This window comes from Emys orbicularis, chromosome 14 (genome assembly GCF_028017835.1).
Source record: "Emys orbicularis isolate rEmyOrb1 chromosome 14, rEmyOrb1.hap1, whole genome shotgun sequence".
In the NCBI taxonomy this organism is placed as follows: domain Eukaryota; kingdom Metazoa; phylum Chordata; order Testudines; family Emydidae; genus Emys; species Emys orbicularis.
Window position 1 is genome coordinate 42,761,130 of NC_088696.1, and position 58,036 is coordinate 42,819,165.

A 58,036-nucleotide genomic window follows, 5' to 3' on the forward strand; every position below is an offset into this window, starting at 1 on the left:
AGCTCTATCAACCATTCCGGTGAGGTTGGTAAGGATCATTCTCACCATTTTACAGAAGGAGAAACTGAGGCCCGGAGGTGAAATGACTTGCTCAAGGCAGCCAGGAATGGAACCTGGAGTCCTTGCTGCCAGGCCGTGCTGATATCATTGCGTTAGGTTCAGCTGCGTTTAGACTGAGGGGTGGGACAGGTCTCACCTTCACTCCAGCCCTACTTGGGGTCATTAAACCTTCCTGAGTTCATGAAACCTTTCTATTTTGACAGGGCATCCAAAGATGTGATGGTAAAGGGCCAAATCATGTGGTCTTTGCTCAGGCAAAACCCCCTGTGACAATGCGGTTCTGGCGGAACCCAACTGAGAGTGCCAACTCAGGACAAATTGCTCAAACAGGGCAGTTACAGCCCAAGGCTTGGGTTTTTCCACCTCTAAGGCAAACCAAACCAGCTAGACTAAGAGGACTTCGGTCTCACCCCACTGGCTAACCGCAAGTCTCACAAGCAATCTCCTTAGACACTCCAGTTTCCCAGTATCACCACCAGTGCCACTCGTTATGGGGACAAATGGTTATGAAAACCAAGACCCCAGTAAAAGAAAAAGGTTCTCCTGATCCCAAAGGACCAAGCCCCAGACCCAGGTCAATATACAAATCAGATCTTACCCACAAATCACGCTGTTGCCAATCCTTTAGAATCTAAAATCTAAAGGTTTATTCATAAAAGGAAAAAGATAGAGATGAGAGTTAGAATCGGTTAAATGGGATCAATTACATACAGTAATGGCAAAGTTCTTGGTTCAGGCTTGCAGCAGCGATAGAATAAACTGCAGGTTCAAATCAAGTCTCTGGAATACATCCCCCGCTGGGATGGGTCCTCAGTCCTTTGTTCAAAGCTTCAGCTTGTAGCAAAGTTCCTCCAGAGGTAAGAAGCAGGATTGAAGACCCAATGGAGATGAGGCATCTTCCTTATATAGTCTTTTCCAGGTGTAAGAACACCTCTTTGTCCTTACTGTGGAAAAAGACAGCAAAATGGAGCCTGGAGTCACATGGGCCAGTCCCTGCATATTTTGCTGAGTCTCAAGGCATATTTGCCTTCTCTCAATGGGTCCATTGTATAGCTGATGGTCCTTAATGGGCCATCAAGCAGGCTAGGCAGAGCTAACACCAGCTTGTCTGGGATGTCACCCAGCAGCATAGCATAAGTTTGAAATACAGACAGTATAGAGCCAATATTCATAACTTCAACTACAAAATTGATACACACATATAGACAGCATAATTATAACCAGTAAACCATAACCTTGTCTTAGACACCTCATTTGACCCCCTTTATACAAGATTTTGGTGCCACTACAGAACCTTGGTTGCAACAATGATCTATATGGTTCCAGATTATAGCAATAACGTCACACCCCCAACGCAAAATTGATGCAGGAAGGGATGACACAAACATCACTGACTGCATCCCAAGAGCTCCCCATCCTTGGGTTTGTCTCACTACAGCTAGTATTGGGGTTAGAAGCCATATCAGAGTATAACCGAAATGGTTTATCAAAAGTATGTTCAACAACATGATTGAACCTCTTTACAAACTCAAGGTAAAACTTGGTTAGAACAATAGTGGATTGGATCTGCTCTTGCAGCATGGTTCCTGTATGTCTCATGTGATCTTGCCAAGAGCTAAAGAAAACAGCTACTTTATCCATACAAGCTCTGGCAAATGTTTGGAACCCAATTAACATTAAATCAATGTAGATATTAATGATGTTCATAGTACAGGAATCTTGGCATTTAGCTGTGAAAGCAATATGGTAGTGTGCCTCAGTTTCCCTTTTCATACAGCACATTAGGTCTGGAATGTCTTTTCTCCTGTGAAAAGTTCCAATACTGTTTACAGGCATCAACTGTGAAACATCAGTATAACAAGGCCTTTTAACATAAAGTGTGTTCTCATGTATTCCTTTTAACATGTTCAAGGGATTTTCCAAAAGATTAGGAACATTGTACATTCTTACAGTTCTTGGTAATAGCAACACATTAGTTACAAAATCACCATTAGCATTAACAACAAATCCATTGCAAGTGTCCATCTACAATCATGGTTGTCATGCCACACCTTTGGCTCAATACCATTGGAGTTTGGGCATTTTAGGGTTAACCTGTTGCTTCCCTTTGCAAAATTCAGTTTTCTCTTTCCTCCTTGTCCTGCAGGATCAAACCCTGATTTCTCTTGCTTAACAGAATTCACTGGCTGATGGGGTGGGCTCTCTGTGCTAACAGCTATTAGCAAGTCCTTCCTCTCCCAGCCAGACAAGTAATTTGCATTACCACAGACAGGAGCCAGTCCACCAGTTTTCATATCCTTAACTGCTATCATTTCCAAGGCTGGACTCTGTCTTAAAGAGATACCACACAAATCCAAAGAGTCTGAGGGTGAGAGTTTGCTTGCTCTCCCCTGCATCCTCAAGCATTCGGCCATAAGACTGTTCTGCTTTGAAACACCAATAACCAAATCTGTCCTCAGACCCTGAGGCACAGACTGCTCACTTAACGAATTAGCATGGAGACAGTCCTGTCCCAACACCATTGTCTTCCCAACAAGCTGGCCACACACAGCCACTTGGTTATAGGGCTGCTTAACTTTCTTAACAGCTCTTACTCCATCTGAGACCTTCTCAAAGCTACCCACACTGGATCTTTCAAAAGGAAAGTCAGTGGATCCATTCACAACAGAAAATTTCTGGCTGTTAGGAACTGAAACTTCCTTGATTAAATCACTCTCACGCCCTTCAGTTGCAGGGAACTGCTTGCACAGATTACCATGAGGATTCCTTTCCCCAGGAGCTTTTCTAAGCAGCAAATCACACCTCACAGAAATTTTGCCCTTACCCTCTTCACCTAGGGCTTGCTCTAAAGGAACACTTCCCTGAGCAACAGACTTTTTCTGGGTCTTACTTACATCCAGGATCACCTTTGGCCCATCAGGCAGATTTCTACACAATCCCCTTTCAGGCCAACCCATAGACTTCCTAGATAAAAGGTTAGAAACATTTCCCTTCCCTTTGCCACACACAAGTTCAGGAATCTTTTCCTTCTTGCTACAAGTTTCCACACCATCAGTAGGTAACACAACCGAATCACCTTCATGCTCTCCTTGTGCCCTGGCTAGGATATTACCCTGATCAGACAGAGTTGCTACATCCTTTACCAACCACACACTAGCAATAGGCAAAATATAAGCACCAGTATTGTCTGGTCTCTGGGATTTTGCTAAGACACTAACTGGATGCAACTTAGTTACAGTGCCATTCTCCCCAGCAGATACAGACTTAGGACCATTCCCTTCCTGGGCTTTAGTTGAATTCAGAACCAACTCTGAGACAACTGCACTATTCTCAACCATCACAGGCTGAAAGGCACCTTCTGTCTGCTCCACAGACAAAGAAGAGCTGGAGACACCTTTTTTACCAGACACACAGCTCGGGATTTCATTTCCCTTGTCCCAGCACACAGGGCTGTTCACAGACAACTGCTTGGAGACTGAGGTAGCTTCCTCCATAGGCAAGTCAATACCCCTGACAGATACAGGCACATTTCCTTCACTATCAGTATTCTCCACACAGGAAACAGGTAAGGTATAGGGACATTCATCTTCCACTATCCCTGCCTTCCCAAACTGCTGACTAGACAAAACCATCAGCTCACAAGGCTGCCTTGGCTCCTCCAAACTTTTCCTGCCTTCCTCTCCTTTGTCCCAGCACACAGGGCTGATTACAGACAAAGACTGGGAGAGTGGGGCAGCTTCCTTACCAGGCACCTTGCCACTCCCAACAGATAAACTGCTCTTCTTACTACACTGAGCCACGGCCAGCAAATCACAGTTACCCTTTTCAGGTTCACTTTTACAAGCTGTACTAGCCACCAATGCATCACCCATCAAAAATCCACCCTTTGCTTCCTCAGTTAGGGCTTCCACCTGACCATCCACTTTAATCTGCTCCAGAGAAACATTTTCCTGCCCAATAAGATTTTGCTGCTCTTGATTTAACTCCAGATTCACTTCTGAGACACTAGACCGACATTCAGAAACTTCATTTACAGACAAATAGCTCTTCTCAGACAAACCTTTGGAGCAACCCTCCCCAGGCAAATCATTGCCCACAATAGACAGAGGTTTAAGATCATTCCTGTCCTGTGACTGACTACCTGGACTGAACAAAGCTTTAACATTTTCCCCAATCAAAAGATCTTTAGGCAATAACTTCCTTACGCCAGCTATAACCTCATGCTTAGCACCATTCCATTCAAGGTGGATTCTGGCTAAAGGCACACGCACAGTAAACTCATAGAGGACTACAACATTCACACTCTGATTTGGTAAATAATCTTCCTCTTTGACAAGATCTGCTTTAACAAGAGTGATGTTAGAAGCCATAATTTGCCCTAAACAGCTTTTACCATTGACTTTTACATTCTCTGTGAATTTTTCACTACCACTCCCATATAGAGCATTGGCACAAGTTATGGAGCCACCCTCTACTGAACACACAGTAAAAGCATTTACATAAAAGGTGGCAGTATTGGGGTACATTTGGTTACACCCAGACAACTGCTCCGAGTTGTACAACATACCAACATTGTTATAAACTGGACTTTCAAGAGGATACAATTTCTGCTTTTCTTCCCTTGCTTTTTGGACTTGGAGCTGAAGTCTTTGCACTTTTGCCTCAGCTTCTAGTTCCTGCAATCGAATTTCTTCCAGCCTTTGTTCATGCTCAAGTTGCAGTGTACTTGCTGCCTTTTGCATTTCAATTGCTTCTGCCTTCTGATCACTGGCCATTAACAGATCTCTCAGTTCTTGGTTTGTAGCTTTCTTTCTAAAGCTTATCCCCTTTTCTGAACACAAATCTTTCAGGGCCTTTTTGTCAAGGCCCTCATATGCTCTTTGCTCAGCCATTGCAACTGTTCTTTAACTAACCAAACTCTCAATCCCAAAATTCAAATTTGGATAGCGTGGGGTTCTGACCCAAAGCTTAATTGACCTGGTTCTGTGGATCCAAGCACGACTACGCCACTGTGACAATGCGGTTCTGGCGGAACCCAACTGAGAGTGCCAACTCAGGACAAATTGCTCAAACAGGGCAGTTACAGCCCAAGGCTGGGGGTTTTTCCACCTCTAAGGCAAACCAAACCAGCTAGACTAAGAGGACTTCGGTCTCACCCCACTGGCTAACCGCAAGTCTCACAAGCAATCTCCTTAGACACTCCAGTTTCCCAGTATCACCACCAGTGCCACTCGTTATGGGGACAAATGGTTATGAAAACCAAGACCCCAGTAAAAGAAAAAGGTTCTCCTGATCCCAAAGGACCAAGCCCCAGACCCAGGTCAATATACAAATCAGATCTTACCCACAAATCACGCTGTTGCCAATCCTTTAGAATCTAAAATCTAAAGGTTTATCCATAAAAGGAAAAAGATAGAGAGGAGAGTTAGAATCGGTTAAATGGGATCAATTACATACAGTAATGGCAAAGTTCTTGGTTCAGGCTTGCAGCAGCGATAGAATAAACTGCAGGTTCAAATCAAGTCTCTGGAATACATCCCCCGCTGGGATGGGTCCTCAGTCCTTTGTTCAAAGCTTCAGCTTGTAGCAAAGTTCCTCCAGAGGTAAGAAGCAGGATTGAAGACCCAATGGAGATGAGGCATCCTCCTTATATAGTCTTTTCCAGGTGTAAGAACACCTCTTTGTCCTTACTGTGGAAAATTACAGCAAAATGGAGCCTGGAGTCACATGGGCCAGTCCCTGCATATTTTGCTGAGTCTCAAGGCATATTTGCCTTCTCTCAATGGGTCCATTGTATAGCTGATGGTCCTTAATGGGCCATCAAGCAGGCTAGGCAGAGCTAACACCAGCTTGTCTGGGATGTCACCCAGCAGCATAGCATAAGTTTGAAATACAGACAGTATAGAGCCAATATTCATAACTTCAACTACAAAATTGATACACACATATAGACAGCATAATTATAACCAGTAAACCATAACCTTGTCTTAGACACCTCATTTGACCCCCTTTATACAAGATTTTGGTGCCACTACAGAACCTTGGTTGCAACAATGATCTATATGGTTCCAGATTCTAGCAATAACGTCACACCCCCATTCCCTGGAGACGCCCCCTCCATATGCTGAGGGACTGACGGGCCATGGAATCCATCCCTGGTTTTACAGGGAGCCTGGTACCTGCTTGGGCAGGACGCTGGGGGTCCAGACAGTGCTGTGTGGATGGTGAAAGCCCACAGCTCGGTGCCCTGCTCGATTCTCACTGCTTGGAAGTAAGGCGCTCGCACTAAGTGGATCCCAGCACAGCGAGCGTCTCTCCCAGAGGGGCAGGTGTGTTACAGAGTGATCCTGTAGCCAGGGGATTTGTCTAGACCAGGCGTTCTGCCCTGCACCTCCACACACCCCCAGCCCTCTGCCCTGAACCCCCCCCCCACACCCAGCCCTCTGCCCTGCACCTCCACACACCCCCAGCCCTCTGCCCTGACCTCCCCCCAACACCCAGCCTTCTGCCCTGCACCCCCACACACACCCAGCCCTCTGCCCTGACCTCCTCCCAACACCCAGCCCTCTGCCCTGCACCCTCCCAGCCCTCTGCCCTGCACCCCCCCACACACCCCAGCCTTCTGCCCTGCACCTCCACCCCCCCAGCCCTCTGCCCTGAACCCCCCTCCCCCCCCCAACACCCAGCCTTCTGCCCTGCACCTCCACACACACACACACACACACCCCAGCCCTCTGCCCTGACCTCGAGTCGCCCCGCTCAGCCCGCTGCAGGCCTAGGTGAACAGAACCCCAGGCTGGAAGCGGGCTGAGCAGGCTGGTGGCGTAAGATCAGCATTTTAATTTAATTTTAAATGAAGCTTCTTAAACATTTTGAAAACTTTGTTTACTTTACATACAATAGTTTAGTTATATAATATAGACTTGGAGAGAGAGACCTTCTAAAAAACATTAACATGTATTACCGGCACGCGAAACCTTAAATTAAAGAGAATAAATGAAGACTCGGCACACCACTTCTGAAAGGTTGCCTACCCCTGCTCTAGACCAGTGGGCTCCAACCTTTTTAAGCACAAGATCACTTTCCGAATTTAAATGCAACCCAGAATCTACCTCAAAGAAAAGTAGAAACAATAATCACACATACCCAAACACCCTTGCCTCGCCCCTGCCCTGCCCCACTCACTCACTCCATCCCCCCTCCCTCTGTCACTTGCTTTCCTCCACCCTCCCTCACTTTCACTGGGCTGGGATGGGGATGGGGTTGTGGGCTCTGGACTGGGGCCAAGGGATTCGGAGTGTGGGAGGGGCTCTGGGCTGAGCCTGGGGCAAGGGGTTGGGGTGCAGGAGGGGGCACAGAGTGCTGGCTCCGGGAGGGGGCTCAAGGCTCTGACAACAGGTTGGGGTGCAGCATGTGGGCTCTGGGAGGGGGGTAGGGTGAGGGAGGGTCTGCAGGGTGCAGGAGGGGGCTCGGGACTGGGGTGGGGGTTGGGGTGCAGGAGGGGGTGTGGGCTCTGGGAGGGAGTTTGGGTGCAGGGGGTTGGGGTGCAGGAGGGGTTCAGGGCTGGGGGTTGGGGTGCGGGAGGGGTTTGGGATGTGGGCTCTGGCCAGGTGCCACATATCTCAGGTGGCTCCCGGGCTGCAGCGTAGCGGGGCTAAGGCAGGCTCCCTTCCTGCCCTGGTCCCGCCCCACTCCCGGAAGCAGCCAGCATGTCCCTGTAGGCAAGGGCAGCCCAGGGAGACCCCCTGCTCCCCCAGGAGCCGCTGCCGGATATGCCCGCTGCTTCCGGGAGCAGCGCAGGGCTGTGGCAGGCAGGAAGCCACCGCGGACTGTTAGCAGCTGGCTGCAGGAGGGTTGGTAACCCTAGATCGCGATGGACTGGTCGCTGACAGTCAGTCTCAGCAACTGAGACCGATTGTCAGAGGCTCCATGATCCACCAGTCAATCGTGATCTACCGGTTGGTGACCTCTGCTCTAGACAACAAATTTATGCTGGTAACTTCCTCCAGAGTTCTCCTGGCCATGTTGCAGTGATGTCTGCCACCTTCACCCCAGAGTCAGGGGAGCCTGGCTTCTGGTTCACCTCCGATTTACTGCAATTGTGCTTCCGAACTAGATCCACACAACTTCCAATCTCTTACTCTGCCTTGCTGCTGCTAGGGTAGAGCCTCTAAAAGCAACCTCTCACCTCAGGGAACTGCTGTGGGCACAGGCAGAGCTGGTCACACCATTCGATAAACACGGCCTCTCCCTCCCACTGAAACTGCCCGGCCTGGTCGCTACTGATGTTACCCATGCACACAGACCGGCTGGGAAGATAGGACTCACTTTACACTTCCTCTCCAGCAGTAATTTTGCAGGCTCTTTTTGCCTTGTGCACTGCTATAGGGGATGTGCAGGGAGGCAGACTCTGGGAACCTGCCTGCGGGCTCAGGGCTCCTCTGGTGATTCATCCTGTTATCAGGTGGCCTGCGGGTGCAGTATACTCATGGCGGAGATGGAGCACTGAGTATACGGCAAGCAAGCTCCATCCAAGATACAAGAAGGCCTGGAGCGTCTCTCAGGGGCATAGGGAATGAGGGTCTTGGACAGAGATCCTGTGGGAAAACTGGCTGATCAGCCCAGTTTGGGGGAATTTCATATGATGTTATTATTACAGAGACTCTGTGGATATGGGGAAAGCAGTGGACATGATATACCTTGACTTTAGCAAAGCTTTTGGTACAATCTCCCACAGTATTCTTGCCAGCAAGTTAAAGAAGTATGGGCTGGATGAATGGACTATAAGGTGGATAGAAAGCTGGCTAGATCGTCGGGCTCAACGGCTCCATGTCTAGTTGGCAGGCGGTATGAAGCGAGTGCCCCAAGGGTAGGTCCTAGGGCTGGTTTTGTTCAACATCTTCATTAATGATCTGGATGATGGCCTGGATTGCACCCTCAGCAAGTTTGTGGATGACACTAAGCTGGGGGGAGAGGTAGATATGCTGGAGGGTAGGGATAGGGTCCAGAGTGACCTAGACAAATTGGATTGAGTTAAAAGAAATCAGATGAGGTTCAACAGGGACAAGTGCAGAGTCCTGCACTTAGGATGGAAGAATCCCATGCACTGCTACAGACTAGGGACCGAATGGCTAGGCAGCAGTTCTGCAGAAAAGGACCTGGGGATTACACTGGATGAGCAGCTGGATATGAGTCAGGAGTGTGCCCTTGTTGCCAAGAAGGCCAACGGCATATTGGGCTGCATTAGTAGGGGCATTGCCAGCAGATCGAGGGAAGTGATTATTCCCCTCTATTCAGCACTGGTGAGGCCACATCTGGAGTATTGTGTCCAGTTTTGGTCCCCCCATTACAGAAGGGATGTGGACAAATTGGAGAGAGTCCAGGGGAGGGCAAAGAAAATGATTAGGGGGCTGGGGCACATGACTTATGAGGAGAGGCTGAGGGAACTGGGATTGTTTAGTCTGCAGAAGTGTGAGGGGGGATTTGATAAACTGCTTTCAACTACCTGAAGGGGGTTCCAAAGAGGATGGAGCTCGGCTGTTCTCAGTGATGGCAGATGACAGAACAAGGAGCAATGGTCTCAAGTTGCAGTGGGGGAGGTCTAGGTTGGTGTGACGGGGTTGGGACTCACCACTGCAGCACCTCCCAGTGGCACGTCTAGGAATTAGCTCTGTCCTCTGCAGGGCGCCCTCTGCTGGCGGTGTCTCATCCATCATCTGCTCCCCTGTTGGTGTCTGGACCCATGTTGCTCCCCACTTGGCAGCATCCTCTTCAGGACACTGCCCTCTGGCAGTGCCCACTGCTCTGGTCTCACCCCCTTCCAGGGGTCTGGTGTTATCAGCGCTCCTCCATCTGCACCTGTTCTAGTGGCCGGCTGCAGCCTCAAAGTCTAGCCCCTTTGTCACAGGGGCCAGCCACAGCCTGGATCAGGCCACACTCCCCCTCACCCAGGTGTAGTACAAGGGAGAAAGGGGGGACCCAGGCCCACCCACTACTCTGGGTCCCGACCCAGGGATCCTCTAGCGGCAGCCTCCCTGCCCTCCTTCTCTCCCCTTGTCAGACTTTGTCCCTGGGACGCTTTGCCTTCAGCCCTGTGCACCCGCTCGGCCCTTTGCAGGAAGGCCTGCAGCCTGGGGTTTTCCTTGACTGGAGCTCCCCAGCTCCTTCTGCCCTTCCCCAGCACTGCTCTGTCCAAGGTACTATTTTTCAGTCCAGAAGCCAGTCCTCCTCCCTTAGCAGTCAGGGAGAGACTGCCTCACCTCCTCCTAGGCAGCCTTTATATAGGGCCTAACCCAGCCCTGATTGGCTGCCTCTGCCCTGCCCTGATTGGCTCCTAACAGGCCTCCGTTGATTGGCTGCTGGCCTGCGCCGCCTCAAAGGCCTGTTCCAGGCTTTTTCTCAGGGGGTGGGGCACCGCCCCACCACAGTTGGATATTAGGAAACACTATTTCACTAGAAAAAATAACAGGAGTACTTGTGGCACCTTAGAGACTAACAAATTTATTAGAGCATAAGCTTTCGTGGGCTACAACCCACTTCTTCGGATGCCCACGAAAGCTTATGCTCTAATAAATTTGTTAGTCTCTAAGGTGCCACAAGTACTCCTGTTATTTTTGCGGATACAGACTAACACGGCTGCTACTCTGAAACCTATTTCACTAGGAGGGTGGTGAAGCACTGGAATGGGTTACCTAGGGAGGTGGTGGAATCTCCATCCTTAGAGGTTTTTAAGGCCCATCTTGACAAAGCCCTGGCTGGGATGATTTAGTTGGGATTGGTCCTGCTTTGAGCAGGGGGTTGGGCTAGATGACCTCCTGAGGTCCCTTCCAACCCTGATATTCTATGATTTTATGATTCTATTAATCAAGCTACCAGTAAAGCCAAGCCTCAGGTATGGGTTAAATTCGGACTACACCCATTAGGCCTGAGTCTCTGTTCCCTGCACCATGTGTGACCATTCGCACTGGTGCAAAAGAAGGGGAAAATGCTACGTACTCCCAGTTGGCACTCACCCCGCGCTGGTTTGCGCTCACCTGCGCTGGTTTGCGCTCACCCCGCACTGGTTGGCGCTCCCCTGCGCTGGTTGGCGCTCACCCCGCGCTGGTTGAACGTGATACAGGGCAGTGGAGGACCTGCCTCGCTATGGGCATTCTATGGTCAGCACTCGCCTGCTTTCCAGGCCAGCGGCCCCTCTCGGGACTCCTCCCAACCCCATTGTAGTCTCTCATTGGGTACTAGATTGGGCCTGTCTTATAGCGCCCTCCTGCTGTGGGACCAAGCTTTATCCTGCCAGTCAGCTCGCTCCCTGGTAGTCCTGGGCTGTGCTTTCTCAGGGAACCAGGGATGCTGTCTTCAGCTGGGGGAGTTCCTTTAACTGAGCCTTTGTAACAAACCAATCCCACCCTATGCAGACGCTCACTTCAGAGTCTGGGCAAGCAGAGCTGTCCCTCCCCAGCAGTGGTGCAAGTAGAAATCATTGCTTGCTGGTACTGCACTCATGGGAGGGACACAAGGGAGGGCACGTGACCTCCCCACGTGACCCTCCATGTGACTCCGCCCAGCCCGGCCCCAGCTCCGGGCCCCCACGCTCTCCCTGTCCCCTCCGATACCCCCCCTTACCTGTACTGTTGTAAAATGATGCTTTGGTCCCCTGGTGCCACCTGCACTTCCAGGTGTCATTGAGGATCCAGTAACCCCCCAAACTGAAAACTTCTTAAATGAAAGAAGGACAATCACCCCATTTCCCTTAACACACTATCAGTGCCTCCCTATGTCCAAACTAAGCTTCGGCCAGCTTCCCTTTTTCTAAGTATTGCTGTCCGCCAGGCACTAGGAAAGCAAAGATGCTGCATCCAGGTTTGATGGAAAAGAGGCATCGAACTGTGTGTGCCATGTACTTCTTGATAGAACTACAGCCCACATTGCTTTATTATTTTCCTCAGCAGGACATACAGGAGTGGCAATCAAAATCAGCCTGGCAGAGCATGCCTGAGAACTGTCTCTGGACAGAGAAGCAATTGATCAAAATCACATTCTCTGATCTCTTGGGGCCAACTCCTGTTCCCACTGAAATCAAAAGGAGTTTTGCTATTGAGTTCAATGGGAACAGGCTTTGACATTGGAAAGGAAAGAACAAAACCACTGAAGCAAGGGCTATGTTGCTTATACCACAGGTATCAAAGGCTGCTGACTCATGTGAGAAAGTCAGCAGACATCTGATCTTTGTCCTTTGCAAGGGAGAAATCAGCAATCAATGAGGCTAGAACAGTCTCTGTACCATATCCAACTCATAAGTCCATCTGCAAAGGATCAAGGAAATATGAAGGCTCCGGATTACCTTAAAGTCCTCAGTCCCCTGGTTCGAAAGCTCCCATTAGTAGATGTTCATAGTCCAGAGGCTGGAGCAGGAAAGAGGCAAAATGGAGATGTTTCCAGGCCAGGGCCTTTCAGCTTCTGCCAAGTGCCAAGTGAAGGGAAATCTGTTCTCACTGTGAAAGATAGTGTTTGGAGTCACATGAGCAAGTTACATGTCCATCCCCCCCACCCCCTTCTAGTTAGAACCTTCACAAAAAGTCCATTAAGTGTAGACAGGTGTTTTCCAGGGTCCATTGTGAGCTGAGTGTTCCTTAATGGGCCGTTCAACTTGACTTGTCCCTTCATGTGCTGGCTAAATACCTTGTGGGCATTACCACAGGAGCAAACATGTAGTACACAGAGCTCATATTCATAACTCAGATACCAAGATGATACATGCATAGAAATAGCATAATCATAAGTACCAGCTATTTCACGTACATGACTATTCCCAAAAGAGATTCTGAAAAATCACACCATGTACCTGAGACCCTCTGTGCCAGCACCACGCCCCCCTGGGGTTTTGTTATCTGTTATGTAACAACAGAGATGGAGCCAGTGACATGACTCCGTTTAGCCTAAAAGAGCAAGGTTAATTTTTAGCTGTTCAGGGATGACTGCACTTTAAGTCAGTGAGGGCATGCTGGCTGGCACACTTTCAGGTTAATGGGTTTCAATGTTCCTTTGCAGTTAACTTTTTAATGTTCATAAACCTGGTATGTGCTGAGGTGGTTTAAAGCATAACACAGCTTTTTAGGTTTGCAAATCTGTGAACCTCTGCCTCTTTGAGATTTTATTATTATTATTATTATTATTATTTATTATTTTGCTGGTCATAATGTGGGAGGGTATCCTTTCTGCCCTCTGCTCATGAGGTTATGTATATGTCTTGTAGCACTCTTCTGAACACCAGTTGGAAGGAATTTTTTTTCCAGTAAGTGTGGACTGATTCTTTTCACTTAGAAGGCATGTAATTTTTTCAGGTTCACACTGATTAACACAGCAAACAATTGGGGCTGTTAAATTTTCGTCAAATTCCATAGAAAATTAAGTTCAGCTATATTTTCCAGTACAGTGAGGAAATGGGTGTTTATATATACAAACATCAACATGCTTAACTACTCACTTTCCTCCTAAATATGTAGTATTTCAGGCTGTTTATATGGAATATGTTTATATGGAATATGGGAGTTGGGTGAGGAGCCATTTCAGCATATGTATGACTTATTAAAAGACAAATTTTAAGTAGAACTGTATCCTAAACTGCTTTACGGTATTGTACCCAAACGTTGCATTTCAATGGGGCATTCAACTTCCTTTATAGGAACAGACTCCTGAAACTCTTACCACAAAAGTGGACCCTAGACATGCAAATAGTCCATTGTCTTCAGTGGGATTGATCAAATGATTAAGGATTTACAGGATTAGATTCCAAGTTTGTAAATTGTTCTAGGTGAAACTGACAATGCCTGAGCTGTCAGATCAGAAGAAGCTTCATTCGAATAAAGGTGGGCAGATGTGTGATAAGTCTTAGCTCTGCTGCTAAGATGAGGAACATATTTTCAGCAAAGTTCCTGGTAGATTCCTGAGGCAGCTGGTTTAAGGCATGTTAGACTAGTTTCGCTGCAAAGAAGAATTCTGTGTACACTGGGGACAACACATGATACCTGTCAGGCTGCAGAACTGGGCTGACATCAGAATCCAAACATCCTCTGGTCAGTGCAAGCAGAGGCATTCCTCGAATGATTTGGACTTGATGTGATGCAGTATGAATGTCATGGATAATTCAGACCAATGGGGAGAAACAGACTCAAAAACACCTTCCGTCTCCCCCACCCCTTCCCTCTTGAGAACTCCTGACCAATTTAACAGCACAATACATATGCTAACAAACTTAAACAAAGCCTTACCTCAGAGACTCGGCCCTGCAGGGCTCCCCAGACAGCCACCCCTCAGGTCCATTTGGTTTGCTGGGACACCCCCCCAGGCCCTTCTGCCTGCTGGAGAAGGTTCCCCTGCCCTCTTTTATACGGGGTCTGCTCATTAAGTTCCACCTCTGTGCTCAGGGCAGGGGGCGGGCTAATCCTGGAGGAACGTTATCCCCTATTCCTTCACACACCACTCTCTTCTGCATTTCCTTTTCCCACCTCAGCGGATCCTGAGTCTCGTATCCTGCCCCTCCTGTGACTCTGAGCCAGTAACAGCGACCAGGGTACAGGTGTCGTCATGATGCAGGGCCTAGCGGACGAGAAGGAGCAAGCGTCCTGGAGTGCAAGGGTGGGGGCAGTGATTGGGCATGGCAGGTTTCTGGATGGCTCTTCCCGATGAGTGGCATGAATGATTTATTATTGCTAGTTACAGTAGTGCCTGGAGCCCTGACCAAGCTCAGGTGCTGCACAGAGAGACACACCCTGCCCTGAAGGGCTTAAAACTTAACTAGAGCAGCAGTGGGAGGGGATACTGAGGCACCGCGTGGGGCAGCGACTTGCCCAAGGTCACCCAGCAGATCAGTGGCAAAGCTGGTCTCCTGAGTCCCAGTCCAGTGCCCTACTCACTAGCCAGCAGCCGTGTGGGCTCTTGCGCCAGCGTGGCTGATGAGGATGTCATGGAGTGTGGCTGGCGCTGCACGTGGCAGGCCGACTGTGCCTTCAGGTACTGCAGGATCCCTTGGTTAGTAACGTCAAGTCCTTCCCTACTGCCTCTTGCTAGACTTACAGCTCAGCTGCTGCTGTGGTGCTGTGGTGCTGGTGGAAGAGGCCTCTGGTAAGGGCAGAAGCCTGCTCACACTGGCCCTGACCGTGCATGGAAATCCCTAGACAAGCTCTAACCCAGCAGCTCCTCGGCAAGGCCCCAGCGTGTGAAAGCAGCGGCCAGGCGTGACCAGTGCAGCGAATCCTTCCCTGCTCATGCACAGGCGTTGCAAGGACACATACGAAAGATAAGGGTTTGGTCTGTCTCCAAGCCCAGGCAGCCAGTGTCTGAGTGTCAGACACCCGCTGCTTGGTTCTACTGCGTGTTCCTTCTGCTACCGCCACAGGATAACTGAGCTGCCCCATGGCAGACAGCGGCAGCAATCACCCGTCTAACCAGCTCCAGGGGTGGCGGCAGGATCGCCCATCACCAGAGCTCCCACGCGTCCTACCAACGGCAGGTCGCCTCATGCCCCGCTGGCGATTTATTTCTGATTACAGAGCACCATGGCTGTCTTCTTCAGGGGTCTTTACGACAGAGAGTCAGACACATCCCCTGCCCTGAAGATTTTATAGTCTCCGTGAAAATGGGAACAGCAGGAGCGGATAATAGCGCAGCAAGGCTGGGGGTGGGGAGGGGGAAGGGCTGGGCAGTGGGATTATTGTGCAGTTATTTGGGAGGCTAATTCACCTGTCAAGAGAATAATAAAGGTGGGGGTTGTTTGTTGCACAAGTGTTTTAAATTATTTCAGCTGTGTGTATGTGTGTGTGTGCGCAGTTCCCTTGGTTTGCCTGTGATGAATAGATTATTGCTCAAGCCACATTTGAACTCAAATGGATAAATCTCCAAAACCCATGGCCTGAAAGCTGGGTGATCCAAACAGAATTCTCCTGGAGGAGGAAGTGTGTTCTGAGGGTCAGGCAGAGACTTGGGAGACTTGACTTCTGTCGCAGGCTCCCCGGTGACCCTGGCAAGTCACTGAATCGTCCTCTGCCTCAGTTTCCCCTTTGTAAAATGGAAGTGATAGAGCCGATGTGCTGGCAATGAATACCCGTAAAGAAATGCTTCTGGGCCCCATTTATGCCTTGCTACCATAAGTAAGGTGCACGCATGAGATGGAATGTTCTCCCAAATTGAAATTAGGGAACTACAAAAGGTTTCTAAGGCCACGCCCTGCAGTGGGATCGTATGTTGCCTCTCACCATTCTGGAGACGCACACAATCTCATATGCAAAGAGAATCTTATTTCCTTAGCTTCTGTCCTCAGATCTGGAGGAGCCTAGGCCCGTGAGGGTTGGAAGATCCCCTCTGACTTCCACAGCAGGATCTGGAGATCTTGTTCCAGAGCCTGAAGCTGTGCCTACGAACAGCCTCAGGAGGGAAGAGAGACAGCACAGGAGGGAACGCTTCACAACCACTGCAGAACAAAGAACTGGAAAATAGTGGCCTTCACAGAGCGTGATGCAAGGAGGAGCCAGAAGATCAAATGTACACGGTAAATCTGGAGGTGGAGAATCAGGCCCGCTCCTGCAGGGCCCCAGCCGCGGTGTTTTCTCCAGACCCAAAGAGCAGCCATGTGCTTTCAGCCTGAATGACAGTTGTCACTGATAGGAACGTCTCCCTGAGATAGAGAGCACAGTGTGTACATCTCCTCTACCGTGCTGCATTAACTCTGCCTCCCTCCATGGCAGGGAGGCAGAGCCCTACGACCCATAACAGATCAATGCAGTGAAAACAAAATCAGGCCAGTTGCATGCGCTGCCATTAATGCTTTCACGGGCCCCAGCTTAGCCACTCTCCCAGGCAGGGCCTTGCTAAGGCACCAGGGCCTGTCACTGCTCTTCACTCCCACCCCTACCTCAGTCACCTCCAGTGACTCCCCCTCCAGCACACAACTTCTTTCTCCCGCTGCCGTCCTGCCCCTCCAGCGCTGAGCTGTGTCCTTGTGCCTGGCTAATAAACGTGCATGTTCCGAAAAGAAGGTTTGGTGCTCTAGCTCATCCCAATGGGCCACTAGAAAAGTAGAGCGCGGCGGCTCGGCACTGCAGCGGCTGTATTCCGAGACTGACAAGACTCTAAAATAAGTGGGGAGAACTGAACATTTCTCAGGTGAGCAATCCGCCACGAACGCCTTTCATTCAGCTGCTGCTGCAAAAGGCAGAACAAAGCCATTCAGCCCATACTTACTATGTATGGACTGAGACAATGTCCCGCCAATCAAATGACCTGAGATTCATTAGCTACCCCCTCCGGCCTATAAAAATAACCTACAGCCCAATGACACAGACTCTCTGCTGCATAAAGCGTGTCTGACTCTCCGGAGCAATGATGGGAGAGACGTGCCCGGGGCAACCCGGAGTGCAGTGACTCGGTTTCCCCGGCTGCAAACGGGGGATAATGAGATGCGCGGCGCCCTCCCTAATAAAGTGCTTAGGAAGCCGTTGGGAATTCTTGCTGCCGTGGTAGCTCCCGTCCATGCAGGGCCATGTCAGGCGATGGGCCGCCAGTCACACTGGCCCCCCGGGGAGCAGCCCCCGGGCTCGCACACATGCTGTGCAACGTGCTCCAGTCTCCTTGGAGACGGCCCTAATGTCATTGGCTTTGTGCCTCAGTAGACTGTGCCCCTCCCCCTCCCCCTCGCCTCACCTTCCTCCCCCGCTTGCCTCCAAGTGAGGTCGTTGAAATGTTGCCTCTTCCCATCAGAGTCTGGCTTAATTACCCAGGGCAGCCGGGGTGGGCAGGGCCCCAGGGACCCCATCCACGTCTGGGGATTTGGAGGGAGGAAACCATCCCACCCTTCTCATCAAAGGGCAGAGGGCTCCTGAAATGTACTGGCCTTGTGGCCAGCGCCCAGCCGGCTGCCATGAACGTCTGGGCTCTGCCCGGCCTGCAGTGTCTGTGAGTGTCAGATCAGGGAAGGTGCTCCATCCTCAGGGCCGCCCGCTGCACCGTGGCACTGCCGCCTGTTATCTCATGGGCTGTGTCAGAGGTGACGCGGGTGGTGTAGAGTTTGATTGTGTGTAGCCAGGGCCCCAGCCCACGGCCAGGTCTCCTGTCCACAGGGAGGGCAGCTCACCATTGGGGTGGGGCGTGGGAAAGAGCCAAGCGCACCTGTGACTGGTCAGCTGAGCCCCGACTGGGCTGAAGAGAGGGCACCTGGGCCCCAGCCGGGAGGAGACGGGGTCAGCCTGGGGCCCTGAAAGGAGTCAGCCCAGGAGACTGGCAGGTGAGACAGAGACCAGCCTGAGAGGAGCAGCAAGAGGGAAGAGCTGCCGAGAGCTGCCAGGGAGAGCTGGGTTCAGACGGGCGGGCACAGAACCGCTGCGCAGAACTGCCCCAAGCTGGGGCCCTGCTGAGGGGATGGCCTGGGCAGTTGCCCCTCAGCAAAAGGGAGGATCCAGGTTGGTCAGGGGAAGCCAAGGCTGGGTGCAAGGGGATGGGCGTGTCCTGGCCAGGGGTGGGACTCCCAGGCAGGGGGAGCTCTCTTGTGGGGTACCTGCCCTGGGGGCCAGGGTGGAGTCACTGTCCGGCAGGGAGGCCTGGAGAGGGGGGCCTGGATGGGGCCCAAGGAACTGGGACCGCAGCGCGGCTGTGAACACTGGGGAGCGGGAGGCGCTGGCCCTGAAGCGGGGAAGGGGTTGTACCTTTATATGGTTCCTGTGGGTTTGTCGAGAATGGTTTTACTGCCCGGGTTTGGGGGGATTCCTGCACTGGTGCATGTGAACAGATTATACCCCGAGGTGGGCTTTGTATCTGGCACTGCGGACAGCCTGGCTGGCTGCGCTGGGCCTCGTGGGTCCCTCCATAGCACCGGGAGTGTGAGCGGCCAGGGGGCGGGGAGAGGGACATGTATCAGGCCATGGGTGACCCTGCCCCAGCCGCGCCCCTCGGCATCCCGTGGCGTTTGGAGAGCCCAGGCGGTGCCGTTGGGAGGGGGCAGCCGGGGGCAGCCTGTGACGCTCAGTGTAGAAGGAGCACAAGCAAGTTGGGCTGTTCCCGTGACCCGGCGGCCCAGCTTCTCCTCAGGCAGCAGCTCCCACCCCAAACACTCACAGCTTGTCAGAGCAGCAGCTGGGCATAACCTCCCTGGGCATCCCCCCACCTTGGGGCGCCCTGGGCATTGCCCCCAGGCCATCTGTGTGTCGCGCTCACACCGGGCAGCCACCCCCTGCCCCTCCAGGTCAGTCCCTCACCCCAGCTGGGTGGGGCCGTGTCCCTGCCTGGAGAATCACTGCAGGTCTCACCATGGGGACCAGGGGAACGGACAGCAAGGGCTGGGGGGGGGGGGGAGGGGAAATGCCAGCCCTTGTTCTCAGTCCCCACGGGCAGAGAGGAGCCTCTCCTCCCCCAGGCGTTCCCCGAGATCCAGCGGCTGGGCCCAGCACTGCCTAGCTCCGTGCCCAGATGATGCAGCTTCATCGTGCCCAAGCCAGTGCCACCCCAGTCCTGCCTGAGGCTGGATGGGTGCCCCTGCGACAGACAGAGGGGCTGAGGCTGTTGCCATGCACCTGGGGGTGGAACAGCTGCTGATTTCAGTGGCGTTACCCGAGTGAGAGCAGAACTGGGCCCTTCACAGGGAAGTTCTGGCCTAGCAAGCCGGTCCCGGACTGGCCCAGCCACCTGCTGTTTGGGTCTGGCCCTTTGTTAATTGCTGCCTGGCTCTCATGGGCTTGCTGGGATGGAGGCTTGGTTTTACAGGCCCATTGCTGGGGGCGCTGGGGTTCTTACTAGGAAGCGCTCTCAGCAGGGAGATGCAGGCCCTTGGGGTGGCTAGTGCCACGTGCCACAGAGCGCTCTTCCCTTCTGGTGCACCGGTTCTAATCCTGGCCAAGGAGTTAGTGACCAACCGCTGTCCCCTTCTGTGGGCAGCGGGTGATCTCAGCTCTCAGTGCACTTGGCCTGAACTGCCCCCTTATTGGCCATGTCAGCAGGGAACAGCAAGACCTGAGTGCAGGAGCCCATGTATTTCTTGCAGGAGTTAATGCCCCCCCATCAGGGCATCTACGCCGAACCCTGCGCTTTGCAGGTAGCTATAGGAGAACCTGGAGTCAAAGGTGCAGCGTGGCTGAGTGGCTAGAGCTCTGCACTCGGATTTGGGAGAGCTGGCTTTGGTTCCTGGCTCTGCTGGTGCCTCAGTTTCCCCATGTGTAAAATGATAAGGCTACTGCCCCCCCCCTTTGTGAAGTACTTTGAGATCTGCTGACGAAAAGTGCTAGCCATGGGCTGGGTGTTGTTATCATCACCCTGTCTAATGCGTGGATCCTGTGGTGTATGCAGCCAGGGCCCTGCCTTGCCTTTGCTTTCTGTGTCCTGCACCTGGCCGCTGCTGAGAACGGAGCCAGCAGCCATCCGTTCTCAGCGCTGCTGCGGCCTGTTAAAGAGGAGACATACACGCTGCGCTCTCAGACGCACTGACCAGAATGTAGGAAACCATTCTGGTGGCTCCGGAGCCCAGTGGGAAAACTCCAGTTCTCTGAATGGGGAGTCGGATCAGGACCTCTGATCTGGATTGGCAGCCAGTAGGGTCAGCAGCTCCGACTTGCAGTCCACACACAGGTCATTTCCTTGCATTATCACTCTTCACAAGAGGGTGGTATTAAAAATCCTGATGCCCCCTGCGCCGGGTCCTACTCCCCCATCCCTGTGAGGCATTGGACTGTTCCGCTGCCTTGGGAGAATGTGTCCCTTTAAACGGGGTGTTTTAAAGGCTGGTGGCGGTGCTGGATTCCCAGCCCTGAAGCCGGGTTTGCACTGGACAGAGGTGGAGGCTGCCCTAAGGACTAGTGGGGCAGGGTGAACAATGGTCTAGTGAGAAACAATTCACTGACATCTTCCTGGGTGTGTTGTGACATTCTGTACCCTGGGGGAGCGTCCTGGAACTCCCGTATTCCTCATCTGTATATAAGCGTGGTCGTACATACAAAGCATGGCTTGTAAGGTAGCAGGGGAAAGGTTACGATCTGCTGGAAGACAGTTCTCTAGCCATAGATGTGTATCATTCATGCCTGTGAAGTTAGGAGAATTGTGCTTCATCCAGATGCTACCGAATAGGGTTGAGAGTTTAGACTCTGTGCTTATATTTTATTTTATTTTGTTAACCACTCTGACTTTTTGCCTGTCACTTAATATCAATTAAAATCTTCCTTTTACAGTCAATACATTTGTTTAACTGTTTATCTTTACCAGTGAGTTTGTATGAAGTGTGGGGCAAATCTGCTCAAGGTACAAAGGCTGGTGTATATCCACTTTCCATTGATGAAATGGGGAACCAATTAATACATTTGCACTGCTTGTCTTGAGCCGTGCAAGATGATATATTCCTGGGGTACAGTGCGGGGAGCTGGGGGGGGGGATTTGGCTCTGATGCCTTTTTCTGGGTGATTCATGAGTGGCTCTGGGAGCATTCATGCAATCTAGCTGGGTGTGGGGCTCCACATGTGGTTGTGTTGAGTGATCACGGTGCCTGGAGGGGTTTGCTGCTGGTCCCTAGCAAGGCATTGTGAGAGACAGCCCAGGCTGGGGAGAGTTCAGGGGGCACAGCGATCCCACAGTCCCAGGCTGCACCCTGGGGGGATCCCGTCACGTGTATTTTTCTGCATTTTTATTGATAGACACCAGGACCCCTGCTCCTTTGGGGTAGCTCCCCTGCTCCCATGTGGGGTTCTCCCACTGGCACCTTTGCACTCTCCTCTGGACCCCCCCCCCCCCCACACAAGGAAACGACAGAGAATGATTTGGTTAACGTTTGTGCAACGCGTTCTAAACGGTGAAGTGCTGGTGTTCGCGCTGAGTCCTTGCAAGATGCAGGGGGCAGCCTGGCTGCATGGGGGGCTGGCGGGAGGGTGACCCAAAATGGAAAGGTTGGGCGGGGGGTGTCAGACCAAACAAAATGTTTCATTTATTTTATGAACCTTTTAAAAGGTTTTTAATTTTTTGTAATAACATTGAAGGAAATTTCATCTAAAAATCATGTTGACGTGGGGGAAAATGTAATGTTTTTGGCAATCTTTGCCGAGGGTTCGGGGCTTTTCCCCTGACTGATTCGGCAAGTTCACCGTGAATTAGCCAAACGGTTCGGTTGACCTGAAGCTGCATTTTTCAGAGGGGAAAAATGTTTCAGATGAAAAAATTTTCCCCTGACCCTACCCACAACTTCATCATATACCCCCCCTCCCTCCCCCCCGGAATCCTACCCCCAGGCAGTGAGCCAGGCACTGGGCTGGACTAATGCCGATGTCACAGTTAGCTGGGCCAGCAGGTTTAGTTTGGGTTTTTTAAATTGAGCTTTTGGCCCTTTCCTGCTTCGAAATAGCCGGCGCCGGGGTTAGCTTGGCCGGAGGAGCTGCTGGCTGTCCCTGGGGATATGCAGGGTGTGCGTGGAATCTCTCCCAAAACAGCTTCTCCAAAATGTTCCCGAGGCAGTGAGTGCAGCAGCTGGTGGCAAACACCAGAGGTTTTTAATCCTTCAGCCGTGAGCTCCTGGGGGCTGAGGCTGTCTCTGTTGTGTGTATGTACAGCACCTTGCACCACGGCCTGATCCTAGACACCCCCACCCAATGCTAATAATTAAACCTCGTCTTTCCCTCCCTCATTTACACTAGCTCCCCAGTCGCCCGCGAGTCTGCCTGGCCAGACAGGCTCTGAATTTCCAGTATAAAGCCCAAGCAGAGCCCCTCCCCCACCCCCTCACAGCAGCAGAAAATGGCCCAAGCCCCCTTGCTTTCTTTACTTTGCAGGGCACTTCACGATCTCCCAGCCGAGGTCTGCTGTGCTCTGAGGCCTTCCCATTCCCTGGGGCCCTGGCCACACACAGCTCTTTGCAGAGCGGTTCCTTGCCCAGCTGGGACGGCTTAGGGGGCAGGAGAGCAGAGCCCTGGGATGGCAGGCAGGAGGGGGAGCCCTGTCCCAGCGTAGGATGCCAGTGGGAAGTGGTAGGAGAGATGATTGCAGCAGGGAGCAGGTGACAGGCTGAGGAGGGCCCCTGGCTTTTGCTTCCACCACTCCCCATTTTTCTCCTCCTTTTGCCCCACGCCAAAGCGGGTGGCTCCCAGCCGCTCACCCAGGCCGGCCCCGCAGCTAGAGACAGGGACATGCGCAGCAGGAGGGACAGACGGCTTTATTAAAAGAGCCCTAGCTCTCAAACAGCGGGAAGAGTTCGTGTCGCCTAGACAGCGCCCCCGGCCGGAGCGCATGCTACACAGGGCGAAAGAACAGGCTTGAACCGAAAAGCCTGTAGGCCTACGGGAGCTCAGAGCCCTGCTCTGCTAGGTTAGCGGGTCGGTACCGGAGCTAGCCGGCTTCGGTAGCGCTGAGCCGTGGTGGGACTGACTGGCACAGCGAAGGGGCGTGGGGCCGAGAGTGTGGCCACGCTGCACCTGCCTGCCCGGGGAAGGCTGCCCCCTGCAGCCGAGCTGCAGCGGGAGGCGGGATGGCCCTGGCTAGCGACTGGACACCGAGGCCTAGACCCGGCAGCCACATCTGCCTTCTTCGTAGGGCACATCTCAGCTGTGATTCCTGGGGCCCCGGTCCCCTCCTCGCACCCCACAGCCCTGGCAGAGCACTGCCAGCTCTAGGCGGGACAGGCACCCTCTTGCTCTGTGCCACTCAGCTCCCCAGTCCGCTCCCGCCAGCAACTCCCGTCTCAGGCCCGCAGAGCTATGGACTGGGGGTAACCACCGGGGGGCGCCCTGCTCCCTCTGGCCCAGCCGGGGGAAGCGAGGGGCTCCCTGCACTGACGTGCCATCACATCCCGGAGGAAGGGGGTGGGGACACAAAGCAGCTGCCCTTGCCCCAGCGGCCACGTGTGAGAGAGGGGCTATTTTACAGGAGCTCGGGGCTGTTCCGTGGACAAGGGGCTGGGATGCACCCCAGAGACCCCCACCTGGCTCGACCGCGATGGCTCTGGTGGAGTCAGGGCCCCCGGAGCAGCTGTGCAGGTTGATCTGGCCCCCCCACGCCCCCGCTGGAAGGGCAGCCCAGGAAGCGCTCTCTCCCTGAGCGCTCGGCAGGTCCTGGTGCCACCTCCGGCGCCCGGCCCTCAGGGAGGGGTGTCAGCGTGGCTGGGATGGGCTGAGCGCCCAGGGGGGCTGGAGAGGACCTGGCAGAACAGTGGCAGCGGATTCTTTCTCTCAAGCTGCGTGCGGGCTGGAGGCGACGCCGCGCCCACCACTCAGCAGCTGGAAGCTGTGCGGGCTCAGGGCTCTGGCTGCCACAGGGAGATGTGCTCCTGAGCTGCAAAGGATCACAGCCAGCATTAGTGCTACCCCGCCAGGGTCGGGCCCGCAGCCCACGGCCAGCCAGCCGGGCCCCATAACGACAAAACCCCCAGATCCACCCCAGCACGTCATCAGCACCAAACACAGAGCCTTACTAGGGGAGCCAGAGGACTAACTCCATGAGCTAACAGCAATAGTAGGCTGTTATCCTTTATGTGCACTAGCCCCTAGAGGAGGCACAATGCACACATTACCCCAGATCGGGGGGGTCTCAAACTTCATTGCACCACGACCCCCTTCTGACAACAAAAATTACTACACGACCCCAGTTGGGGGGACTGAAGCCTGAGCCTGCCTGAGCCCCGCTGCATCGCCTGTGGGGGCCAAAGCCAAAGCCCGAGCCCCACCACCCCGGGAGGTGGGGGGCAAAGCCGAAGCTCAAGGGCTTCAGACCCAGGCGGGGGACCTATAACCTGAGCCCCGCCACCCAGGGCTGGGGCCCTCAGGCTTCGGTCCCGGGTGGTGGGGCTCAGGCTTTGGCCCCGGGCCCCAGCAAGTCTAAGCCAGCCCTGGCGACCCCATTAAAATGGGATCCTGACCCACAGTTTGAGAACCGCTGCCCTAGATAAAATGGTAATTGGGCACTATGTAACTAGCTTAGCTAGCGTACCCAGACTGGGTAATGGGGACAGACCAGGCAGGTGTGTGCCAGCCGGCACCCAGCCACGCTCGCCCTCCTGCGAACCAGCCTAGACCTGGGCAACGTGCATCAGTTCCCGTGGCACAGTTCGGATCCAGAAAAGGGCTTTTAAAACTTTGAAATGAATTGTTGGTGACTGCGGTGCTGGGCAGCGAGGCCAGGGGCCTGTTAACCACACTGGGCACAGGAAGGGCAGCAGCCGTGCAAACTACTTCCATGCTGCCCGGCCACCGTGCCTCTTGCAGGGACCAACTCTACGGGTCAGAGGTGGCTCATTCTCTGCCAAGACCACTAACTAGAGTACAGCCCTGGGTTACCCAGGCCTGGAATAGCTGGGGGCTACGGGTCAGGGATGAGGGACATCAGCAGATCTGTGTGGGCTGGGAGCCCAGGACAGGGCCTGCATGTTGGGATGGGGGGCATCGGCGGAGCTGTGTGTGGGGAGCCCAAGGCTGGCATTTCGGGCAGAAGGGCATCGGCAGAGCCATATGTGTAGGGAGCCCAGCAGGGGCTGTATGTGGGGGCCGAGGGGCATCGGCAGAGCTGTCTGGGATGCTGCAGGTCAGGGCTAAGGTGCGCTAGCACAGCGCACAGGGCCTGCCACCCAAGCACTAGCCAGCAGCTGGCTCAATGCCTGCATGCCCCTCCCCACGCAGAGCGGGTTACGGGCGAGCAGAGAGGAGAGAAGCTGGGCCACTCACCAAACTGGCAGATGTAGCGGTTTCGCGTCTTGCAGCGCTGGTCATTCCAGTTGAAGGCGGCTGATGCCTGGAGCTCAACACAGTTCCCAAACCTGAGACACAGAGCAGAGGAGAGCGGTCCCAGGGCCGGGAGGGGAGCATGGGAGCAGGGCATACAGGAGTCCCAGAGCAGAGGACATCGGTCCAAGGCCCAGAACGGGAGCACGGGGTGCAGGAATCCCAGAGCAGAGAGGACAGCGGTCCCATGCCCGGGAGGGAAGCACGGGGTGCAGGAGACCCAGAGCAGAGAGGGGAGCGTTCCCAGCCCCGGGAGGGGAATAGTGGGGGCAGGAGTCCCAGAGAAGAGGAGAGCAGTCCCAGGCCCGGAGGGGACTATGGGAGCACGTGGTGCAGGAGTCCCCGAGCATAGAGAGTGGTTCCTGTCCCAGAACAGGAGGAGGGGGTGCAGGAGTCCCAGAGCAGAGGAGAGCTGTCCCAAGCCCGGGAGGGGAGCAGGGGGTGCAGGAGTCCCAGAGCAGAGAGAACAGCGGTCCCATGCCTAGGAGGAGAGCACGGGGTGCAGGATGGTAAATCTGGGGGCAGGGACCAGCTCTTTGTTCTGTGTTCGTACAGTGCTTGGCACACTGGGGTCTTGGGCCATGACTGGCGTTTCTAGGTTCTCCTGCACTACAGCAAATAAATATTGACAGGTGCTGCCGGCAAGCTCGGTGCCATCGGGCCTCGGACCGAGCAGGAGTAGCAGCAGCCCCTGCCCTGGTCACTTACCGCTGGCTGTCTGGCTGGCCGAACGCGAAGCTGGTGAAGGAGTGCTGGGCGCCGGTGTCCCAGCGGAACAAATCCTTGGACGTTTTATAGGTCAGACCTAAACGAGAGCACGGGGGACGTCCTGGGGCTCCAGTCCACACGGGCACAGCGGCAGCCGCGCACCACCACAGCGCTGGGCCTGAGTCTCATCACACAGGTCCCCATTGGCTGCATCTCCGCCGAGGAGCACGGCTGGCCGTCCATGTGAGTCAGCAGCACAGCGACCGCGAGGGATCTGTGCCCCTGCTGCTGAGCTGTGTGTCACGAGCCCCACGCTGCTAGCAGCGATTCTCCATTAGCTCAGGGGACTTTGGAGCAGTGGGATCAGTTCGGTCCCTGCTGCCATCAGGAAGTTAAGATTGTCTCACACTCCCAGCTCTGAACGTGCCTGCACTGCGAAGCCGCACGTGGGCTCTGCCGGGGCTGCACGCTCAATGCCTCTAGCAAGCCAAACACCTCGCTGTGCGTGGCAGCCTCTGGGCTAGTTCCAATGCCCTGTGCCCGGCCCCTAGAGAGACGAGGCCCATCCCCCCTCCCCAGCTCGAGCTCCCTCCCACTCAGAGGGCATTGCATTGCGATGCCCCACAGGCCAGCCCCGGGGCCAGCCCCCACGGAGGGCACAGTGTGGCAGCTGTAGCTGGGTGCGGGTTCCCAGCCTCTCACCCGAGCCAAACTCCTGCAGCTGTCCCTGCTGCTCACACACCCTTTCCAATACCCCCCGCTGAGCCACCATCTCCCAAGGCAGCCAGCGGGTAACTTCGACCCAGTCCCAACAGCGAGGCAGCATGGTTTGGCCCAGTGACTCCAGGCTGAGGTGTCAAGATGTCCTGAGTTCTAATCCCGACTCCCAGGGTGACCCCTGGCAAGTCATGGCCCCGCTGTGCCTTGGTTTCTCCAGTTGTGAAACACAGAAACCTCCCTCCTGGGGGGCTGGGGAGGGTTAATGCTAAGTATTATCAGACAGCAGCACTTCCATCAGCAGCCTGAGGGAGAACATCACCCCATGAGCAACTCTGCCCCTCGGAAACAACAGCAACCGAGTTCATTCATTAGCTCCTGTCTGCAGAGCACTTTGAAGATGACAAGCTCTGTGGAGATGCCAGGACTGTGATCACTTAGGGCATGTGATCCGGAAAGCGGGGCTGGATTTTACTGTACCTAGGTGCTGCCCTACAATCGGAGCGAGGACTTTTCAAAGTTGGAAAGACGGGACTCCAGCCTTTGCACACAGCACAGAGCTCTGCGCCCGCCTCGGGATCCCGCCAGGGTGACCTTGCACTCTCTGCCGGCAGAGACTGCATCGTCCTCCCTCCGGGCTGGGACCCAGCCTGCAAGGTCTCTGGGGCCGCGATCACCTCCTCCTTGCCTCTGGAAAGTCCTGTCCCAGCCCTGGGGCTCCAGCTGTCCTTCGGCAGCAAAAACTGCAGCCACTCACCGATCCAGAAGTTCCGGGTCTCGAAATCTGGCTCTGTCACCTCATTGGTGGGTTCCAAACGTCCCAGGTAAAAGGCCAGAATATCCTGCACTTTCTGATTTGTGATCTGGGCCAGCATGGCTCCTTTCTCCTGCAGGGGATCAGACCCAGACAGACCAAATCACGAAATCCATCCAGCCGGCACCACAGGCTAACCCTGCCCTTCAGCCCCAGTTTAGACCCTGCAACCCAGACGGGCCAGTCCCCCATCTGTGCACTTCCCCCATCCCCACCAAGCTGTATCCCGAATCCATTCCAGGCAGGCAGAGGAGTCCAGTTCCCCAGCGTCTTCTCTTCCACAGGGAACGAAGGGCCTGAAAGCTCCCAGCAGCACTGAGTCTGCTGCGCGGCGTGAACACGTGTGGCCCATGGGAGCCCAGAGGCTGGCTTGCTTTGTTCTCATGGAACGGACACTCGATAGAGCGACTTACTCTCCCAGCTGATCGTCACCCCTGTGGGCAGATTAACTCCCCGGGGCTCCGAGCCGGCGCTCTCTGTCTATCGCCTGCGCCAGGTGCGCACGAATCGCTCGCGGCACTGGCCTCAGGGATCAAAGCCAAGACCCTGCCTGCAAATGGAGAGAAATTTCCAGCCACAGACGAGGAGCTGGCCTGGGCTGTTCGCTCCCAAACCCCTGCCATGGAAGAGGGCTCAGGCTGCGACACGTGGCAGCCAAACCAGACTGGACGCTCCCCCTGGGGCGACTCAGGAGTGAAATCGATGGAATGGCCCACGGGGGCGAGAGCCTGAGGGGCGGGGGAAGGGCTGGCATGATGCGTCTCGCTGTGGGCTGCACCCGGCTGCCCTCGCAGATCTCCCTTCCTGCGGCCCATCCCCTCGGCTCGCCAGGGTCAATGGTCAGCTGGGACATGCCGCCGCAGGCCAGGGTAGCTTGTGACACCCAGCCCTGCTCCCGGGGCGTGCTGTCCCCCACAGAAAGCCATTAACAAGCCGGCTCGAGGGGGCTCTTTTAGTTACACTGCAGAGGCTGTTTGAGCCAGAGGCCCCAGGTCCAAGCCCTTCTGCCAGGACCATGGGACTAGCACCGGGGTCTACAGAACGTGGGCCGGCTGCCACTCCCACCCCACCGCCAGGCCAGCCAGAGCCCAGCCCCGGAGCACTGCCGAGAGTAGGCGCCGCAGGAAGTACCGCCCAAGTGACAGCACCCTGCAGCCTCTGATTGGCCCATGCTCCCTATGTAACCGGGGAGGGTGCCCAGCAGGATGTCTGGCCCGCTGTGACTCCAGACCCCATCCTGCTGCCTGTTCTCCAGTCTCCGGCCCAGCTTCGCTCTGACCCTCGCTCGATTACTCCCATCCCTCTCGCTGACTAGCACCCCGGGGCTGTCCTTAGCGTGTGGACACAGCCCGGCCATGACCAGCAGGCCACGCTGCCTGCACCCTGCTCTCTTTCATCCGCCCAGGGGCATCGTGTAACATTTGCTCACAATTCGGAAACCACCACAGTTTGTATCGTGCCCACCACGCGCTCGGCCCCTGCCATGCAGTGGTTCTGAGGAGCCGCTGGAGACCGCCTGGGGTCCGGAGTGAATCCAGATCCCTGCGTTCCTTATAAAACGTGGGGCCTTGGGGACTGAAGAGACCGCAGGGCTGGTGGGAAAGAGGGAAGCCCCCTCCCCAGAGCGTGTTAGCACAAGCTCCAGTGCTGTGCAGGACAAGCCCAGCCTGGATTTCATTCCCCTGTCCCCGGACTGAAATATTATCGAATGTGGCTTCCTAAGCAACGCACTAGCTCTGTGTGCATGAGTGAGTGAGGCTGCCCTCTACTGGACGCCCCGCAGATCAGGTAAGAGACCTACTACTCCTAGCAGCTCAGGAGCTCTCCTTTAGTTCAAGCCGTTGTGGCCTGTGTTTTGGGACGGGAAGAAGCAGGGTCTAGCCCTGGTTTCTGGCTCTCTCTATGAACCGGGTCTGTTGCCTGCAGCACAAGGGCTGATGGGGGTTACCTGGCATTTTATTTTGGCTCCATAGTACGTGTCTGCCTCAGAGGAAACCATGAAGCAGTCCCCGTCTATCCTCAGGTCGCAGGTGTGCAAAGGGAACTGAACCTTCGCTGTGAGAGGAGAGAGAGGGAAGGATCAGTCCCTGCTTTAACCCCAGGGTCTCTGCCTGCAGGAGAGAAAGCAGAGCCCTCTACACGTGCCAGTCCGGTCACTCAGCAGCCAGGCTCTCACCCGTATCTAGGGCTGCCAACCCTCCAGGACTGGCCTGCAGCCTCCAGGAATTACAGATTAATCTTTAATGAAAGATTCTGTCATGTGATGAAACCTCCAGGAACATGTAACCCTCCCTGTAACGCTCCTCAGCCCAGCAAGCCGGGAGTGTAGGACATGGAACCGGAAGGATTGGGATCATGCACCGCTCTGCTCTCCCCACAGGGCGTCACTCTTACACCAGGCATTACTCCGGCCCAGCAGCCTTTGCATCAGGCAGGTCAGCAACTCTTAGAGGAGCCCGCACTGGTAGTCAGACGTTTGGGGGAAGTTTGTTCCGACTCCCCATAAGTGTGGCACCATTCAGCCCCTCCCCTTGGGCAACCAGGGGGGTTCATTTAACAGCAGCACGTATCCCCTGGACTATTTTGTTCAGCTCTGACCCGGCCAGTGATGGGTCAACTAGCCTGAGCAGGTCCAGCCACAGCTGGGGAGCATCACATCTGCAACTTGGTCTCATTTCTAGCCAGCAGCTGGGACCGGGAGGGAGGCAGGAGGCGAGACTGAGCAGCCATCTCCAGAACAGGGAGGGATGGGCAGAAGAGCAACAAATTACAACCAACCAGCTGCCTTGCAGCACAGCAGGGGCGCCCCCTCCCCTGGAGTCATTTACACCTTTGCAAAGTGAGGGGCGAACCGGGCACCCCCCGCCCCCGAGGGCATTTAACACTCACCCATGCAAACTGCGACACAAGGTGCTGGCCCGGGCGATCGGGCCCAGGGCGGGGCCCAAGCCCGGCAGTGCATTGATGCCAACAAGACAAGAGCAGCCGGCAGCAAGGCCCCCATCCCTGGAGTAATTCTGTGCTCACCTGGCCACGCACTGGAGAGCACACGGCGCAATCCTGGGCTACTCCCCAACCAGGCCTGCCCCATTCTCGGGTCTGCTCTCTGCGTAACCCTAGCCCCATAGGGAACCCATTGGAACCCCTCTGCCTGGGCCAGGGGGACGTCTGCCGGGATCCACGTCTGGCCCTGGCCGCTTTTGGGGCAGGGGCTGATTATAAACAGCTGCTGAAAATGGGTTTGAATTCGGGGGCAAAGCCGTGGCTACAGCTGTATGTACCCGATGCTGGGTATGGGCAGGCCCCCCACACCCTGCCAGGCCCGGACTCTGCCCGACACAGGGTGCAGTGGATTGGGGTGCCCCTTGCTCAGCCTGGGATTGAAGAAATCTAAAGAACCTGAGGCCACGACCCAGCTGCCTGGAGTCCTGGGCCCCCGGGGAGCTCGGGGCCCCCAGCAAAGGGGCCGAGTGCTGAAAGCAGAGGCTGGGCTGAACTGCAGCCTCCCTTAGTGACCAGCTTGTGAAACAGGGTCAGCAGCCAGCTTGGAGGCCCCATGAGCTGCCGGTGCCCAGCCTGGAATGGCCTCTGGGCGCAGCCTGGGAGGGGAGCAGCCGAGCTGGCACCCTGTGCTCGTTGGCAGGGAGTGCGGGGGCTGCACCGGGCTGGGACCGCAGCTGTCCCTTTCCGGAGGACGTAGGGGGAACCACCCCGTCCACCCCCCGGAGCAGCTGGGGCCAACGTGACGGAGCCGGACTCACTGCCGCACTCCGCTCCGCCGTAGCCGATGTCGCAGAGGCAGGAACATTCCTCCTCCCGGAACCGCCCGTGGAGGCACTGGATGCTGCACTTCACTGCAAGAAAAACGGGCAGTTAGTCTGCACCCCGGCCTGGCGCTGGCTCCCCCCAACCCCCCCGTCCCCTCCCGGCAGCGTCCCAGTGGAGCCAGCACAAGCTCGTAAACACCTCGGCAAGCACCACAGATACAACTGCAGGCTCTGCAATGCACACGGGGGCATGATAGTGACACCGCAGGGGACACACACCCTGCATGGGCCACACATACCCTGCATGGGTCACGCAGGTCTGCACACACACACACACACACACACTGCATGGGACACACAAACACACACTGCGGGGGGGGGGGAACACACATCCTGCATGGGTCACGTGCGCACACACATATTTCATGGGACACACACACACTGACAATGTGGTAGCAGAGGATGGTTGGCGGATGCACCCTGTAGACGGTTGGCTGCGAGCGCAGGTGCTTGGCAGTGAGTGGCTGCTAGTGATAAAACAAGGGAATTGAAGGAACCAGCGCGGAAATGGCCTAGAACCAGCTCCCTAAAAGGGACCTTGCACGTCTGTGCAGGGAGAGAGGGCTGAGCGTTGGGAGGCTCACTCGGGAGCAGCTGATTGCCCGGCTGGTAGAGAGTGACCAGTCCAAGGAGCAAGTTCCAGATTCCAGTGGGGCTTCAAGGATGCCTGGAGAGCCTGGGAGTAGCAGGGGGGTACGGTTCCCCAGCCAGGAGGGGGACATCTCAACCTGGGTTCCCCCCAGTGGAGGTGAAGAGATGGAAACTGGAGCTGAGAGTGAAGGAGCTAGAGCCGGAGGAGCGGAGGCTAGCAAACTGCTCAGAGCAGCAAAAACATGAACTGGAGTTGGAGGAGAGGCAGGCCAAGAGGACCTGCCGTGGGGTAAGTGGGGAAGGACCCCAAGATGCCTGTTTGGCAGGAACAGATTCCAAAGTGTGCCCAGTGTAATGGGGGAGGGCTATCAATGCCGACCTCCCTGCCTGGGAGAAGGCTGGTGATTTGAACCAGACTGACCCTGCGGACAGGCACCGCTGTCTCACCCCCCGGCTTGGTCCCAAGGCCATAGAGGTGTTCAGCCAAATGGACAGTGCAGAGACTGGGGACTATTAAGGTTCAAACAGGCTTTGCTGCGTACATTTGAATGGACCCCTGAGGCAGATAGGAAAAGATTCCAGGGTGTACGAGAAACCCTGGGCGTCACGTACAAGGAGGTCACTGTCCTGCTGGGAGAATCTCTCTGCAAGGGGGGAAAGGGTGCGGGGCCACTTCTGCAGAGGACGTGTATAATCTGGTTGGATTGGGGCAGCTGTAGGACATCTGCCATCAGAAGCCCAAACCCTGCAAAGTGCAGGTAACGCTAGCAGACTTGAGGTTATGGACAGCAGACGGGGTGGGGGAGAGAGACCCACGTCGGGGACTTGGAGGGGGAGTCACCCAGAGACCTCTCAGAGGTGAGACTTCAGGAAGCGCAATGCAGGGGTGCCCACGAATACTGGAGCAGGCAGACCCCCTCCAGGGACCTGCGGGACCTGAGATGTCATTATTGTGGGCAAAACGATGCAAGGTGGTGTCATGCCCAAAGACACAGGAAATGTTTGCCCAAGAGACCCCTTGAAGGGTTAGCAGATGAAGGGAAGACAGCTGGTAATGCAGGCTTGGAGAGGGAGCTGTGTGTCGATCCCTTCAGAGGAAGCAGTCACCCAGCCAGCTCCTGGGGCAGAGCTGGCCAGGGAGGAGTGGCAGACGGGCTTCCCCTCCAACCAAGCCCAGCAGATACGTCTGCTTGTACCCCCTGGGCTCAGGCCCCTCTGATCCCCAGGGGGAGCAGCAGGTGGGGGTCAATGGGGAGACATTCACGGAGTGGAGAGATTCTGGGACAGAGACTCTTGTGGGTGTGGTGCAACCTCACCAGCTGCTGAGGGGCCATGTAACTTGGGGGAAAGCTCCCCAATGGCAGCCATTCACCTCCTGTGCAGACAGAGACACGGGGAGGATGGGGGGGGGGCTGGTAGCTGGGGTCCTTCAGCACATCAGCTTTGACGTACTCTTGGGAAGTGACTGTGTCTCTTTAAGACAGGATCCAGACCCCGTGCCAGTAACAGCCAAAGATCTGAACCCAGAGGTCGGAAGGTGGAGAGGGCAGGAGCCAGGGAGCATGTGAATGGTCCCGGCGGGGAGGAGGGGATGTCCCCCCGGCTAGTAGCACAAGAGAAGATCTCCGAGGCTCGAGTCTGCAGCCAGACCCCTGGAGCTGAGTGGGACTTCGGCCCTGCACTGAGGAGAGGTGGATCAAGCTGGCTCTGATGCGGCAGCGAAAGCAGTGGGCTCGCTCCCTGCCCTCACTGGGACACGGGCGCTGGGGGTGGTCATAGAATCATAGAATCATAGAATATCAGGGTTGGAAGGGACCTCAGGAGGTCATCTAGTCCAACCCCTGCTCAAAGCAGGGCCAATTCCCAACTAAATCATCCCAGCCAGGGCTTTGTCAAGCCGGGCCTTAAAAACCTCCAAGGAAGGAGACTCCACCACCTCCCTAGGTAACACGTTCCAGTGCTTCACCACCCTCCTAGTGAAATAGTGTTTCCTAATATCCAACCTAGACCTCCCCCACTGCAACTTGAGACCATTGCTTCTTGTTCTGTCATCTGCCACCATTGAGAACAGCCGAGTTCCATCCTCTTTGGCACCCCCTTTCAGGTAGTTGTAGGCTGCTATCAAATCCCCCCTCATTCTTCTCTTCTGCAGACTAAACAATCCCAGTTCCCTCAGCCTCTCCTCATAAGTCATGCGCTCCAGACCCCTAATCATTTTTGTTGCCCTGGTCGGACCCCCAGTTAAGATCCTGTAGAGAGGATACATCTGAATGGGGCCCCAAAGAGGTTGGGGTGCAGGATCAGCTCCCTGCAGAGGTGCTGATGGGGGATGGGCTGAAGAACTGGCCAGACGATGCCCTGGTCCTTGCCTGCGGCTGAGGTCAGGGAGGGGCACTAGCAATCCAGCCAGCAGGGGTGTGTGGAACCTCCAATGGGGGAAAGGGAGTTGCCAGGGCCAGGGCTTAACAGGACTGAGACCAAGGGGGAAACTAAAGGCACAGCAATGAGGGCTGGGCCCTGAACCCAGCAGCTGAATTCCAGACCTAGCCGCAGAAGGATCCTGCCTGGAAGAAGCGGGTGTTGCAAGATCCTGGGGAAGGATCCAGGTGAGAGAAGGGACCCGGTACCAGGAAAGGGCTCTCCAAGGGAAAACTGACCCTTGGGGGATCAGAGGGCAGCTGGTGGTCCCTCAGAAGTACCACCGGGGGGACGTCCCTTCTTCTAAATATCAGGGGGTCCAGCGCACCCGGTGAGAGCTGCTGCAGAACGTTTAGTGCCCCGGAAATTCCCAGGGGTCCACCCTTTTGAGTTGGTGCAGGGGAGGAGAGGGAGGGGACCCCTGGAGTTGATGAGAAACAAATGGGGACTCGGTGGTGGATTCTGAACTATGGTTCTGGGGAAAGCTCCCTAAGCTCATGGCTTTGGCCAGGAAGAACCGAGCCGGGGCCCAGGAACAGTAAAAGGGCTGGTACGACAACGTGCCTGATCGGGGACCGGAAGAGGGGTCTCAGCTCAGTGCGAAGAGCCTGGGGAGAGCCCTGGGAAATCAGCAACCAGCTGAAGGAGGTGAGTCATGTGCTGGAGCTGCCCAGTTGGGCAATTGTACCACCTTGACATAATGAAGCTGTACTTTGACAGGGAGACTGCCCGTGCGGCCGTGTGTGTGGGCAGGGGAAGGAGAAGGGGAAAGGGAATCTCTCTCCTGAGCCAGGAGCCAACGTTCTGCTGGAATAACTTCCCCCCTCTGATCAGCTAACCCCTGCCTGCCGGCAGAGATCAGAGGGGCTGCGTTGGTCCCCGCAGCCGGGCCTGGGCTCACTAAGCTAGCTGTCCATGGGGGGAGAGGAGGTGTCTCCCGTTCACAGTCACCGGGGGAAAAGCCCGGGATCCAGAAAGAGAGATCAGTGACAAGCTGGCTTTAGGGGTGATCCAGCCCCCTCCAGCCCAGGGCCTCCCGCGTGGGATTTTTGTAGTGTGTTACAATGAATAGTGTGTGCGCGCCTCAGTTTCCCTGTGTGCTGCATGTTTAACAAGGTGGAGGGAGAGGGTTTGTTGTTGCAGAGGACCAGATGTGACCTCGTCTAGCAGCCGGGGCGCCCGGACAACGGCATGGAGATGGGGTACCCTAGTGTCCAGTGACCTGGTGACCAAGAGGCTCAGCCCAGCGTGGAAGGCAGCTGGTTCTGGCCAGTGGGAGGACAAAGGGCTGAGGAGAGAGGACCCTGGTGACCTGACCAACCAGTTCCAGCCAGAGGGGAACAAAGGATGGAGGAGAGAGAGCCCCAGTGACCTGTTTACCTGGGACAGAAGACAAAGGATAGGGGAGGAGCTGTTGGGGGAGATGATATCGGATGATCGGCTGGAAGGAGGGGGCTGCTGGACTAGGGAGAGAGAGCAGCCAGAGCCCCCCTGGATGCGGGATAGACTTAGATGTACTGTGGTGAGGGAGGCCAGGCCTGAAGGCCTGGAGAGTTTCCTGTGCTGGGCTCAGATGCTCAATAAACCCTCCTGTTTTACGCTGGCTGAGAGTCACTCCGGTGCCCTCTGGGTGTGGAGGCCCCGGGGGTTCAGAGCGAGGGGACTCCCTGAGGGGGCCCATGGCGAGAGACAGGCGTGCTGAAGGCTCAGAGAGGTGTGGCTCCAGGAGGCGGGGGGGCCTACGGCTAAACCCCCGAGAGAGAGTGGACCCCCGAGAAGGGCTGTCGCACTGAAGGGGGTTCCTCCCAGGGACCGTACGGAGCCGAGAGAGAGCACGAGGCCTGTGAGTCCGTGACAGGACGTGGCTGCCTGGGCTGGAGCCCAGATTCATGGGGCACGGGGGGTCTCGGAGCCCAGGCTCCAGCCCGAGTGGGAACGGCTACACTGCTGTTTTATCCCCCCAGCCCAATGAGCTGACCCGGGCTCTGAGACTTGCTGCCATGGGTTTTGTACTGTGGCAGAGACGTACCCAGGGAGCAGGAAGGGACTGGGCTAGATAAGCCAGTTCCACGATTCCTGGGATTCCTCAGGCCTGATTTCTGCTGTTCTCAAGGGTCCCTGCAGAAATCCTCAGGATGAGAGAACCTGGGGGCCTGGCCCCTTTAAGAGGGAGCTGGTAAACCTGTGAGTGGTCAGCTGCCTCCCAGCTGGGCTAGAGAGAGGGTACCTGGGCCCTAGCAAGGAGAAACTGAGGCAGCTGGTTGGCTGGGAAGGGCGGGGGAGCTGCCTGACCGCAGAAGCAGCAGAGAGATGCCGGAGGGAGGAAGCTGCAGGAGAGCAGGAACTGCTGGCGATGAGTGCTGGGAAGGCTGGTGAGGTCTGGCTCGAGCTGCAGGAAAGCTTGTGGCCCCTATGAACAAGTAAGCCGGGCCCACAAGCCAGGGACTGCTCTGCAGAGAGGTGCCCAGGAGCAGGGGTAGGGCTCACCGGCAGTAGGACGCTGCGGGGAGCCCTCCGGCAGAAGAGCGAGGGCTCACTCCGCAGGCGTCTCACCCGTGGCGCCGATGGCAAGAGGCATCCCTGTGCACCCTGCACACACCCATGCCAGCCGGCTCTCACCTTGGCAGTACCGGCCCGTGTACCCCGGCAGGCAGTCGCAGTGGCAGGTGCTCATGTTCAACCGCCCATCGTTCCTGCAGCTCATCCGACAGGGGTTCCTGGGGACCTCTGATCAAACAAAACGCACAAGGCGGCTGTAAGATGGCAGGTGCCCAGCTGTGCCAGCCAGTGCCCAGGGCCCCACTGTGCCAGCAAGGCAGGGGGACTACTTCAAGTGAAGGTACCGGGCTGGGGGGAGCAGGGCGGGGGGGAGCCAGCACTCACCACACAGCCCCCCGCTGTGATCCCACGACTTGAAGCATCCGGAGCATCCTGAGGTGCAGAGTGAACACCAGGCTCCTTTCTTGTAAGGGATGATCGTCTTCCCGTTCATCTCCCAGTTCCCCCTGGGGGCGGAACAGACAGGCATGGAGCCGCAGGGCCAGGGGCCCCAAGGACAGTTGCAGGTAGGCCCCGGGGCTCTCTGCCTTTCCAGCCCAGCCCAGGGGCCATGTGGGTTGTCCCCAGGCAGCTACGATGTGCAAGGGCCCACATCACACTCGGAGGTTTGGCCACAACTCCCCACCTCCTCTGCTCCACCGCTGGAGCTGGGCGACCAGCCTGTGAGCTGCACAGCTGCAATCGGCCCCTAATGCTTAATAGAAGGGAGAACAGCATCTTCTGCCCAGGCAAGGCCGGCCAGCTGATTAGCCCCACCCACTTTTGCTCCCAAGCCCCGCCTCCCTTAATTATAAGCCACACCCACCATCCTCTTCCCTGGGACCAAGTCTTACCTTCTTTCATTGTAAGCCCCACCCACCTTTTACTTCCTGTGGGCCAAGCCCCACCTACTATTATTTTAAGCCCCACCTATTTTCTACTTCCATTGACAGACCCTTCCGCCCACCTTCTACTTCTGTGGGGCCAAGCTCCGCCTACTATCATAAGCCCCACCCACTCTCTGCTTCCATCGACAGACCCACCCACCTCTTTCATTGTAAATCCCACCCCTGGGGCCAAGGTCCTCCCACTTCCTGGTGCGAAGGTTGCAGATCTCTCAAGACATCCAGATAGACTTATGTGTAGTGCTGGGGAGGAGCCGGTGGTCATAGTACCTGTAGGTACCAGTGACATAGGGAAGGATAGGAGAGAGGTCCTAGAGGCCAAATTTAGGCTGCTAGGTAAGAGATTAAAGTCCAGGACCTCCATGGTAGCATTCTCTGAAATGCTTCCAGTTCCATGCGCAGGGCCGGTTAGGGAGGCAGAACTGCAGGGTCTCAATGCGTGGATGAGACGATGGTGTAGGGAGGAGGGGTTTAGATTTATTAGGAACTGGGGAAACTTTTGGGAAAGGGGGAGCCTATAAGGAAGGATGGGCTCCACTTAAACCAAAATGGATCCAGATTGCTGGCACTTAACATTAAAAAGGTCGTAGAGCAGTTTTTAAACTAAGGGCTGGGGGGAAGCCGATAGCTGTGGAGGAGCACGTGGTTCGGTCAGAGACATTCCATAGGGGAGGATCTACTAATGGAGATTCTCCATGTCCTAGTAAGGAGGAGAGGATGGAAGATGATAAATAGGGGAAGGATCTGATGAGAAAGTCAAATGAAAAAAATTCCCATTCAACTACATCACGTAATGGCAGACAGCTAAAAAGGAACACATTTTTAAAGTGCTCATATACAAATGCTAGAAGTCTAAATAATAAGATGGGTGAACTAGAGTGCCTTGTGATAAAGGAGGATATTGATATAATAGGCATCACAGAACCTGGTGGAATGAGGATAACCAATGGGACACAGTAATACCAGGATACAAAATATATCAGAAGGACAGAACAGGTCGTGCTGGTGGGGGAGTGGCACTAGATGTGAAAGAAAGCGTAGAGTCAAATGAAGTAAAAATCTTAAATGAACCAAACTGTTCCATAGAATCTCTATGGATAGTAATTCCATGCTCTAATAATGAGAATATAGCAGTAGGGATATACTCCCGACCACCTGACATGGCCCTGCTGTATCACAATATTCATAAATGATTTGGGAAAAGGGGTAAACAGTGAGGTGGCAAAATGTGCAGATGATACAAAACTACTCACAATAGTTAAGTCCCAGGCAGACTGCGAAGAGTTACAAAAGGATCTCACGAAACTGGGTGACCAGGCAACAAAATGGCAGATGAAATTTAATGTTGATAAATGCAAAGTAATGAACATTGGAAAACATAATCCCAACTATACATATAAAATGACGGGGTCACTCAAGAAAGAGACGTTGGAGTCATTGTGGGTAGTTCTCTGAAAACATCCACTCAATGTGCAGCGGCAGTCAAAAAAGTGAACAGAATGTTGGGAATCATTAGGAAAAGGATAGATAATAAGGCAGAAAATATCATTTTGCTGCTATATAAATCCATGGTACGCCCACATCTTGAATACTGCGTGCAGATGTGGTCGCCCCACCTCAAAAAAGATATATTGGAATTGGAAAAGGTTCAGAAAAGGGCAACAAAAATGATTAGGGGTATGGAATGGCTTCTGTATGAAGAGAGATTAATACGACTGGGACTTTTCAGCTTGGAAAAGAGATGACTAAGGGGGGATATGATAGAGGGCTATAAAATCATGACAGGTGTGGAGAAAGTAACTAAGGAAGTGTTAGGTTTCAGAGTGGTAGCCGTGTTAGTCTGTATCAGCAAAAACAACAAGGAGTCCTTTATCAGAGGGGTAGTCGTGTTAGTCTGGATCTGTAAAAAGCGACAAAGAGTCCTGTGGTACTTTATAGACTAACAGACGTATTAGAGCATAAGCTTTCGTGGGTGAATTCATTCATCTGATGCAGTGGGTATTCACCCATGAAAGCTTATGCTCCAATACATCTGTTAGTCTATATGGTGCCACAGGACTCTTTGTCGCTTTTTGGGGAGTCCTTGAGGCACCTTAGAGACTAACAAATTTATTTGGGCATAGCCCATGAAAGCTTATGCCCAAATACATTTGTTAGTCTCTAAGGTGCCACTAGCAGGGCCGGCTCTGGCTTTTTGGCTGCCCCAAGCAAAAAAACAAACAAAAAACCTGCGGCGCGGCCAGAGCGCGGGTGCAGGGGGACCGGCTGGGGGGGGGGGGGGGGGAGGGAGCGGGCGGGAGAGAGAGAGAAGGGGGGGCCAGGGCTACAGCGGGGGCGCTGCCACGTGGCCCCTCCCGCTGCGCCGCCTCCTGCCGCCTGCCGCGAGGGCTCCGCTCCGGTCGGCGGGGAGGGAAGGAAGAGGACTGCCCTGCAGGGCGCTCTGGTTCTCCGTGCCGCCGCCCCCTACAGGGCGGCCGGAGCGGAACAAGAACAAACAAACAAAAAAAAGCAGCCGTGCCGCCCTAGAATTGGGCAGAATGCCGCCTCGAACAGTCTGCCGCCCCAAGCACCAGCTTGCTCAGCTGGTGCCTGGAGCCGGCCCTGGCCACAAGGACTCCTCGTTGTTTTTAAGGAAGTGTTATTTACTCCTTCTCATAACACAAGAACTAGGGGTCATCAAATGAAATTACTAGGCAGTAGGTTTAAAACAAACAAAAGGAAGTCTTTTTTCACACAACGCACAGTCAGTCCGTGGAACTCTTTGCCAGAGGACGTTGCGAAGGCCAAGACTATAACAGGGTTAAAAAAAAACCTAGATAAATTCATGGGGGATGGATCCATCAATGGCTATTAGCCAGGCTGGGCAGGGATGGTGTCCCTAGCCTCTGTTTGCCAGAAGCTGGGAATGGGAGACGGGGTGGATCACTTGATGATTCTGTTGATGATACCTGTTCTGTTCACTCCCTCTGGGGCACCTGCCATTGGCCACTGTCGGCAGACAGGATACTGGGCTGGATGGACCTTTGGTCTGACCCAGTATGGCCGTTCTTATGTTCCATTATAAGCCCCACCCACCAAGTTTCTCTGGCATTGACAGACCCGTTCACCCATGCCTGCAGCCTGGGGTGGGGTGGAGGACGTGGGATGTGTGTGTGTGTGCGGGGGTGTGGTGTGGGCTCACTGGGGCTGCCGGAGGAGATGAGGGGGGTGAGCACGTGGCCCAGGTACCTGCCAGGCAGGAAGGGCGGTAGGCCCCGGCCAGGCTGCCTGTGTGCACGCCGAGAGGCCTTACCCCGGGGAGTAGGCGCAGACGAAAGCCTCTCTCCTCTCCTGGCCCTCGATGCAGGCATGCTTCCCGCAGCCCAGCCTGCTGGAGGTGGCCCAGACCAGCTGCAAGAGAGACACGGTGCAGGCCTCAGCGCGCCTGCCCAGCCTACGCCCTCCCCACGGCTGCAGGCGCAGTGCCAGCTGTGTGGGGGTTGCCAGCTGTCGCGGGGTGGCTGTAGGGCCGGCGATTGCTGCCCACCGGGTCACACTGCGAAGGGCTGGGAAAGGCCGATAGGGAGATCCCCTCCCCCCCCACTATTAAACTGGCAGGCCAAAGAGTCTCAGCCCAACGCTCTGCAGGGAGCCCAGATAGCCAGTGTGAACAATCGCCTGGGGATGGGGTGGGGGATATTTGGTTTGGTGCCTGTATAAGAGGAAGCCCTGAATATTGGGCCCTCTGGTCACACTACCCGCATCCCATGGCCTGCTTGGATCTACCCCTGCCACAGCTCGTTCCACAGAGCACTGAGCTCCCCTCCCTTTAGGGTTGCCAACCCTCTGGGATTGTCCAGGAATTAAAGATGAATTTTAAATTAAAGATTATGTCATGTGATGAAATCTCCAGGATTTCGTCCAACCAAAGTTGACAACCCTAGCTCCCTTTCCCCCCCCCTCCCCGGCCTGGGAAAGCCCTGCCCGTGCCCTGGCTGAGGAGGGGCAGGTATGGCCCAGCCTCTCCCCAGGCCCTGGTGTGAGGGGCAGGGTGTGAGGGGGCTGGCTCAGCTCTGGGCCCAGCCATCCCACACGAGCAGTCCCAGCCCCAGCTGCTCGCCAGATGGTCGTTCCCCCCCCCCCCGGCCCCGCCCTCGGGGACGATGTGGGCATACGCGGGGTCCAGGCCTCCCACAGGGCCTCGCCCGCATGAGCAGGGCTGGAGCCCTCTTTGTCAGGCCCAGCATTACCAGCACTACGCCCTGTCCCTGGCCACCTGGCTGAGCAGCCAGGCCCTTCGGGCCCTGCTCGCTTTCCCTGACGGAGGACAGCAGGCGGTGATGGGGACTAGGCAATGACCAACAGGCTTAGGTGCATTTTCATGGCCCTGACAGCCACGGGCTGGATCCTGGGCAGGGATGAACTCCAGCGGCCAGCAGGGGCTCGCCACACACAGCTCTGCCCATGTGCCTCCATCCTGACCTGCAGGCCACCTGCTCTTCCAGCCCTGGGCTACCTGGAGCGGCCCCGGGGCACCCAGTCACGTGGTGGAGGTTCTGTGATACACAGGGAACCGTTCTCGCTGTACCAAACTCTGCTCTCCTGCAGGGTGTGTGCTGGTACCCAGCGCCCCCGGGAGGAGACAGCGCCGGGTCCCTCGCTGGCTTACCTGGGTGTAGTGGCTGCAGGTGGTGTTCTCCAGGCACTGTGCTGCGTGATAGTCGTAGCGCCGTCCCTCGCTGAACCACAGCTCCACCACGGCAGCAAAGCTGGCCGCCCCGGCGGGGAGCAGCTGGGCATTCCAGCCCACATGCTGGGTGTGGTGCGGAGGGCGGGGCAGGGCCCCCGCCAGGCAGCTGGCTGCTTGCTCCTGGGCCAGCTGGGCCAACTTCTCGCTCCAGTCCTGTCAGCGTGGAAAGTGAGCGTTAGCATGCAGAGCCTCCGGGGGGGCCTGGCCAGCACGGCCTCCGCAGGGGCCTCGGGCGCTGGGTCCATTGTAATAACTATAGGGGCAGTGGGCTGCAGCCCTTCCCATCCCCTTGGGGACAACCCCCGGGCAGCTGGTGAAAGCAGATGGCCCAGATCTCTGCTCCCCTCCCGCCACCACCGGGGCCTCGGATCTGCTGCGCTGTTCCAGCCACGAACTGCTCCCCACAGCTGGCGGGAGAACCCCGGCCCTCCCTGCTCAGACCCGGGGGGAGGCAAACCCAGATCAGTGCGGCCACGTTTACAGAAGTGGGCACTGGTATGTGGGGCCCAGCTTGAAACACCTGCAGCTCCCGCTGGCTGCGCGGGGGAGCCCCCGGCTGGTTGCAAAGGGGGAGCCCCCGGCTGGTTGCAAAGGGGGAGCGCCCCCCAGCTGGCTGCAAGGGGGAGCCCCCCGACTGGCTGCAAGTTCATATCCCCTCTGTAGACCAGGCCCTCAGTGGCTCAGGCCATGCCCCTTTCCAAACCGCTTGCCTCAGTCCATGCCACGAGGGGCTGCAGCAGGAGGCACAGAGCGGCGTGGCTCTTCGACACCAAGGCCGGGCCCTCGCCCTCCTGAGACCGCCCGCGGTAGCCACTGAGCAGCAGGTTCTCCGCAAGCCTCGTGCTCACCAGCACCGCTGTGCCCCTGCGATTGCCGACGGCTCTGAGCACCGGGGCGGGCAGGAGCTCGGGGCCAGAGCTCAGCAGGTGCCAAGCAGCTGAGCTCCAACTGAGGCCTGCCGAGGATCTGACCCTCTGTGCCCACTCGATGGGCAGGGGGACACAGCAGGGCCAGGACATGCATGTGGCGGCTTTCCTGGGGCAGGGACGGCATCTAGCCCTGGCGTCGTGAGTTCAGTGTCCAACCCCTCAAAGCGGGCTGGATCCAGCCTGCGTGGGAGGAGGAGGATGGCACGCAGGGGTGGGAGGAAGACCAGGCAGTTGTTTGTTCCCAGGCAGAAAAACATCTTGTTCCAGACAGTTAAAATTGCAATTTCCATGGCTCTCAGGGCAGCCGAAGGGAGGAGGAAATGACAGAGCCTCTCACAGGCCAGGAGCCAAGCGCCACACGTGGGAGCTGCGCTGAGTCACCCTCCCTCACCGCTGCCAGCAGACATGCCAGGCTCCCAGCCCCGGGACGGGGACTGACACATGGGAAGCCCATAGGGTCCTTCCAGCTGACCCCGGGGGTGGGGGGTGGGGTAAAAGGCCCTGCTGGGAAGCTTTCTCCCTCCTCAGCCCCAGAGATGGGTGTGGGCGGGGGCTTGGTGGAACGCCCTCGAGGACGAGGGTGGCAAGCAGGGGAGTTCTTCAGGGACGGAGGGCAGGGCAGCCCTAGCGTACTGGGGAGACACAGCGTCGGGAGTTAACCGCGCCTGCTCAGTACAGCTCTGGCCCTTTGAGCCCTCCACGGGCACAGTGCTGGTCAGTGGAGGTTGCCATGCAGAGCCGCAGGGGTTTTAAAGGGCCAGCCGTGGACTAAATCCTGGGGAACCGCCATGTTCCTCGCCCCTCTCCTCGGTGCTGGGAAGGCATGGTTCCCCGACACTCTTGCTCATCCCTAGGGGCTGGCAATGCTAAGAATCACCCAGCTGCGCGTTAGCTTCCTGGTTCATGCATCCTAGGTGATGGCAGATTTGGGCTCAGCATCCCCCCGGGCACAGCCAGAAGGGGAAGCAGCCCAGATGCTTGTTTTGGTAGGCCCCACAAAAATGGCGGCAATTTTCATTTCTTAGCAACAGCTCGGTTAAATGACCACTAGCAAACAGCCAAGCTATTCGCTGGTTTGCTCCTGCCAGTGTTGAGAGTAATGGCAAAACTCCCAGCGATTGCCATGCAAATAGGATCAGGCTGAACAAAGCCACCTATTAAAGCTGTCTGGCTCCTGCTAGCTTGTCACCGAGCACCCTTAAAGGGACAGCACCGCTCCGGCCTGGGGCCCCTTGCTGTCCTGTTTCTACATGGAAGCTGGACCCACCCGTGACCCACGTGCACGGACTGAGCAGTGTGGCCTGTGTGACATTTGAAACAGCCCGTGGTCGCCTCCGGGTGCCCTGTGAATTTATGCTGAGCCATTCAGGATGACAAGGCCGTTTCCTCCCCAGACCCATGTGGAGAGCTGGGGGAGTTTATTATCCTTGAAGAAACCAGCCGTAAAGCACCCGCACCCACTCACCACTCAAACCTCCCCTCCCGCTGCCTGAGTTAAACCAACTCCGTTAATTATTGCTAACGAGGTGCCAGGCTGGGAGGACAAGGAGATTAATGGCCTTTTGTTCCAGAGCGCTGCCCTGGCCTGCCCAGCTGTGCCAGTCCCAGTGCCCGCAGCCCCCACGCACTCCCTGCCCATGGCCCACTCACCCTGGCTGCCCCAAGCAGCACCGTGGCTGAGGGGCAGGGAGAGGCCAGGGATAGGGGGCTGGAGCCAGATTTCAGCCTCCCCAGCGGTCGGGGGTTGCTTTGGCCCATCACAGACCTAGGGCCGGATTCACAAGCACTCAGCACCCAGCGTGCTGGGCTCGTGAAAATCTGTCCCTTAGTGACCAGTGGCACCATTCGGATCCAGCCCCGCCGGGTCTCTGAGCCCCCTCCAGATAAAACCCCGGGCGCTGGGCTCGGGCTCCTCTGCCTCCGGGCAAAGGGCAGTGCTGGGACACCAGTGAGGGGCCAAAGCAGCCTGCAGCTGCTGCTGCTGGGCCTGCCACGCCCTGGCACAGGGGGAGGGAATATTTGCTTTTCAGTAAGGACAAATCAGCTGCCAGGCGGGTGCGACCTCACCCTTGCCAGCCAGTGCCCCGGGCACCCAGCTCCCTGCCCCGGGGCTTGCAAATGACATACTCAGCCTGCGCTAGCAGCTGAGTCGGCTGAGGGGAAGCGGCTGATGTACCATGGGTCATTTCCCTCCTGCTGGCAGGGCCTTACCTCCCACGGAGTCAGCCCAGGGCTCCACCTGGGCCCGCCTCCTGCCCCAGGGACCAGCCTGAGAGGCCCCTAGACCCATGTCCCACCCAGAGGGGGGATGGGCCTGGCACTGCAGAGGAAGGAGAAGGGAAGCGGGATGCACCGGGTCAGTGCCCGTCTGCAGGGTCCCATGGAGGTGGATGTTAGACACTCCACTGCACCGGGCCCAGTGTTCTGACCCCAGACGTGCTGGTAGACAGGGACCATCCTGGGGGCTAGACACAGGCCAGCGCCGAACTTCCCTGAGGGAGGCCAGCCCCACCTCGGGCAGACCTCTGGACCAGACTGTCCCCAGCCAGACTCAAAGCCACGGGGGTGGGGCAGGGCTCTCTGCTTCCGGGCGGGGCTTTGTCCCTGCTGGCTGGAGGGAGGGTGCCCCCCATAGAAAAGCCAAAGCCAAAGTGGATGGCTCCCCCCATGGCTCCCTTGGAGACCACGGCTAGCTGCAGCCCTGCCCTGGCACCCTGCTTCACCGGAGCTGCTCAAGCAGTGACGGCATCAGTGAGCTCCTGTGCTGTCGGGGAGGTGGGAGGGGAAGACACACAATGCTGCATGCAGTTTGGACCAGGGCAATGAGCATCCCCCTCGGCCCAGCTCCAGCTCCAGCCTCTCCGCCGTGCAGTGAGCCCCCCCAGGAGCAGGGAGAGCAGCCTCAGCCCCCGGCCGGCCGTGGGGAGGAGAGCCGCAGGAATGGGCCCGACACCTGACATCTTGCCCCTGAGAAATGCTGGCTACATCTGCGTGGTTCTAGTCTGGCCAGTGCCTGCAGACATGGCCCCAGTGACCTGCTCCCCGGGACCCAGAGTGAGGCCCCCATCTGAGTGACTGAGACGGGTTTGCCGTTTTGTCCCACGGGGCCGGGCCAGCCACGGGAGGGAGCCGAGTCCATGGTCCATGGGGCTGTCTGCAACATTCAGTGTATTCAGCCTGGGAACGAAGCTAGCTTGAGTCTGCAGGGCTGCAGGTGGAGAGAACGACCTCGCTAGCTGCTACCCGAGCCCCTTTGCGCTGGAGTCACTGTTAGACAGTGTGTGTGTGTCTGTGTGTGTCTCTGTCTATGAGTGTGCTTCTGTGTGTGTGTCCGTCGGTCTCTGTGTGTCTCTGTGTTTGTCTGTCAGTCTGTGGGTGTCTCTGTGTGTGTGTGTGTGTCTGTGTGTGTCTCTGTCTATGTGTGTGCGTCTTTGTGTGTGTGTCTGTCGGTCTCTGTGTGTCTCTGTGTTTGTCTGTCGGTCTGTGTGTGTGTGTGCGTGCGTCTGTGTGTGTCTGTCGGTCTCTGTGTGTCTCTGTGTTTGTCTGTCGGTCTGTGTGTGCGTCTGTGTGTGTGTGTGTCTGTGTGTGTCTCTATGTGTGTGCGTCTGTGTGTGTGTGTGTCTGTCGGTCTCTGTGTTTGTCTGTCGGTCTGTGTGTGTGTGTGTGTGTGTGTCTGTCAGTCTCTGTGTGTCTCTGTGTTTGTCTGTCGGTCTGTGTGTGCGTCTGTGTGTGTGTGTGTCTGTGTGTGTCTCTATGTGTGTGCGTCTGTGTGTGTGTGTGTCTGTGTGTGTCTCTATGTGTGTGCGTCTGTGTGTGTCTCTATGTGTGTGCGTCTGTGTGTGTGTGTGTCTGTCGGTCTCTGTGTGTCTCTGTGTTTGTCTGTCGGTCTGTGTGTGTGCGTGTGTCTGTGTGTGTGTGTCTGTCTGTCGATCTCTGTGTGTCTCTATGTTTGTCTGTCGGTCTGTGGGTGTCTCTGTGTGTGTGTGTGTGTGTGTGTGTGTGTGTGTGTGTGTGTGTGTGTGTGTTGGTGTCTGTGGGTGTGTCTGACTCTCTGTGTGTCTGTGAGTGTGTGTCTCTCTGTGTGTGTCCTGGTACCACTTTGAGCAGGGTCACCCCTCCAGGTTGCGCATGAATGCACCCGTGGTATCTGGCTGATCAACAGGCTGGTCTGAAATGTGCAGCCTTATTTCCGACTGCGCTGCCAGGAGCCGTGTGGGCCGGTGGCACGAGCTGGAGGTGACCGTGGGCAGGGAATCAGTTCAGAGAGCTGGTGCTGGCAAGGGGCTGCAGAGGGCAAGGCTGTGTGGGGCCCCCTAGGGAAGGTCACCCCTCCCGGCCAAGGGGCTAGACCCTCTGGAGGGGGGTCTGTGGTAGCTGAAGGGAGCGGGCGGGGGGGACACCATGCAGCACAGATAGGGTTACCATACGTCCGGATTTTCCCGGACATGTCCGTCTTTTTGGTCCTCAAATCCCCGTCCGGGAGGAAATTCCAAAAAGCCGGACATGTCCGGGAAAATCGGGAGGGGTCGTGGGGCTTGGGGCCGGGCTGGAGCCGCTGGGGCCGGAGCCAAAGCCGCTGGGGTCGGCGGTGCTCAGCCAGGGCCGGGGCCGGGTCGGAGCCGCTCGACCAGAACTGGGGCCCGAGCCGAGCCGGGCCGGAGCCGCTGGGACCGGGGCTGGGGGTGCTCGGCCGCTGGCCGGCGCTGCTCGCCCAGGGCCGGGGCCGGGGCCGGGCCGGAGCCGCACGGCCGGAACCGGGGCCCGAGCCGAGCCAGGCCGGAGCCGCTGGGACTGGGGCTAGGGGTGCTCGGCCTCCGGCCGGCGCCGCTGGGCCGGGGCCAGGCCGGAGCCGCTCGGCCGGAACCGGGGCCCGAGTCGAAGCCGCTGGGACCGGGGCTGGGGGTGCTCGGCCTCCGGCCGGCGCCACTAAGCCGGGGCCAGGCCGGAGCCACTTGGCTGGAACCGGGGCCCAAGCCGAGCCGGGTCGGAGCCGCTGGGACCGGGGCCGGCGCGCTCGGCTGGAACCGGGGCTGGCGCCCCAGGGCCCGAGCCGAGCTGGGCCAGAGCCTCTTGGCTGGGGCCGGCCACCGGAGGGAGCTGCTCGGCCAGGGGGGCCGGACTGGGCCACGCCTCCTCGCGCCCCAACCCCCAGCCCCAGCCCCAGCTTACCTGCTGCCTGCCTGTTTCAGGCTTCCCGCGAACATTTGATTCGTGGGAAGCAGGGGAGGGGGTGGAGCAGGGGGCAGAGCGTTCAGGGGAGGGGGCGGGGCTGGGGTGGGGCTGGAGGTGCAGGGAAGGGGCGGAGTTGGGGCGGAGCCGGGGCCCCGTGGAGTGTCCTCCTTTGGGTCTATTAAAATCTGGTAACCCTAAGCACAGAGACCCTCCCTCTTTCAGCTGTTCGCCCTGGCTCTCTGCTGCCCTGCCTGGCCTGGAGCTGTGGGTTTAATGGGGTGGAGGGAGGTGAGCAGGCTGGGCGAGCCCTGGACCTTGTGCACTCAGCCATGTCTCCGTGGAGTCCCGTGCAGGCCGGTGCATTGTGGCCGGGGGGTGGTGGTGGTGGTTTTGATTCCTGTCCGTGCCCCACACCAGGGCTCAGCCATGCCCCGCCCGCCCCCACCCAGGCCCCAGACTGGCAGGTCCCTGGGCCCGGCAGGAGTCCCAGGTCCACCGTGCAGCTCTGTCTCATGCTCCGCGCTGCCGTGTGGCCTGGGCGGAGCAGAGCCCGACAGGGAATGGGGAGAGCGCAGTCGGGCATGGACAGCCCACTAGCCAGAAGGGTTCAGCCGTCGCCCAGTGCCAGGGGCTGATCTGGCCCCTGCATTCTCCACGGGATCCCCCAAAGTGCAGTCGCACCCTCCCCTCCCCTGAGGAGATCGACGGGGTGATCAACGCAGAGCGTCTCCCTCACCAGCAGCCCGTTCCCAGGACCCTGCCGGGCTCCTGCTGCGTCTGACCCGTGGGGCTGGGGGCGAGCAGGCAGGCAGAGGGGGACTCACCATCCTCTGCATGTTGGCAGCGGGCGGCTGGACTTTGCTCCGCAGTTTGTTGTGCAGCGAAAGCAGCAGGAAACGTTCCTTCAAGCCTGGAGCTGGGCAGGGGGAGCAAAGCAGGGAGTCGGGGAACACGAGTTTGAGATGAGCAAAGGCCCAGATCCCAACCCCCCGGCCCCAAGCAGAGCATGGCTGAGCTGGGGACCCGCAGTCAACTCCAGGAGTTGCAGCCTCCCTGCCCAGGCCACCTCCAGCAGCCGCAGCTCAGGAATCCAGGCCAAGCCGGGCCCCGGCCCCCGGCTGGAGTAATCCTGCAAACAGCCAAGGAAGGGAGACGGGTCTCCATGGTGACAAGGGGAGAGAAGAAAGCCTGGCTTTTAGCGGAATACAAAGCGGGCCAGGCCTGCGAGCCACTGACACCTGCTCCAGAGCCAGCCCGGGCGTCTCGGTGCTTGGGTACGAATAGGGCGACCCACCCCAGGCTCTGGCAAGGAAAGGGGGGTGGGGCGGGGGAGAATAGCTAGAGAAAAGGGAGAACTTGGAGCATGTTTGCTGGGGCATTTCTGGGGTCACCCACAAGTACATGGGGGGCTGACGGGAAAGGCCGGGGGAGCCCTGTATCTGTGTCTGTGTCCGGCTCCACCTGGATAGCAGCACCCGTTAGAAAATCATTCCCTTTTTCTTGGCACCTGCTGGGTAAAAAATCTGGCCCCGGTTGTGGCCCCCTGGACTGGGCCTGGCCATGTGGCTAACTGCCCTGCAATGTGGCAATCAGACCCTGGGAGCAAAGAGATTGCAAAATGAAAATAATATTTGATGCTAATGATTGAAACCCATGATCTGTTTGGGGAGAGACAGGCTGGGGACTCTCCTCCAGCCTGGATAAACCCTGGCCGTGCCCTGACTCCCCCCGTGAGGGAATGGATTTCCCCTGCCTCTCTGCCGGCCTGAGGTTTGGACGCTCGCTTGTCAGCTACAGATGTTACATTCAGCAGCTCCGAGACCTTCCCTCCCGCCAACAAACCATCCGTTAACCTCAGTGTGCAGACCCTTCGCTGGTGTAAACAGGGCCACCAGAGCTGCGCCGATTCACATCACCTGGCCCAGCAGGGTGAGGGCCTGATGCTGGAGAGTGCTGAGTGTCCTCAGCTCCCCTCGGCTTTCGGAGAGGCACAGGGTGCACCAGGAGGCGTAGTGAGCACAGGGTCAGCACTGGCTGCAAGGATATATATTGGTGGGTTCCCCCGGCCTCAGGTCCGAGATCAGATATGTGCCCCCCACAACCAGCTTAGCTGGTGCTGGAAAATCTTGACCAGCCCCTTAGTCAGTTATTTCAGTGGAATCTGTCAGTTACCTTGCTGCAGCGGCACCAGGGGGGGCAGCTTCTCAGGGTGCTGGTGTACCGGGAACTCCCCCAAAGCAGAGCCCAGCCAGCTGCAGGCCAGTGCCAAGAGCAGGCACGCTGGCATCCGTTTATCCTTCATTCCGATGGCTCTGTGCTCTCTTCTCCCAGGTTAAGGGGCGGATCCCCATGAAGCAGGAGTGTTGTGCCACGCAGTTATCCTGGGCTCCTGCAGCCCGGGCTCCGGGATGTGTCTCTCTCTGGCGGCTTCCAAGTTTTGCTCCTATTCAAAACTTCAGACAAGCACTGCTGGGCAGTTGAACAAAAGGGGGACTGGTGAGTAATGGCTCTGTCCAGACTCTTCCGCCAACCGCTCGCTGGCATGAAAGGAGGGACAGCTCCTGTGCAATCCTCCCGCACAGGCCCCCCCGGCCCAAGCCCTGGCGCTGCGCAGGCCCCGGTGATCACTGGAGCGTTATTCTCCGGGTAGAGCCGCGCGGGGGCAGGCTGATTGGGCCGGGGAACATTCCAAAGGGGCGGATTAATGAATGGGAATCTCAGCTGGCTTTATGCTGCGCTGTTCTCAGCTCACGCAGCTTCGTTTACCACCAACCCGCCCCGCAGGGTGTGCAAGCCTCCCCCTTCCCTCACCCCTCCCGTGCTCTCGTCAGGGACTAGTTGGGCGACTCGAGGGGATGGGGTTATCATGATCCTGCTAGGGGCTGAGGGCCCTCAACTCCCACCTATGTCAGACCCGTCCATGCTGGAGACGGGCTGGTTTGTTTCCTGGGAGCCTCACCCCGGCCCCTGTTTTGCCCCATCAATTAAACCTGCTGGAGCCGTAATTTACACCGTTGGGAAAGCGGCCAGGGAGGTTACTAGGGAAAAGGCCAGTTGCAGGCCAGGGGGCGGCTCTGCTGGGACGAGGGAAGAATCTGTTAAAATAACATGCCCATTGTGCAGACACCCCAGGGACACGTCGCAGGGTGGCTGCCAACCAGCAATTGGTTCGCACTCCACACGCGGCAGGGCATTCAGCCCGTCCTTGGGAGTCACATCCTGTGTGGCTCAGCACGGCCGGGGTGCTGTAACACACACTGCCCACTGGAGTTACACTTACAAGCAAAATAAATAAGACAAAGGGTGGGAGGGGAAACTGAGGCATGGAGCGGGGAAGGGGCCTAGCAGGCCGGCTGAGCTGGCATAGCATGCAGATCTCCTGAGCCCTAGCCCAGGCCACTGGCCCACAGCACCGGCTCTTTGGAAGCAATAACTATCCCCTCATCCTTTGCCTCCAGCGGGCTCGGCAGCCCACCCAAACGTTGGAGAACGAAGCTGCCCCGTCGCCATGGGAGGGGGAATCTGACGGGAAATGGAGGCACAAGGAGAGAAGGGGCCCAATGGGGCTACAGTACCCCTGAGATTTCCACTGGCTGCGGGAGGAGCCGCTGAGGGCCTGACTTCCCAGCGGTGCTGTGCACCAGCCACCAAGGCTGCCCTCAGGGAACTGGCGCCCCAGAGTCAGAGGCCACCACTGAAGACGCTGGTCTCCGTGATCTGCCCAGCGTCTCGCGGGCAGGCCACGCAGAGCTGGGTCTCCTGAATCCCAGCCTGAGGCCTCGATCACAAGGTGCTGTGATTATCGGGGTGGGGGACTAGGAGAGACGCTGAGCCCCTGGGGCACCCCCTCACCCACTACCACTGGGCCTTCCACACCCCGGCACCTGGGAACGTCGGAGCAGCTGCATCTGAACCCTGGGCTCCCTTGGGCCGGCTAGTCTCCAGCCTTACGGCCTCCCCGTGAGCGAGGCAGGCGGGGAGCTGCCGGGGGTGGAGCAGGTGGCAGAGGAGCCGGGCTGAGAGGGAAGACGAGAGTTTCTGTGCTGGGGCTAAGGCGGTGGGACATGCAGGGCCTGCGGTGGGAGGGGAGGAAGCCGGTTTGGGGGAGGCTGCCTGGAGGTGGGAGCTGGGGGGGCGGGAAGGGACGGGTTCAGAGCCCTGAGGGACACCAACGGGGGGAGGTGCTGTGAAGGGGACAATGGCCAGCGAGGTCGGAAGAGAGCCCAGAGCTGGGAGAGCTGAGGAGGCCACACAGCAGCAAGGGGTAGGTGGTGCTGCGTGCAGGGTGGTCGGTGTAACCGTAACAAGGGCTGACTCTTCCCCCAGGAGCCCAGCTCTTTGCCAATGCAGGACGTTCGCGAGCACGGGGCAGCCGGGTGTTTCCAGGCAGGCTCTAGGCTAAATTCATCGGAGGAGGGTCTTCAGCAGGACTTTCCTTGCGCAATAAGGTCTCCTGCCTTGGCATGGGAGCTGCACCCCCTGTGTCCTCATCCACTGCCCATCAACACCTGCTGGGCTGGAGCCAGCTCCCGCAGACAGGGCATCCCACAGCGAGACTGGCCCCAGCAGCACCACAGAGCAAGGCTGATGGCCCGCCAGGGGCCAGGGACTGAGAGGCAGCAAATGGCCCTGCGTCTCCACCAAGCACGGGCAATCCCATGGCAGGCTTGGGAACGCAGGGCCGGCAGAGACGCGTGGGCATCCTGCCGCAGAATGGGGCCGGGGGCCTGCCCGTTTCTGGACCCGCCCGCATGCTGCAGGGGGTTCCCCACAGCACGGGACGAGGGGGCCACCAGTGCACAGGAGGGCTGCCAATGGCTGGTTCAGGGGTGGTGGGCGGGACCCAGGGTCTAGCCCCAGCTGCCCACAGGTGCCCACGTGACTGCCTGTTCTAAAATACTCTGCACATCTCTCAGACCCGGAGTCACCATCGCTGGTCACCTCGGGACTTTACTCACCGCGGGGCGGCTCCCGGGCTCCCGGCCAGCAGGAGTGGCTACAAACGCCTGGTGACAGGGTCATGAAGCGAGCAGCCCTGCTGGGAGCCCCGCGTGGCGGCGCTAGGCAACAGCCATGTCTAGCGGCGAGAACCAGCCTGTGTGTCCGGGGCCTGTAACATTCAGTGCAGCTTCTTCTCTACCATAGGGAAACTCCACTGCTGTCCCTATCAGGCTCAGACCTCGCCCGCAGCTTTGTTACCCCTGGGCAGACAACTGCCCTGCCCAGTGCCCTTCTACAAGGGAAGAATGCAGCTACCCTGCGTATTCCATTACACCCTGGCACACTGTGCCCACTGCGAGGACCATTGTGCCTTGCAGTTGAAGATCTCAATGCTGTTTACATCAGTGGGTATTATCAATCCATTTTACTGATAGGGAAACCGAGGCACAGAGCACTCAGTGACTTGCCCAAGGCCATGCGGTCAGTCAGTGGCACAGCCGGGAATAGAACCCATGACTCCTGACTCCTACCTCTGGGTTCTATGAGCTGTAGATGACACTCCTTCCAGATATGCCCTGCCCCACCTTGAATCACCAACTCCTTCCTCTTAATTCTCCCGGGGAAAACCAATTCCACTGCAGCAGCTCCCAGCCGCAGTGCTGTGTGAAGAGAAGGAAGACATGAAGCAGGCACTGCCACACGTCCATGTCCATACGGTGACCTGTTTTACCCAGGGCCCCAGGCACTGCAGGTCGCCGAAGCTGCAGCATTTGCCAAAGAATCCATCCCTTGCTGCAGAATTGTGCCCCAGAAGCTAATGTCACCTCTAAAAGAAATGCCAGGCAGCTCCTCAGCTGCTGTGATTGGCATGGCTCCACTGGCACCAATGCTAGGCTGCCATAGCCCAGTGGCGTGTCAGGCCCTACATTTTCTAGCCCGTGTGGTTGATGCCAACACTGTTAGCTGTTTCACTGTTGATCATTTTAGCAAACGATCCAGCCAATGTGCTTATCTCACAGTCCCAAAGGCCAGGGGCCAGAACAAGCTGTTTCCCTAAACCTCCAGCTTACCCCTGTCAGCTTCCGGAAGGCCGTGGTGTGTTTTAATGCACAATTCTGCAGCCCCTGGCAAATTTAACCTCACGGGGCAGCGTGAGACCAATCGACTCGGATGGCAGCTTAAACAACAGAAGGGGGGCCCTGCTGGCTGTAGCATGAGCTTTCAGACGGAATCCAATTGACATTTTTCTCATTGGCTGGTGCAGAATGAGGGTCACTCTTGCTGCACGGCAGGTGGGGGGCCTTGCTCTTAGGTACGATGGCTAAGCCGTGGAATCTGAAAACGTGAACACTGAAGCATGTGTCCAGTTTGTGTTAGGCGCTCTGGCACCTGCAGGGGGCACTAGTCTCTCTCCTATCCCACACGCAGCTGCCCAGACGCAACCTGAGCGGCCTGTGAATGGGTTGGTTATTTCCTATTGAATAGACAGTGGGCAGCACCCAGAGGGCATTGGGCAAAGTGACACCCCAGCTGAATCCCTCCCATCCCGTGTGCCTGTCCCATGCCCGTTGGCGCTGAGATGAAGCTGGAATGTTTTCAGTCTGGGCTGGGGGGTCAGAAGCCACCAGTGTAACGATTGCCTGGACTCTGATCATGCAGGGATCCCCCAGCCTGGCTTAAGAGGTGTCAGATCCCAGAAACCCTCTGATTCATGCCCACAAGAGGCAGATACTTCCCTATTCATGTCCCTGTATTCAGGGCCTGGAGTAGTGCTTTATATGAACAGCCCTTGGATACACCAGCCCTGTCAATCAGCCCCACCTGTGCTAATTAACAGACTCTCAGCCAGGACTAACTGGGCTCAGGTGACGGCCTGAGAAACCCCTGGGCAGAGACCCCAGTTTGGAGGGGGAGCCCAGGGAGCCCCGCAGCAGGCCTGGAAAAAGCTGCCCTGTCCCAGAGGCTGGAAGCCGCAAAGGCAGCCCAGAGCGGCTGAGATGGGAAAGGTCACTAGGGAGTCAGCCCCTGAGAAACCAGGGGAGGCCAGGAGAGCAGCAGAGGGCATTTGCCTGCTGGCTCTTGGAGCTGGAGGTAGACAAGACAGGCAGAGGCCTGTGGAAGGACTCCAGCTAGAAAGGGCCGGGAGTGGTTCTTTGGGGGCTGTGCCTGGAAGATTGTCTGGGCAGCCCTCACACCATGGCAGGGGGGCCACGGGAGGGCATCTACGCAGCTGGCCTCTGCTCCCCGGTACGGGCAGTGCCTGGGCAGCCCTCACACCACGGCAGGGGGGCCACGGGAGGGCACCTACGCAGCTGGCCTCTGCTCCCCCGTATGGGCAGTGCCTGGGCAGCCCTCACACCACGGCAGGGGGGCCACGGGAGGGCATCTACGCAGCTGGCCTCTGCTCCCCCGTACGGGCAGTGCCTGGGCAGCCCTCACACCACAGCAGGGGGGCCACGGGAGGGCACCTACGCAGCTGGCCTCTGCTCCCCCGTACGGGCAGTGCCTGGGCAGCCCTCACACCACAGCAGGGGGGCCACGGGAGGGCACCTACGCAGCTGGCCTCTGCTCCCCCGTACGGGCAGTGCCTGGGCAGCCCTCACACCACGGCAGGGGGGCCACGGGAGGGCACCTACGCAGCTGGCCTCTGCTCCCCCGTACGGGCAGTGCCTGGGCAGCCCTCACACCACGGCAGGGGGGCCACGGGAGGGCACCTACGCAGCTGGCTGGCGCTCTCAGACTGGCAGCAATTTGGTTCTTTCTTCCCAGCTGAGCAGCTCAGGTGAGTTATGCCAAGCAAAGCTTTCACATGAGCCCAGCTCAGCACCTGCCCCGTGTCCCAGCAGACATGGCGGAGGGTGGCTTGGCATGGCACAGAGCAGCTCAGCTAGAGGGCAACGACCAGCTCAGGCACGTGCCCCGCTGGGCACAAAGGGGGGCAGGGTGACTTGCATTCGCGGGCACCTCGGGCTGCCATCTCCATGGGCCACATGCTGGCGTTAGATACATGGGCACCTAGGAAGGCTTCACAGAGACGTTCCTCCCCCTTCTGACATAGCAGCGGTATGGAGAGACTCCTGAAGGTCATTGGCAGTGCCAGTGTGTGGGGCGTGCTCTCGTGGCCAGGCTGAGGGGGCATTCACCACACTGCTACCATCACATGCCTCTTGGGTACTGTCCCAGCCCTCCCTGTGGGGTCCTGATCCAGATATCTCAGCATGCCCTGTGGTCACAGCCCCTCCCACAACCCCACTAGAGCATTGACTCGGCCCATCCTTGCTTTTCTCATTCATCGCTTCTAGTAGACAGGATGCTGCCGTGTTCCCGTGTGGGCAGCGGTGGGATCTCAAGCAGACTGATCGCTGGTTGTGCTGGGCTATGCGGCCCACTCAGGAGCAGAGATACCAGCTAGACTGACCCTCAGGGCCACGGGCGCTTTGGAGCGTCACGATCCCTAGGCTTCTGCTCGCTCATTGGATGCCGAAATGAGATCTTGGCACAATAGTATTTCAAAGCCAGTTCAGGACGTTGAGTTGCTGGGCCACTGTCAGGCCCTTCCTCCCACTGGCCAGCCCCCGCTGTGCCCCCCTACCCATGTGAGCAGCTGCTCCTGGGGGGGGGGACGGACAACACAAGGGTTCCCAGTGGGGCCCCAAAGAAGCAACCCAATCAAAGCCTCTAGAGCTGGGGAAGATCTGTGAGGTCACATGCAGCCCGCTCCCTCCCCCGACAGGGGCGTTCTCATTGTACATTTACTAGTGTTTGTCCAGTCTAGCATTGACCGTGTCCGGCATTCTACATCCCTAAGCTCTGTGGCTTTTACTGCTGCCCGTGCAGCCTGTTCCCCAGCCTGGCCGGTCTGACTGGCAGGAAAATGTCCCTGCTCCTAACCCTAGTTCTGTCCCCTTTTGCTAAGTAATTCCCATGCAATATCTTGCCTCCATCAGCCATCTCCTAGCAAACTTTAGC

At 57.0% G+C, this 58,036-nt stretch overlaps 1 protein-coding gene across 1 annotated transcript; it reads right to left on the reverse strand.

The window, feature by feature from the left end:
* Positions 1 to 24,298: 24,298 nt before the first annotated feature.
* On the reverse strand, positions 24,299 to 51,428 carry LOC135888805 (C-type lectin domain family 18 member C-like). The gene is made up of 12 exons (XM_065416590.1): positions 51,299 to 51,428; positions 49,951 to 50,042; positions 42,945 to 43,178; positions 41,589 to 41,686; positions 37,737 to 37,858; positions 37,473 to 37,580; positions 31,779 to 31,871; positions 29,966 to 30,072; positions 27,961 to 28,090; positions 26,487 to 26,583; positions 25,722 to 25,813; positions 24,299 to 24,336 (listed from the first exon to the last, which is right to left on the reverse strand). Exons 1-12 carry the CDS (start codon positions 51,426 to 51,428, stop codon positions 24,299 to 24,301), a joined length of 1,341 nt encoding a protein of 446 aa, XP_065272662.1.
* Between the last annotated feature and the right edge of the window lie 6,608 nt (positions 51,429 to 58,036).

What these genes read in the sequence shown, in the direction of transcription:
- LOC135888805 (XM_065416590.1), bottom strand. Translation starts at nt 51,428, where the DNA reads ATGAAGGATAAACGGATGCCAGCGTGCCTGCTCTTGGCACTGGCCTGC. An exon ending in GTCTGCGCCTACTCCCCGGG is followed by an intron (nt 37,859 to 41,588) that starts GTAAGGCCTCTC and finishes TTCCGCCCCCAG; the next exon opens with GGGGAACTGGGAGATGAACG. An exon ending in GGCCAGCCAGACAGCCAGCG is followed by an intron (nt 25,814 to 26,486) that starts GTAAGTGACCAG and finishes TCTGTGTCTCAG; the next exon opens with GTTTGGGAACTGTGTTGAGC.